The 72,089-nt window shown below is 40.6% G+C and overlaps 2 protein-coding genes, 2 non-coding genes and 1 pseudogene across 4 annotated transcripts; 1 reads left to right on the forward strand and 4 right to left on the reverse strand.

The window, feature by feature from the left end:
* Window positions 1-14,408: 14,408 nt before the first annotated feature.
* On the reverse strand, window positions 14,409-16,234 carry ZNF830 (zinc finger protein 830). Its single transcript, XM_036268645.1, has one exon. The coding sequence runs from the start codon at window positions 16,202-16,204 to the stop codon at window positions 15,095-15,097; it is 1,110 nt and encodes a 369-aa protein (XP_036124538.1). The 5' UTR covers window positions 16,205-16,234; the 3' UTR covers window positions 14,409-15,094.
* Window positions 16,235-16,378: 144 nt separating this feature from the next.
* On the forward strand, window positions 16,379-55,464 carry CCT6B (chaperonin containing TCP1 subunit 6B). The gene is made up of 14 exons (XM_036268481.1): window positions 16,379-16,515; window positions 18,074-18,137; window positions 18,942-19,076; window positions 23,836-24,009; window positions 31,015-31,118; window positions 37,579-37,689; window positions 37,843-38,002; window positions 40,318-40,400; window positions 40,750-40,846; window positions 41,372-41,519; window positions 50,820-50,953; window positions 52,763-52,865; window positions 54,435-54,507; window positions 55,282-55,464. The coding sequence occupies exons 1-14, from the start codon at window positions 16,379-16,381 to the stop codon at window positions 55,352-55,354; spliced, it is 1,596 nt and encodes a 531-aa protein (XP_036124374.1). The 3' UTR covers window positions 55,355-55,464.
* Window positions 27,179-27,393, reverse strand: LOC118635188. The gene has a single exon (XR_004960517.1). It is a non-coding gene; the product is annotated as a small nucleolar RNA U3 (small nucleolar RNA).
* On the reverse strand, window positions 49,962-50,092 carry LOC118635150. The gene has a single exon (XR_004960488.1). It is a non-coding gene; the product is annotated as a small nucleolar RNA SNORA38 (small nucleolar RNA).
* Window positions 55,465-60,525: 5,061 nt separating the features above from the next.
* On the reverse strand, window positions 60,526-62,548 carry LOC118634673 (annotated as a pseudogene).
* Between the last annotated feature and the right edge of the window lie 9,541 nt (window positions 62,549-72,089).

A 72,089-nucleotide genomic window follows, 5' to 3' on the forward strand; every position in this document is an offset into this window, starting at 1 on the left:
TTTGGAATCACACAGACTTACATTTGAATTATGATTCACCACCGGCTGTGTAATCTTCATCTGTTTTCTTAACTTCTCTGAGCCTCAGTTTTCATGGTGAAACAGGGATCAAAATATCTCGTAGGATTGTGTGTGACAATTAGATGATATATATATATTTTTTTATCCTCACCCGAGGACATTTTTCCATTTTTTGTTCAGGTAGAGTGGGAGGGAGAGAGAGAAACAGAGAGAGAGAGAGAAACATCGATGTGAAAGGAACACATCGAGTGGCTGCCACCCGCACAACCGACCAGGGCCAGGGACAAACTGCAGCCGAGGTACATGCCCTTAGCGGGAACCGAACCCGGGTCTCTCAGGACCGCAGGCCGACACTCTAACCGCTGAGCCAAACCGGCCAGGGCTTAGATATTTTAACGTGCAAACTGCTTGGCACTTAGAGATATTTCATTCAGTAAGTGTACATTCCCCTCTACTCCCCAGCCTGGATACATTCATACCACTGCTGAGTTTAGTCATTCAGTTGGTTATCAATCAGTCAAGTATTTATTGAGTACCTACTTTGTATTAGGCACTGTTATCAGGAACTGGAATGCAGCAGTGAAACAACACAAAAATCCCTACCCTCATGACTAATAGGTTAATGCGGGAAATACATGATATACAGTAAGTGAAATGCATAGTATGTAAGATGATAATGGGTGCCATGGAAACAAAGAAAGTAGAGGAGGAAGATAGAAGGTCCCAGGCAGGGCAGGGTTGCAGTTTTAAATACAGTGGTCAGGAAGGCCTCACCAACAAAGTGATAACTGAGTAAAGAATGGAAGGAATGAAGGAGAGCGCCAGGAGGAGCTCTGGGGGAGAGGGAGCGGCAAGTAAAGGCCATGTTGGGAGAGAGCAAGGAGGTGGGTGTGGCTAGAGCAGCAGGAGTGAGGATGGAGGATTGGAGGTTCCAGGATACCCCAAAAAGATCCTGTAGGCCCTACAGTGTAGGGTCTTATAAACTAGAGTAAAGATGTTGGCTTTTATCGCAGGTGAAATGGGAAGCTAATAGATTATATTGAACAGAGGCATAGCATGATCTGATTTAGGTTTTAACAGAATTGCCATCACTCTGGTTGCTGTGTAGAGAAACTGGGAGTGTTTGATGGCTACTGTAAAGATGTAGGGGAGAGCCCTGGCCAGTTTGGCTCAGCGGTTAGAGCTTCAGCCTGCGGACCAGAGAGTCCCGGGTTCGGTTCCCACTAAGGGCACGTACCTCGGTTGCAGTTTGTCCCCGGCCCTGGTTGGGGTCGTGTGGGTGGCAACCACTTGATGTGTCTCTCTCATATCGATGTTTCCTCCCCCCACTTCTGCTCTACCTGAAGATAAAAAAGTGCAAAAATGTCCTCAGGCGAGGATACCAACAAAAAGAATGTAGCATGACTGCCAGTTTAGACTCATCAGAATTGTTAAGGGAAAAAAAAAATTGCAGTAAAATGGGTAGATTCTGTTCATTTTTTTATGCTACTCACTGTGGAAGCTCGGCAGCCATCGGCAGCATAGGGAAAAGGCTTCACGCCTTCGGAGAGAAGATGTGGAGCACTTGTGAGGCTAGGTTGCACCCAGTGGATTCCTTTTTTAATAAGCTCTGGTCTATGAATCATGTAAATCTCAGCACCGAGAGCCGATTTTTCTGGTTTGGTTTGCTTAATAGTCATACAATTAAAATAAGTTGTAAAACACGGTGGTGGTGTATGCCAGGATAAATATTTAAAAGGGAACAGCTGTAGGAAGATATAATAATTCAAATCAGCCCATGGCATTCTTAATAAAGGCTGTAGAGGCTTGTTCTTAACCAGAGGGATTTCTTGGCCTCTTTGAATATCTTTGTGCTGCAGCTGCCAGGTTGAGGCAGGACAGAGCAAAGAGGAGTCAGTCAAGTGTGCCTTTCGGAATAGCTGATCTGTGGCACAGAGACAGGGACTTCTAGGGCAGGGTTGAGGTCACAGATACGGAGTGAGACTCAAAGTTGCTACCATCTCCCTTGATCTTCTAGGTTGAGTTTTCTAATGTGAAGTCCTGGTGGTCATGCTTTTTAGAAGGCAAGTTAATACTTTTCAAAGGGAAAATGTATTTTACAAAGAGATGAGCCTATTTGGGAAGTAAAAGGTCTGAGCCGGTGGGAGATCACATCCACAACACAAGGCCAACGGAGAACAAAATGGCTTTATTGCATGTGCCTGGGTGCAGGCGGGCCGAGCCAAAAAGGGTTCAGCCTCAAATAACAGTTGGGGTGTAGGTTATATACTCTACTTTTAGCTTCCAGCAGTTCCTGCTGATGTACTTTGCCTGCCCATTGTCTACTTTGCAGTTGGACTGGTCTGGTATCTCGTCCTGCATCTGCTGGGTGATTCATTTTCTTGCGGATAATCCTTATCCTTAACAGAAGGCTGAGCAAAGGTCATGCAAGTAATACAATTTTTCACAGTTTCCGCCTTTTGCAAGCTTTTACCTTTACTCTTTAAAACGTTACTAACCCGCCCTGGCCAGTTTGGCTCAGCGGTTAGAGCATCAGTCTGCGGTCTCGAGAGACCTGGCTTTGGTTCCCGCTAAGGGCATGTACCTTGGTTGCAGTTTGTCCCCGGCCCTGGTCAGTCGTGCGGGTGGCATCCACTCGATGTGTCCCTTTCACGTCGATGTTTCTCTCTCTCTCTCTCTCTCTTCCTCTCTCTCCCTCCCACTCTACCTGAACAAAAAATGTCCTCGGGTGAGGATAAAAAAAAAAAAAAAAAAAAATAAATAAATAAATAAATAAATAAATAAATAAAACGTTACTAACCCGCCCTGGCCGATATGCTCAGTGGTTAGAGCATCGGCCCATGGACCAGAGAGTCCCAGGTTCGGTTCCCACTAAGGGCACGTACCTCGGTTGCAGTTTGTCCCTAGCCCTGGTTGGGTCATGTGGGTGGCAACCACTCGCTATGTCTCTCTCACATTGATGTTTCTCTTTCTCTCTCTCTTCCTCCCTCTCTCCCTCCTGCTCTATCTGAAGATAAATGCAAAAAAAAAAAAAAAAAATGTCCTTGGCTGAAGATAAAATAAATAAATAAATAAATAAATAAATAAATAAATAAAGCGTTCCTGCCCTTGCAAGAAGCAGACTTCAGTCCTGTCTCTTCCATGGGACTCTGGGCTGGTTGATAGGTAGCACTGATAACAGCTGGTTTTCTAGCTGATATGGTGGCAGAGGTTGAAGGCTAGGTTGAACACTTTCTTCCCCTCTTGTTCCTCATGCCATTTCCGTTATACCAGAAGAGCCCTACCCTTCTTTTCTCCTTCTCGGGGAGCTTCTACCCAAGCCCTCTTACTGAAACCTTCCAACTGTGCAACCCAGTGTGCTCGCCCTCTCCTGCCTTCAGCTTCTCTTGGTCTTGGTTATTGTAAAGGAAAAAAACTCTCTTTTCCATTTCTATTACACACAGCTCTCTCTGAATATCACTTAACTTCTGACACCAGACATGTGGGCTTTCTGCACCAAGCAATTCTGTGACACAAGCTGAGTGTCCTACAATTTCATTCAATTCTGACATTATCTACCTGGAGTCAGTGTCAGGCTCCATAGGTTGAGGACTCAGTTTCACAAGGCTGCCCCTTCCCACCACTTCAGATGATAATCAAGTCTAGGATGTTACTTATGCTCCTGACTCATGGCTATAGATCAGAGCTTCCCACAATCCCCTTCTCGGGTTCCATTAATTTGCTAGAGAAGCTCACAGAAGTCAGGAAAACAGTTTACTTACTAGATTACCAGTTTATTATAAAAGGATCTAACTTAGGCCCTGGCTGGTTTGGCTCAGTGGCTAGAGCCTCACCTGGCAGACCTAAAGATCCTGGGTTGGATTCCCAGTCTAAGTCATGTACTTGGGTTGCAGGTTTGATCCCCTGGCCCTAGTTAGGGTCATATGGGAGGCAACCAATCAATGTGTCTCTCTCACGTTGCCGTTTCTCTGTCTCCCTCCCTCCCTTTCACTCTCTCTAAAAATCAATGCAGAAAATATCCTCAGGTGAGGATTAAAAAATAAATAAATAAAAGGATCTAATGAAGGAATAGCCAGATGGAAGAGATGCAAATGGCAAGGTATGTGGGAAGGGGCGCAGAGCACCTACACATGTTCACCAACCCAGAAGCTCTCAGACCCCACCTTTTTGGGATTTTAAGCAGGCTCCTGCATGCTTGTTTAAATCATCGGCCATTGGTGATGGAACTCAATCTCCAGCCCCCTTCCCTCCCAGAGGGTGGTGGTGGTGGGCTGAAAGTTCTAACCTCTTATCAAACTGTTGATTTCTCTGGCAACCAGCACCCATCCTTAGGGGCTTTCCAAATGCCACCTCATTAACGTAAACTCCTTTGTGGCTGAAAGGGGCTTGTTTTGAATAACAAATGACACCTTTATCACTCTTACCACTCTGATCTTTTAGGAAATTACAAGGGTTTTAGGAGCTGTGTGATAGAAACCAGAGGAAGGCCAAAATATATACATACAGGTGGTTTGTTTCCGTTTATTGTAAGTCACAGTCTCACAGTGACACACAGGTGGGAGAGTTCTTAGGGAGTACCCAGATAGTGTAATACCTTGAGAGAGTAAAATTAGGGTTCAGAGAATAAACTGAGTAGGTAGACACCACATAGTCAGTGAGTGAGAAAAGTTGGACTCTAGACATCATCATCCTTATTTAATAATAATAAATAATTGGGTCCTGCCCAATTTCTTACTGTTTATACACAACCAAATTGTAGTTTTCTTGAAGGTAGGACCATATTTTCATTCATTTATCCAACTACCAATAGATGAGCATCTGTACTAAAAGCACATAAACATTTAACTCATTTAATCCTTTCAGTAATCCTGGAAGGTAGAAACTATTACTCTCCCTGTTTTGTAGTTGAGGAAATTAAGGATGAAGTAACTTACCCAAAGTCACATAGTTAAAATGTGCTGAACCACAGGGTACAGTGTAACTGTTTCCCAGTTGGGATGTCTGGGAAATGGAGTCATTATTTTTGCTTCCATCAGAGACTACTAAGGAATAAAATTTATTGCTGGTGAAATGGGGGAAGGCAGGGCAGTGTAGAGAGAGTTAAAAAAATAATGGCTTCCAAACCCAGCGAGTCTCTGAACAGCACCCTTAAGCTCGACAGTAAACGTCTCTCATTTTAATTCTTGCTATTTGGGGGGATCCTCTCCCATTCTCTACATTTTATTAATAAATAGTAGAGAGACTATTGGACTGGGAATCAAGTTACATCTTAGTCCCACTTTAGCAATGAAATTGCTGAGTGACCTTGGACAAGATGTCTAAAATGGAGGTGATAATAATTATTTTACCTATCTAGAGGTGTTGAGACTTGAAAATATAAGGTATTGTTAAGTAATAATGATGAGGGTAATAGTAGGGACTTTGGGGTTGTTGCCTTGAGCAAATTCCTTCACTTCTGAGCATGTTTCCTCATCTGTAAAATGAAGACATTATATACCTTACAAGGCTGCTGTGAGGACCAGAGATGGTGCAAGTCACGCCCTATCATATTGCCAGACACATGTAGGAATCCAGTAAATAGTAACTATTATTAATAAACTAATAACTTGACTTGGTGGATACTCTCTCTCTCTCTCTCTCTCTCTCTCTATTGATTTGAGAGAGAGGAAAGGAGAGGGAGAGAGATAGAAACATCGATGAGAGAGAACATCAAGTGGCTTCCTCCTGCATGCCCCCGCACTGGGGATGACACATAACCTGGGCATGTGCCCTCACCGGGAATCGAACCAGCAACCTCCCAGTGCATGGGCCGATGCTCAACCACTGAGCTACACCAGCCGGGCTGGTACATACTCTTATAACCACACTTGGTAGAACAACACACACACACACGGAAAACGGTAACCACCATCAACCACCCAATCAGTGTGGTCTTCTGAACTCCCCTAAAGGTGACTGCTGGCTCCCCAGTGTGCTTGTAGCCTGCCAAGTGCTGTTAGTAAAACGGAGGTGCAGCCAGATGGAACTCCTTTCCTCCTCTAGACTTGCAGTGCTTTCACTGAAGGACGGCTGAATGCAAAGACTCACTCTGAAATAGCTTTGACTGCCAAGTGACAGGCGAAACGAGCCAAACAAAATGGTGATGGCAGAGAAGGGGACTGAGGGCTGAGAGCAGCTGGGAGGCAATGTGTACTTGCTGACTCTTTGACCTCACTCTGCCACTGTTTCACTTTATTCCTCCTTTTCTCCACGTAAGAGGCCTCTAGGCGATCCGGACTGCCCTCTGCTTGTTTGGTGACATGGAGAATTCTTGTTAGCTGCTAGATGCTGAGGGGGCTCATTACACTTTAGAGCCTGGTGTGTGTGCCTCCTGTGCTTCTTCCCTCAGAATGGGTCAGGGCTTCCTGTGCCAGAGAAGGGAAACACATGGCATGAAAAGATTTTTTAAGCCCTTTAAGCTGTTCAATGAACTTTTGTTCTGGTTCCGACTTTCAAGAGGCAGGTTGATCTTTTTACCACTTTTCTATTAATATTAACCTTCTGCTAGGTGGTTATTATTCATTTAACAGATATTTACTGAGCTCTGTTATGTACCTGGTATTATTTTAGTTTGTGAACAAGACATACAAGCTCCCTACCCTTGTGAAGTTTACATTCTGGTGGGGAGAAACATAGTTTATGAACAAATGAACAAGCTAATGTAAGATAGTGATAAGTTTAATGAATTCATAGAATAATGTGAGAGCGACAGGAGGTGGGAAGGAGGTGTTGATGTCATATGAAAAAGGGACATTAATGATGAGAAATGAGTGATGAGAAGACTGCCATGCTCTTTGAAGTCAGGTTCCCAGCAGAGGGAAACACAGGCACAGGTCCTGAAGTGGCACGTTTCAGGAGTAAAAAGTTAGCTTAGTGAGAGTGAAGGAGGAGTAGAGCAGATGAAGTTGGAAGACAGTACACAGTAGGGACTCATGCATCACATTCAGCCCACAGGGTATTTGAGATTTTACTAAAAATAATCTTGATTTGCAATTGCTCTTGAAAACTAAAAACAAACAAAACAAAGCAAAAAAACCTTGGCCACCCAGGCCACTATTCCTAAATAATAATTAGGTTTAAAAAAATTTTTTTCCCCTTTTTTTATTGATTTTAGAGAGGGAGGAAGTGAGAAGAGAGATAGAAACATTGATGACAGAGAACATCGATTGGCTGCCTCCTGCATGCCCCCCACTGGGGATGGGGCCCACAACCTGGGCATGTGCCCTGACCAGGAATCAAACCGGCGACCTCTTGGTGCATGGGTCAACGCTCAACCACTGAGCCACACCAGACAGACAATAATTAGTTTTAACAGAGCAGTTACACTCTCCTGTCCCCTCCTATCCTTTAATGGGAGTGTGATCATCAGTTCATAAGTAGTAGACATTTAAACTAATGATTGCTGAGTGCCAAGGAGGCTTAATAGGGCGTGAATCCCCCCCCCCCAAGTGTGATGGAAGAATATAATGAAGGGTTTTAAGTAACAGTGGATCTAAATTTTTGTTTATTTATTTTTTTATCCTCACCGGAGGACATTTTTCCATTTTTTGTTCAGGTAGAGTGGGAGGGAGAGAGAGGAACAGAGAGAGAGAGAGAGAGAGAGAGAAACATCGGCGTGAAAGGAACACATCGAGTGGCTGCCACCCGCACAACCGACCAGGGCTGGGGACAAACTGCAACCGAGGTACGCGCCCTTAGCGGGAACCGAACCCGGGTCTCTCAGGACCGCAGGCCGACGCTCTCACCGCTGAGCCAAACCGGCCAGGGCTTTGTTTATTTTTTTAAACACATTTTTTATTGATCTTTAGACAGAGGAAAGGAGGGAGAGAAAGAAACACTGATCTGCTGCCTCCTGCACGCCCCCTACTAGGGATTGAGTCCCCAACCCAGGAATTCCTGACAGGGAATCGAACCAGTGACCTCTTGGTGCATGGGTTGATGCTTGACCACTGAGCCACACAGGCCAGGCTGATGTAAATATTTAAAAGATCACTTTGACTACTTTGTTGGTAACAAATTGTGGTGAGGGAGGGAGAAATAACACAATTAATGCAAGAGATGTTGGTGGCTAGGACCAGTGGAGACAAGGAGTGGACAGATTCTGGGCATATTTAGAGGTAGAGCAACCAGGACTTAAGTGATGCATTATATTTGGGGACTAAGAAAAGAGAATGAAGGATGACACCCAGGAATAAGGTCAAGTCTGGGGATATAAATTGGGAGTTATCAGTATATATTTAAACCCATGGGTATAGATGAGATCACTGAGGGAGGAAAGGTAGATAGAAAATAGAATGTGGTTTTGGAATTTTTTCCCCCGTTTGAATTTAAAGCTTCTAAATCCCTGGTATCATACAGGCTACTAGACTATTAGTATTTAAAAGCAATCTAGCCCTGGCCAGTTTGGCTCAGCGGTTAGAGCGTCGGCCTGCGGTCCGGAGAGACCCGGGTTCGGTTCCCGCTAAGGGCACGTACCTCGGTTGCAGTTTGTCCCCGGCCCTGGTTGGTCGTGCGGTGGCAGCCACTCGATGTGTCCCTTCACGTCGATGTTTCTCTCTCTCTGTCTCTTCCTCTCTCTCCCTCCCACTCTATCTGTACAAAGAATGGAAAAATGTCCTCGGGTGAGGATAAAAAAATAAAATAAAATAAAATAAATAAATAAATAAAAGCAATCTAAGGTCATCTTTCTAGCCACCATTCCTACCCATATATTTACTCAATTCTACCCCCACACCCCCAATATCCAGCCGAGTAGCCAATTGGTGCATCATCAACAGAAAACATACTCTTTCCATTAAGGCTTACCAGTGGTTTTTTTTCTCATATCAAACTTTTAGGTAGGTGAGTTTCTCTCTTTCTCTCCAAAGGGACAGTATTGAGAGTGACAGTGGGCACTATTCATAATAAGACAACTGGGATTTTCCTGAGCAAACCTTGCAAGCAAAAGCAACAATACTTCAGCCATCTCTGTCTGCAGAAAGGCAACTTTAAAAATATTTAGAGGGTGTGATGCCACTTGACTCATGGCAAAATTAAGGATTTGGAGTTAAAAATCTCAAGGAAAAAAAATCATCTGTTCTAATTCCCTCATTTTATTTTTTATCCTCACCCGAGGACATTTTTCCATTTTTTGTTCAGATAGAGTGGGAGGGAGAGAGAAAAACATCGACATGAAAGGGACACATTGAGTGGTTGCCACCCGCACGACCCATCCAGGGCTGGGGACAAACTGCAACCGAGGTACATACCCTTAGCAGGAACTGAACCCGGGTCTCTCTGGACCGCAGGCTAACGCTTGAACCGCTGAGCCAAACTGGCACGGCTAATTCCTTCATTTTAAAGAGGAAGTTAAGGGGCATTGAATTATTGGCCTTCAATCAAGTTAGGAAGTTAGTAGCATGGGGCAGGGAAAGACCAGATGCTATTAGTAGAAATATTTTTATAGCACTTACTTTATTTTAAAAAAAATTTTTTTCCCCTTTGCCCTGGCCAGTTTGGCTCAGCGGTTAGAGCATTGGCCTGCGGTCTGGAGAGACCGGGATTTGGTTCCCGCTAAGGGCATGTACCTCGGTTGCAGTTTATCCCCGGCCCTGGTTGGGTCGTGTGGGTGGCAACCACTCGAGGTGTCCCTTTCACATTGATGTTTCTCTCTCTCTCCCCCTCCCACTCTATCTGAACAAAATATCAAAAAATAAATAAATAAAAATAAATAATTTTTTTTTCCTTTATTGATTTTAGAGAGAGAGGAAGGGAGAGAGGGAGATGGAGAGAGAAACATAGATGAGAGACAACATCAATTGGCCACCTCCTGCATGCCTCCACTGGGGATTGGGCCAACAACCTGGGCATGTGCCCTGACTGGGAATTGAACTGGTGACCTCTTGGTGCATGGGTCGATGCTGAACCACTGAGCTACACTGGTTGGGCTAGAGCTACACATGTCATTTGACTCTCACCATACCCTGTGAGGAATCATCTCTTTACAGTAAAGCAAACTCAAGTTCAGAGGTGACTTTCCCTAGTCATTGAGATAGAATGGGAACCCGTGGCTTGTTTTCTCTTGCCAATTCCCTTGCTCTTTCTGTTACTCCATACTAACCTAGTGATTGTTACTATGAAAGGTTTTAGGTCTAGCCTAGATGGTGTGGCTCAGAGGATTGAGTGTTATCCCATGGACTGAGAGGTCCTGGTTTAATTCCCGCTCAGAGCACATGCCTGGGTTTTGGGCTCGTCCCCGGTAAGGGGCATGCAGGGGGCAGCTGGTTGATGTTCTCACTTCGATGTTTCTGCCTCTCCCTTTTTCTTTCTTTAAACAAACAAAAAAAATCAATAAAAACATATTTTTGAAAAAAAGGTTTTAGGCCTTAATTATATTCTTTTCCCAGCAATTTTAATTCCACAGCCTCTTATTGTTTCCTGGGATGTAAAAAGTAGTCATTACTTCTATCATTAAATGAAATATAATGTGAAAGCATTTTGTAGATTGTAAGGCACTGGGCAGCAAATGTACATTTGAAGGCTAGTTAGAAAATCAGCATTTTTCTTCTCCAAGTTAGAGGAACTGTATTTAATTGGTAAGTAGGTGAAGTTACTTTTGTAGCATTGACAGTAATCCCAATATATTGTTGGCTGAATTATGGGCTTCTCTAAAGAGAACGAGAGACTGGAAGAAATCCTTGGGACTAATTCTTTTTTTTTTTTTTTTTAATCCTCACCCGAGGACATTTTTCCATTTTTTGTTCAGGTAGAGTGGGAGAGAGAGAGAGGAACAGAGAGAGAGAGAAACATCGACGTGAAAGGAACACATCGAGTGGCTGCCACCCGCACGACCGACCAGGGCCGGGGACAAACTGCAACCGAGGTACATGCCCTTAGCGGGAACCGAACCCGGGTCTCTCTGGACCGCAGGCCGACGCTCTAACCGCTGAGCCAAACCGGCCAGGGCCCTTGGGACTAATTCTTACAATCTGGGAACATTGGTGGTGGTCAGTCTAATGCCAAAACCTATTTGACCCAGTTCCAAGAGGTATAAAGGAGTTCTCTGATGGGTGGAGGATCCACTAACTGCTGTAGCTGTTTATTTGGATCTCAGATCTAAGAAGGATTCACGACTTTGGTCAGGGATTGGGTGCAGATTTTGAGAGCTTTTTGGACTTAAAAACTCAATGGGATTTATGTATGTAGTTACATATCTGGCAGTATTTGAGCTCTTCTTTAACTGTTAGAGTTGAGGACTCAATAACCTCAAGAATACTCAATTGTTAACTTAGAGCAAGTTTAGATGGTAGTTGAGATCCTCCACAATGGTTCATAATCTACCTTTCTAATAATTGCCCTTTTGTCAGGAATGGACACTGCTCTAGTTAAATTGTTCTGCCCACTACCTTCTGAGCATGTTTTATTTTCCACCTGTATACCTTTCTCTTTAAATCTGCACTGTCCTTTATGGTAGCCATTTAGTTACATATGGCTGGCCAGTGAGTACTTGAAATGTGGCCATTCTAAACTGAGATGTACTGTTAGAGACACGCAAGGTTTCAAAAATGTAGAACCTCCAAATATAAAGTATTTCACTAATATTTAAATACCGATTACACATTGAAACATCAATATTTTGGATATATTGGATTAAATTCATTAGAAAATAATTGCACATTTTTTACTTTTTTACGTGGCTACTAGAAAATTTAAAAAATGTATGTGGCTTGCATAGTATTTTTAAATGGACAGTGTTCCTCTAGGTCGCTAGCCTTGCCTCTTAAGCCAACATAGAACTGGACCAACCATTCAAGCCCATCTTTGTACTTTATCTTCTGACATAATAAGCAATGAATGATAGAAAAATCTTAGTGTGGTTTCTTTCATACAGATGAGGCAGGCATGCCCCTTCTATGTTATCAAACTAAAGTTGCTATCACCAATCAGCTGTCAGCTCAAGAAAATAGACTTTCTGCCAAAGGCAGCAAGATAATTAATATTCTCAGTAAGTGTTAGGTAACTTCTTCTAGGCATCCACACTAAAATAAAACCCTTCAATTCTCTCTCTCTCCTGCTTTTCTTCCACTTTCAGGCACTAAAATGTTAACTCTTCCTGCCCTGGCCAGTTTGGCTCAGCAGTTAGAGCGTCCTGCGGTCCAGAGAGTCCCGGGTTCGGTTCCCACTAGGGGCACGTACCTCAGTTGCAGTTTGTTCCCGGCCTCAGTTGGGATTGTGTGGATGGCAACCAGTTGATATGTCTCTCTCACATTGATGTTTTTCTCTCTCTTCCTCCTTTTCTCCCTCCTGCTCTATCTGAAGATAAATGCAAAAATGTCCTTGGGTGAGGACAACAACAAAAAAAAATTAAAATGTTAGCTCTTCCTGTGAAATTCTTTCAATTCTATTCCCCCTCTCAATCCATACCTATCAAAGTCTTGGTTACCCTGCTTTTAAAATCTAGTTACCTAGTAGTCTACCAGCTTCCTTTTCCCCTATCCTTGTTCATTCCATTCTATATAGAATATATATTCCCTAATTCCCTACTATATGCAGTAATATAGTGTATACTACAACTAAAGTAATCTTCCATAACAGCTGTTACCGGATACAATTTTTTGCTAAAAAACTTCTACTTTTGCCCTGGCTGGTTTGCTCAGTGGTTAGTGTCGGCCCATGGACTGAGAGGGTGTCAGGTTTGATTCCGTCAAGGGCACGTACCGGGCTGCAGGTTTGACCCCCAGGTCAATTGGGTCATGCAGGAGGCAACCAATTGATGTTTCTCCCTCCTCCCCTCCCTCCCTTCCACTCTATCTTAAAAAGGAAAAATATCCTCAGGTGAAGATTAATAAATAAATAAATAGCCCTGGCCGGTTTGGCTCAGCGGTTGGAGCATGGCCTGTGGTCCAGAGAGACCCGGGTTCGGTTCCTGCTAAGGGCATGTACCTCGGTTGCAGTTTGTCCCCGGCCCTGGTTGGTCGTGCGGGTGGCAGCCACTCGATGTGTCCCTTCACGTCGATGTTTCTCTCTCTCTTCCTCTCTCTCCCTCCCGCTCTATCTGAACAAAAAATGGAAAAATGTCCTTGAGTGAGGATTAAATAAATAAATAAAGGTATAGTGTTCTTTGTGTTATTTAAAACAAACAAAAAGCTTCCACTTTTCCCTCATTACCTACAGGAAGAATTCTTTCATCTAGCATTCAAGGTTTTTCAAACCTTCTCTCTTGGTACTCTCCTCCATAAAATCTGGGCTTTAGGGAAACTAGACTGAGTTTATGTAAAGCACTTAGAATCCTGCCTCACCTATATTGTAGAAACTATATAAGCCTTGGTTATTATTATTACTCCTCACTTTTATTTGAATAATGCTGTATGCATTTCTATCTCAAGAATACTTCTAATTCCTTTTTCCTATTTGAATACACTATGTCCAAAGGGAGAAGGAATGATTTAGACTAACAATGAATAGCACAAGCCAATTGTTACTCCTGGAGAAAACTTATACAGCAGGTCCTCAAATAACATTGTTTTGCTTGTTCAACATCCTTTCATTATAAAGGTGAAATGTCATAGGAATTTAACTATGACATTTAACATAGGTAATTTATATCAATTACCTATGGTAAAATTGGTTTCATTGTAAGTAATTTTGCTGCAGTTCCAAGAACCTGTCAATGATGTTAAGTGAGGATTCACTGTATATCCTTCCTACAATAGTCAGAACCAGTTACTCTGACCCCTAATTTGCCAGAAAATGTAATAAAATTTAAGACTGGAAGGTACATAAATAAAAGGTAGTATTTCTTTTATACAATAGACAATAAACGTATACAATGTGTCATTAAAAAAAAAGCTTGGTGCCCTGGCCGGTTTGGCTCAGCAGTTAGAGCATCAGCCTGCGGACCAGAGAGTCCTGGGTTTGGTTCCCACTAGGGGCACATACCATAAATAAATAAATAAATAAATAAATAAATAAATAAATAAATAAAATCTTGGAAAAAATATAAATGGGTTTTGGATTTAGGGCAGTGGCTCATCAACTCTGGTGTAATTAGAATAACCTGGGAAGCTCACTAATTCAGATGCCAGGACCCCACTCCAGATTTATTAAATCTAATAGTAGGTCGTGAGCACATGAATTAAAAAAAACTTCAAAGGTCATTCACGTGTATCTTTTTAAAAATTTTTAATCCTCACCCGAGGACGTTTTTTGCATTTATCTTCAGATAGAGCGGGAGGGGGAGAGGGGGAAAGAGAGAGAGAGAAACATCGATGTGAGAGAGACATCAACTGGTTGCCACCCACACAACCCTAACCGGGCTGGGGACAAACTGCAACCAAGGTATATGCCCTGAGCGGAAACTGAACTCAGGACTCTCTAGTCCACTGGCCGATGCTCTAACTGACGTGCATCGTTTCAAAAGCTTCACAGGTGATCGTCATGTGCACCTACATCCAAGAATCATTATTTTAATCGAGAGAGAAACTTTGGGTTAAGGAGGCTGGTCATGTTTGGCATATATTTTTCAACATGTTCTCCAACATGTGTTTGAAACAAACAGAATACAGAGAACCGATTAATTCTGAATGGCTTACAAATCTGTGAGTAGTGTTCTTAAAAACAAAAACCCAAAGTTCCCCCACCCTCTTGAGTTTGATCTAGGGGGTCAGAAAAGAAAAAGGCATATACATCTCAACACACTTGGTATTCATCTTAAAGCCTGTCTGTTGGTCTTCTATTAATTTGTAAGTCTGAAAACAGAATTACTTAAGTAAATATATATATTTAACTCTGTACAATATTTACAGCTTACAGATTTTCCAACTTCAAATTATACATTTAAATCCGTAAAGTGTGAAAAAGTTGGTATTTTAGTATGTAATACTTAAAAAATATTTTACACCGATTTTCCAAAGTGCTATTTTCACAGGCTCATATTGTACTGCAACAACCTAGTCAGGTTATCAAACCTCCAGATATGGAGTAACCTGTATCATATGGAGAGACAGCACTTTTTAATACAATGGCCGGGTATTAGAAACATTGGGTCCTCGAAACCCTATAACAAAGCCCCTTTCACCCTCCAATCCTGAGACAACAAATCCTGCAGTTCTCCCTCATCGTCGCTGTCAACATTCTCCTCTTCCTTTTTCTGCAGTTCCTTTATCGTCAGGACCTCTTTAAGCTTATTTTTTATTTCATCCTGGCGGTTCCGCAGATTTTCCACCCGACGGTAACACTCTATCTGCTCATCAATCTCCCCAATCTGCCGGTCCAACCGTCCCTCCTCATCCTCTTCAGCAACTATGGCTTCGGAAATAGTGTTGACCTGTCTCATGGCTTTTTGAAATTCGTCCCACTCTTTGTCCATCTGATCCTTTGGGGCATCAACCTTTCGTACCCTCGCATCTATCTCAGGGTCGTCAAAAAAGCCTTCCGGTAATGCTTCCGCAGTGTTTTCTCTCCTTTCCACTATTTTCTCATGTATTTCTGCTTTCTCAATGGACCCTGAGTGAGGAACTAAAGGGGCCTTGGGAGGGTTTGTATTCGAGAAATCGCCTGGCAGCACACTACTTGTTGCCTCCCGCGAGGACGACAGTGAGTGTTCCTTGCCCGGTGGATCGGGCGGCTGCCTGCTGGCGTCTCCCTCTGGTCTTTCTCCTCCCTCCTCCTCCTCCTCTTCCTCATCTTCATAATCGGGGAGTAAACCGAGTCCTGGAGCCTTACCGAGGGTCGCTCTGGTGGACTCCTTTCCTGCTTTGTCGACGCTGGTGAGCACGGCGGACGTGGAAGGCTGCACCTGAGGCACCTGGGGCGCCTTCGCTCTTTTGGCATCGTGGCTGTCTGCGTCCGGCGCCTTCCTCTTGGCCGACTGAGGCACTGCGCTGGCGGACGGCCCCTGGCTGGCTTCCTTCGCGCCTTTCAGCTCGGCCACTTTCTCGCGGTGCTGCTTTCCCAGGACGTGAGTCTGCCACAGGAGCTCGCTCTTCACCGGGGTGTTACACAGGGCACAACTCAGCTGCCCCAAACGGTTGTACTTCGCAAATGGAGATTCTATGCGTTTCCTGTTGGTGCTCAGACGCTGCTTCTCCTTCATCAACCGCCGCAGTTCATCTTGACTCACCACTCGCTTTCCGGACGAAGGCCGAGCCGAGGCGGAGGACGCCATCTTTGCGACCCGACCCAAGGCGATTCTGGCTTCCGTTTCGGCGAAGCCCGATGGCGTCACTTCCTTCCCGGGCGCGGATTGGCTGAGGCTCCGGCGGGCCTCGCCCCGCGTTTTACTTCAGAATCGCGGCTCTGGCTGCTTTGGCGAGTCGGGTGGTCCCCTAACCGCCCCGCTATGGCTGCGATTAAGGCGGTCAACTCCAAGGCCGAGGTGGCGCGGGCCCAGGCGGCCTTGGCGGTCAATATATGCGCCGCCCGAGGGCTTCAGGATGTGCTGCGGACCAACTTGGGTCCTAAGGGCACCATGAAAATGTGAGACGGCGGTTGGAGCGGCGGTTAGGGCGCCGGGGGTTTGTTGGATGTGGGGCGCTCTGTGAGGCAACCTTGTTGGAGCCACGTGAACCCCCTTGTGGGCCTGCCCTGATTCTCACTCCTGCCCCAGGTCACCGCTAGCCTGGCGGGGAGGAGGAGAGCCTCCCGAGGAAATGGTCCCACCGGGAAGTTGTGGTTCCCTGTCCCACCAACTGTAAGGCTCATAGGCAGTATGAAAGTGTGTAGAATATATTGTTATCCGAGGAAAGGCACTGATTGTTGATAGGAGAAGGGAGCAGGAAAAGACTGAACAGGTGGCTTTTTTGTTAGTTTGTTAATCTTCACCCAAGGATAGTTTTCCATTGATTTTTATTTAAATTTTGTTTTCTTCATTGATTTTAGAGAGAGAGGAACATGGATGAGAGAGAACATGGATTGGCCGCCTCCTGCACGCCCCCCACTGGGGATTGGCCCACAACCCGGCATGTGTCCCAGAAGGGAATCCAACCAGCGACCTCTTGGTGCGTGTTGGTGCGTGGGTCAGCGCTCACCCAGAGCCACACTGGAGGGCTCCACTGATTTTTAGATAGAGGGGAAGGGAGGGAGGAAGGGAGAGAGAAAGTTGATGTCACAGAGACCGGTTTCCTCCAGCACCGTCCTTGATCAGGAATTAAACCTGAGACCCTTTGGTCGAAGGCTGAGCCTCTAACGGCCAGGGTGTTAACAGGTGATTTTTGATCAGTCTAGAAAGGCGAGAGAGTTCACCAGTTGGAGCAGTGGGTAAAGGTCTTCTAGATAGAGCAATTCAGGAACAAGAAAGCCAGATGGTGTGAATGCAACAGAAACAAAACAAAACGTGATGTATTAAGGGAACCACAAGATTTGCCCACAAAATTTCATTCAGTATATGAGACATTTAAAATAGATAGGAGCCAGATTGGGAAGGGTCAACTGTGTCATTGCTAAATAGTTTGGATTTTACCTTGAAAGTGATGGAGAATATGAAAACCATTAAAAGATTTTTGATCAGTGAACTCTTACTGCTTTAGAGAAAGATAAATGGAGGAGGGTGGATTAAAATTCAGAGATAATGTGGAGGCTAAATAGTCCAGACTACAGATGATGACAGTGGAAATGGAGAGGAAGGAGTAGTTTGAAGAGGCTTTTAGCTTGTAGAATAGAAAGAATTAGATGATCAAATAAAGTGAGGGAAGATGGAAGAAACTAAATTGAATGAATGGTAACATTTCACTAAAATAAAAAACCTGCAAGAAATTCACAAACGTGTGGCTTGTAGACTTCCAAGTACTCTTCCTGACCAAACCACTCTCATAACTCACCAACTACACTTCCTTTAACTTGTAAATTGTCTGTCGGGAATGGGCCATAGCAGCCCATCTGGAGAAAGTGATTCTGTGGGCTGCAAATGGGGTTTTTACTGTGGTATGATGGAAGTTTCCCAAGCCCAGTTCCCTCTAATAAGGATAATGGAGTGGCAAGCACTGTATCTTGCTTGACTCTTACTATATGAAGTTAATAACATCACTGTTTTCAACAGGCTTGTTTCTGGTGCAGGTGATATCAAACTCACCAAAGATGGCAATGTGCTCCTTCATGAGATGGTGAGCTGATGCTGCTGACTTTAATAAAGCTTAATGAGCCTTAATTGAGAGCATAATACAGTTTATATGTCTTGAAACCAAGGCTGTCAGCTAAATATTGCAATTATGAGATATACAGGGGTGAGCAAAAGTAGATTTACAATTCATGTGGAAAAAGACCTACAGGTTATGATTATTACAGTAGCTTTAACTCAAAAGAATGTCACAATGTAACTGTAAACCTATTTTTGTCCACCCCTGTACTTGTTTGATTAAACCTCAGTAAAAAATGTTTTATGGCTGTTTGCAAATCTTTGTATAGTCGAAGTAGAATCTTAGGGATGCTTCCAAATTAGTTGCATCTTTTAAAGGCACTGCATTATGTTCTTTGTGATCATGGAAAAGTAAAATCCTTTGCAATTTTAGTAAATATATTCATTTTTGAGAGTGAAGGATTTAATCTAATTTTGGAAATGTCATTGCATTCTGAAGCACAGACTGTGTTATAAAATGTTCAGATCTCATTAGTTCTCATAACTTTTGATCTTGACATTTATTAAGTATTGATAATGCAAAACTTGTAAACTTGTAGAATGAAGTTGATCTCATTTCTTTCTTCCTTTTTTTTTTTTGTTACGTGCCCCTAGCGGGAACCGAACCTGGGACTCTCTGGTCCGCAGGCTGACGCTCCAACCACTGAGCCAAACCGGCCAGGGCTGATCTCATTTATTGATTTTACTATTGACGCTTAGGTTATCTTGTTTTTGGTGGACTATTTTTTTTATTTCATTCTCTCTCTTTAAATCTTTTGCTTGCTTTTTTCAGCAAATTCAACACCCAACAGCTTCCTTGATAGCAAAAGTAGCAACAGCCCAGGATGACATTACAGGAGATGGTACTACTTCAAATATTCTAATTATTGGGGAGTTACTAAGACAAGCTGATTTTTACATTTCTGAGGTATTATAATTTCATAGAATTCACATTTATGTGGTACTTTATTTTGAATGGAAACTTTTTTTTACACTATTAAAATGGTTTAATTTTGGAGGGCAAAGGTTAATATTTATGAAGATAAATTTGGACAATTATAAATGAAAATAATAATGAACTTTTTTTTTCAAAACAATGCCTTTTACTGGAATTATATATCTCTTTTCAAAATAAAAAATTTAAGATATTTAAAAAGGTGAAAAATTAGCCATGTACCCATGATTAATGGCCTAAGAAAGAAAACATGACTGATAAAGTTGAAACAAAATTGTTGTTTTCAAAAAAATAACTGGATTAAACTTATTATTTTTAAAATTAAACTTATTGAGGTGACATTGGCGAATACATTAATTATTAGTATACAAGTGTACAATTCTATAATACATCATCTGTCTATTACATTGTGTGCTCAGCACCCATAGTCTAGTCTCCTTCTGTCACCATGTATTTGGCACCCCTTTACCCTCTTTATCTTCTCCCCACCCTCATTTCCCTCTGTTAACCACCATACTGTTATCTGTGTCTATGAGTTTGTTTATTTGTTTGTTGCTTTTTGTTTTATATGAGTGAAATCATATGGTTCTTGTCTTTTTCTTGATATATTTTGCTTAGCATGATACTCTCAAGATCCATCTATGTTGTTGGAAATGGCAGTATTTTATCTTATGCCTAAGTAGTATTCTTTATCCAGTTATCCATTGAAGGACACTTAGGTTGTTTTCATGTCTTCGATACTGTGATAAATGCCGCAGTGAACTTAGGGGTACATATATCTTTACGAATAAATGTTTTCACATTTTTTTGGGGGGTAGATAATCCAGAAGAGGAATTGCTGGGTCATATGGTAGATCTGTTCTTAATTTTTCGAGGAAACTTCATATTGCTTTCCAAAGTGGCAATACCAGTTCACATTCTCACCAGCAATGAACAAGGGTTCCTTTTTTTCCACATCTCCAACATTTGTTATTCTTTATTTTATTGATAATAACCATTCTAATAGGTATGAGGTAGTATCTCAGGTTTTGATTTGCAATTTCCTTATAGCTAGCAAAGTTGAGCATCTTTTCATATATTCGTTGGCCATTTGTATGTCTTCTTGGAAAAAGTGTCTGTTCAGATCCTCTGGCCATTTTTAATTGGATTGTTTTGTTGTTGTTGAGTTGTATGAGTTCTTTATATATTTTGGGTATTAACCCCTAATCGGAGCATTGTTTGCAAATATCTTCTCCCGTTCGGTTAGTTGCCTTTTTGTTTTATTGATTGATTGGTTTCTTTTCCTGTGCAGAAGCTTTTTAGTTTGATGTAGTCCCATTTATTTATTTTTGCTTTTACTTGCCTTGCCTTTGGGATCAGGTTCATAAAAACCTCTCTAGACCAAGGTCTGTAAGTTTAGTACCTATGTTTTCTTCTGTGTGTTTTATTGTTTTAGATCTTATATTTAAGTGTTTAATCCATTTTGATTAAATGTTGTGTATGGTGGCAAATAGAAGTCTCATTTCATTCTTTTGCATGTGGCTTTCCAGTTTTCCCAACACCATTTATTGAAGAGGCTTTACTTCTGGAGAAAAATTATTGAAGGCTTCCACATTGTGAATTTACTTACCTTTCTAGTTTTCTTTCCCTTTTATAAACTATCTACTCTAGTCAGACTCCTCCATTCACTAACCATTGAAGTGATTATAGACATTTCTACCTCTGCTTATGTTCAATCTGTATTTTTTTTCTTGGCATTACTTATCTGTCTTCTCTATTTAAGTATTTGAATTTTTCTCTCTTTCAAGGACCATTTCAGCAAAGCATAACCTGGTCAAAGTGCTAAAAGTATTACATTTTTTTGTGTTTAATTTAGTATAGGGAATTATTTATTAATTCAGTACCTGCAACTTATCTCATAAGGATGCTTTTGGCTGTTAGCAGTAGAAACTTTACTAAAAGTCACTTATACAATAAAGAAATGATCTCCCATAATAGAACATAGAGAGATAAAGCAGGCTTCCAGGGTTAGTTGATTAAAAAATTCAGTCAGTTATCAAGTACCAAGGTCCTTTCTGTCTCTTAGCCCTTCTGCTGTTTCATCATAAGGCTTATTTTCATCCTGACTGTAAGACCGACTGTCAGAGGATATCAGGCCTACCTGCTTCCCTTAGTAACACTCAGCAGGAGAGAGCAAGGGAATACCATTTACCCAACTGTGAAATATAAGTCCTTCCTTTGTATGATTGGGCCAACTTTGGTCTTATGTCATCCCAAACCAATAACGGTTTTTAAGGAATTGACTTAATCTAATCAGGACCCATCCTTTGAACTAGGGTCAGCCTCCTCTGAAGCACTGGAGGAAGAGGGATACACCTAAACAAAATTATGGTTGGGTTAGAAAGAAAGAAGTTTGGGAAGGAGGAGATGCTGTCAGACATTGACATAATTATGAAACTGCCGTACAGTGATAGAGCGAGGCACAGGGTATACTATAAACACTGATGGAGGGATGTCCTAAACTAGCCTGAGATAGTCAGGAAGCACTTTCTGGAAGAAACACAGCCTGGGCTAAATCTTAAGAATGAGAAGGAGTGAGCCAGATGAAAGAGTGAGGGGTAAGGAGAATGGCATTCCAGGCAGAAGGAACACCACGAGCAAAAGTACAAGAGAAGAGAAGCAACACAATATGTGTGTAGAGCCATAAGAAGTTTAGTGTTGGTGGAGTTTCAGATGATGTGGATAGTAGTGAATAGGCTGGAGAAGTAGGTGGGAGCCAGCTCGTGGAAGGCGAATAGTATAATACTATTCATATTAACATACTAATGAGTGATAATGGTCAGATTTGCATTTTAAATATTTGGGGCACAGTTTTAAGGGAGTCAAAAGACTGGAGGATGTCAGAGTAGTTTGGGTGAGGAAATGTGAGGTCCTAGACAGGGAAAATGTTTTGAAAATGGTTAACAGGCTTTGGAGTCAGGCCTGTGAGTTAAAATTCTGGTTCCACCACTTATTTGCCTGCTGATCTAAGGCAAATTATATTATCTCTTTAAGCCCCACTTTCCTCATCTGTGAAACAGGAATAACAACAACTCCCATTTCATCATGTCCAGAGGACTAAATTAAATAATACTCGTAAAGCTCTTTAGAATAGTGCCTGGCCCTGGCCAGTTTGGCTCAGCGGTTAGAGCGTCAGCCTGCGGTCCGGAGAGACCCGGGTTCGGTTCCCGCTAAGGGCACGTACTTCGGTTGCAGTTTGTTCCCGGCCCTGGTTGGTTGTGTGGGTGGCAGCCACTCGATGTGTCCCTTTCACATCGATGTTTCTCTCTCTCTCTCCCTTCCTCTCTCTCCCTCCCACTCTATCTGTACAAAAATGGAAAAATATCCTCGGGTGAGGATAAAAAAAAAAAAAAAAAAATAGAATAGTGCCTGACACAAATGCTCAATAAATGTCAACTTTTGGAAATTGTTATAGGACTGATATAAAGGAATGGAGGAAGGGAATAAATTAGACCTAGTTCCAGCTTTCATAAGTTTGTGTATTATTTTTCAGAATAAATAATACTATTAAAAAATATTTTGTTATAATGTCAGACCTGTAGAAAAGTTGCAAGAATATTCCAAAGAATAACATTTCTCTCTCATATAAATAAATAAATAAATGTATATATGTGTATTTATGTAATAATATACATATTTTTCTCTGAATGGTATGAGAATAAGTTGCAGATAACGATGATGTAAATATTTAAGTGTATATTTCTTAAAACTAGGGAATTCTCTTATATAATTCAGTCTAGTGATCAAAACCAGGAAATTAATATTAACACTAACACATACACAGATTTTATTCAAATTTCATCACTTGTCCTAATAGTGTTCTTTATAGCAGAAGAAAATCCAGGTTTATGCATTACATTCAGCTGTCATGTGTCTTTAGTTTCCTTTAAGCTGGAATAGTTCCTGAGCCATCATTTGTATTTCATGATTTGTTATTTTTAGAGTACAGGCCAGTTATTTTATAGAAGGTCCCTCAATGTGGATTTGTCAGGTTCCTCAGATTAGACTCAGGTTATAAACTTTTGGCAGGAATACAATAGAAGTACTGTAGTGTTCTTAATGTGTCTTATCATGAGGGACATGAGGTCTGTTTGTCCCACTACTGTGCTATTAATTTTGAACATTTAATGAAGTTGGTGTCTGTCTGCCACTTTTCTCCAAATCAGTGCTGATTCTTTTCCTCTGCATGAAAAGGACTTCTTTTGTGCCCATTCAGAAGAGCACCACATGATAATAATGTGTCATAATTTTCAGAAATAAAAAGGAGCCCGGCTCAGTTGTTGAGCATCAACCTATGCACCAAGAGGTCGCCGGTTCGATTCCTGGTCAGGGCACATGCCCAGCTTGTGGGCCAAATCCCCAGTCGGGGGCATGCAGGAGGCAGCCAATCAGTGTTCTCTCTCATCGATGTTTCTGTCTCTCTCTCCCTCTCTCTCTAAAATCAATAAAGAAAAAAAAATAGCAAAAAGGACTTTTGTAGTTTTTGTACTAAGAGTTGTTTTGTAGGTTTGAGACTGTTTTAAATGTGAAGCACTGAAAATTACTTTGATAAATTATATATATATTCTTATATTGAGTGAAATTAATGTGAGTAATAGTACTTTTTTTAGACATACCTACTAATAGGAAAGGGTGGTTACTTTTACTTTAGATGACTTACTTTATAATTTATCATTTTATGTTGTTTTAATAGGGCCTGCACCCTAGAATAATAGCTGATGGATTTGAAACTGCAAAGAAAAAAGCACTTGAAGTTTTGGAAGAAGTTAAAATTAAAAAAGAGATGAAAAGAGACATCCTCTTAGATGTGGCTAGAACATCTCTACAGACTAAAGTTCATGCTGAACTGGCTGATGTATTAATAGAGGTATGTGGCCCTGGCTGGTTTGGCTCAGCAGTTAGAGGATCGGCCTGTGGTCCAGAGAGACCCGGGTTCGTTCCCTCTAAGGGCATGTACCTCGGATGCAGTTTGTCCCCAGCCCTGGTTGGGTTGTGCGGGTGGCAACCACTCGATGTGTTCCTTTCATGTCGATGTTTCTCTCTCTCTCTCTCTTCCTCTCTCTCCCTCCCACTCTATCTGAACAAAAAACAAAAAAATGTCCTTGGGTGAGGATAAAAAAAAAAATAGAGGTATGTGATTAATATTTTACATTTAGAAAGAGTATAGCCTGACATATGATGATATTTTTCTTTTTCCTATAAGATATCTATCAACTATTGCATGTGGTTCTTTTGAATGTAAAATAAAATGCGGAAGACAAACATTTATAGGCTTGCTTGCTGACTAGATTTGATTGGTTGGAACAGTATGTATATATATTTTTTCAAAAGTATCACATTAAGCCTTCTTTTAAGTTAACTTTAAAGTTGGGAGGTGCTTGGATGCCTATGGCTCATCCCCTGTGGAAACCATTGGGGTGATATACTGGTCTCCTATACCTGGAGGTCCATATTTATTAGATGAGGTGACACATGGGGAAGTTGTTTTGGCAGTGTGCTTGGTATTTAAGGTTACTAGTTTAATGAAGCATGATTGATCTGATAATACATCTTGGAAATACATACTTTGTTTTGATTACTTCTAAAGGTAGAATGTTTGTAGTATAAGGACAAGCAAGATTTGGTATTTTGGGAAGTCTTTTATCAAGGGGCTATAGTTTAGTGATATCTTAGCTCCTTAGCTTTCCAGTTACTGAAATTTGAATATATTAATGCTTCAGGAATGATGAGTTCATAACCAAATTCACAAGACACTGATATATAAATCAGAATGCTATCATACTAATTTACTTAGAGAAATATAAATACCAAATGGACTGGAACACTTGAGTTGTTTCTGGAAAACCTAGTTGGGATATCAGACTAAAATCAGACAATTTCTTACTGAACAGAGTCTAAACTAGGGGTGGGAAACCTTTTTTTCTGCCCAGGGCCATTTGGATATTTATAACATCATTCATGGACCATACAAAATTATCAAGTTAAAAATTAGCCTGCTATATTTGGTCATACATTTAATTAACTCACCCCTAATGTGATGGCTGGAACTGCTTCTCTTTAGTGAGGTGAGTGATGTTAGCTGGTACTGATGATATTGCTACTAGCAACTGCTTTTCCAGGTTGTGTCGGTCAGTCTGGAGCATAGTCGACTCTTAGTGATGGTAAGTTTTGAAAAGAACTCCTTGAAGCAGTAAGTTGTTCTGAACACAGATGCATATTTCAATGCATGTCTCCTCAAAGTGGGAAATTCATCATTGCTTATACTTATATAACATTTATAGAACTCAAGCAGTGGGAGGTTGTTGTACTGATAAGGCTTTCAGCTTATCATCTCTTTGCAGCTGAATGATTTCATGTTGTAGGTTATCAGGCACATCAGCTTGTTCCACATTGAACTGTGTAGCAAAGATGTTCAATTTCATTTGTTTACTTTTCACATCCTTGAATCTTTCATTAAATGCTTCAATTAGTTTCCCACATTCACCAGCATATTCAAGGCTTTTGTCCTTCTAAATTTCGGAGGTGCTTGGATGCCTATGGCTCATCCCCTGTGGAAGCCAGTGGGGTGATATACTCGTCTCTTATACCTCGAGGTCCATATTTATTACGTGAGGTGACACATGGGGAAGTTGTTTTGGCAGTGTGCTTTGTAGTTAAGGTTAAGATTACTACTTTATTTATTTATTTATTTTATTTCTCACCTGAGGATATTTTTCTACTTATTGTCAGATAGAGTGGGAGGGAGGGAGAGAGAGAGACAGAGAGAAATATCAACATAATAGAGCCTCATTGACTGGTTGCCTCCCATACGACCTGACCAGGGCCAGGGATGAATGAAAATAAGGTTATTACTTTAATGAAGCATGATTGATCTGAGAGTGGGGAAATGCACCTTGTTATTCCTTTCAAGTTACACTTTCCACTGCCTTGATTTAGCTTCAGATGATTTCACGTTTGAAAGCAGGGAGCTGAGAAGGTGGTCGGGGCCCTGCAGCTTGACGTTCAGCTCTGAGAGGTACTTGGTAATGCCCACCATGAACACTAAATCACATAGCCACTTGCTATCACTGAGTTCCTTGACAGGTTTTCTCTTCATCTCCATGAACTGCTTGACTTCATCTCACAGTTGGTAAAACCTCTTGAGCGTGTTCCCACGACTCAGCCACCACACTTCACAGTGATAAACAAGATCACCGTACTCAGTGTCAAGGTCATTTAGTAAATCCTTAAACTAGTGGCTGTTAAAACCTCTGCTTTTGACAAAATTGATACATGACACTACTGTTGAGCCACAATGACTGTGCAGAGAGTTTTTTGGTCTATAATGCAGTGGCATTTAATTAAATCACTTGGCTCAAGACTGAGACGATTCAGTTCTTTCTTGACAAATGCAATTAACCCTTTTTTTCCGAGCCAGCCATGGCTGGAGCTTTATCTGTATGTAGTAAGACCATTTAACTTTTCAAATGTTAGCTCAAGGTTTTTCATGGATAAAACAAGTCTCTCAAACAAGCCCTTATCTCTTGTAATGCCCATGGGTGGCTTCCAGTGACAGCAGTTCCTCTCTCGTGTCAAACTCTGCAGTTATTGCATGAACAAAAATGGCCAGTTGGGCAGTATTTGTTATGGCCATTGCCTCGTCACAAGCCAGAGAGAAAAATTAGAAATTTCCTGCAGCATTCCTCCGTGTTTTTTTTCAATACTTGAGCTAAGTCAGTAATTTAATCTGAGATTGTTATCCAAGACAAACTAACACTCGGAAACAATTTTACTTTGGTGCTAACAACTCCGCAGCAGCCACCATGCACTCTTTCACAAACTTTCCCTCTACATGGGGCCTCAGCTTCGTGATTAGCTTGCTTACTGTATAACTTGTCTGAATAACGTCTTTGTCACAACGAGGCCTAGTGAAAGCAGCTGTGATTCCAAACTCTGCTGAAGAGCATTGATTTTATCCAGACACATTTGGCCTCCCAATTCACTGAGTTTAGAATGTTTTGAGCTATAATGATGCTCTAGATTGGCTTTTTTTTTCCTCCACTCAGACCGCATTCTCTCCCTCTCATTCTCTCCAAGGAGAGAAAAAAGAACAATCATTAGTGGCAAATGGCAGTTACTGAAACAACACCAAGAGCTGGCTTCATGCTCAGAAGAGAATGCTGTATCTCTTCCTTGTGGTTTCGGGTGTTCTACACAATCAGAAACTTCTCTAGTAACAAACTATAGAAATGATCCCTGAAAGTATAGTCTTTTTAGTTTGGCTTTTTACATGACTGCTAATGCATCACTACAAACTAGGTACACAGGTTTGCCTTTGACTGCAACAAAAAAATAATAATTTGTTCATTTCTCTTGGAAAGATCAACACTGCATCAACTTTTCTTTGTAGTCGCCATTTGTAGGATGTCACACCACTTACGTTTTTTTTTTTAATCCTCACACAAGGACATTTTTCCATATTTTGTTCAGATAGAGTAGGAGGGAGAGAGAGAGAGAGAAACATCGACGTGAAAGGGATACATTGAGTGGTTGCTACCCGCACGACCCAACCAGGGCCGGGGACAAACTGCAACTGAGGTACATGCCCTTAGCGGGAACCGAACCCGAGTCTCTCTGGACTGCAGGCTGACCCTCCAACCGCTGAGCCAAACCGGAGCCAAACCGGCCAGGGCTCATACCACTTATGTTTTAATAAGTATCCAGTGTGTGTGTTGCCAACGACATGATTATTTTGCTTTTGTTGCTGTTAAAATCCTGCATCTTGGATTTGGAAGATGTCCAACATTTTTTTTTTTTAATCCTCACCTGAGGATATTTTTCCACTTATCATCAGATAGAGCGAGAGGGAGGGAGAGAGAGAGAGATGCTGATGTAAGAGAGACACACTGATTAGCTGCCTCCCGCACCACCCCGACCAGGGCCCGGGATGAACCACAACTGAGTTACGTGCCCTTGACCAGAACTGAACCAGTGACTCACTGGTCCACAGGCCGAGGCTCCAACCGCTGAGCCAAACCAGCCAGGGCCAACATTCTTATCACTGACTCTTGAAGTCTTTTTTGTGTACTGTAATTTCCTTAATCTTCATCTAAGATTCAGTTTTTGTGAGGATTGTTGATTGTGGACATGTGGATAAAGGTTGGATTGGAAATATCATCTGTGTTGACAAAGAAGTCGACAACAACGTCGTCATTCGTCAGAGGCAAGGTCATCAACGTCTTTTCGCATCTTGTCTCATCATCACCGGATTGCCGTAGTTTCGCCAGTGTGTGAACACTCACAATGTGTACACTCCCAGCCTACCTGGCACTGACTGTCCTCTGAGTCACCGCAATACAGGCAGACAGGCTACGGGCAGCTCACGAGAAGCATACATGTCTATTCTGTCATGTACTCGTATGTGTCTTGTCTATTCTGTAATGGACATTCCTTGCTTGTCCCTCAGAATTTATGTTATTGTTATGATTCACTTAATATAATTTATGTTGCTATGAAAAAAGCTCCTAGATTTATTGACTTTTGAGTTCTGCCTGTGGTTGCCTTGGCAGGGCCAGACCAAATGATTTCATAGGCTTTATATGGCCCTCGGGCTGGACGTTCCCCACCTAGGTCTTAAACAAAGACCGCTGTATTTTCTGCTGTTGGAATGCGTATATCAAGTAGCTCAGAATCTTCTGGTTAGGGCCTCTATTCTTTTTTGGAGTTGTAGAAACACTGATACTCTCACTATCCAATATTTTTTTGTTATTATTCCCTGTTAGGCTCCAAAACCAAATATTATGTTACAGCAAGTAAATTTTTCTAAGATATTTATTTTCTGCTTTATTTATATCTTAGGATGGTTTTACTGTAACACTTAATTTCTGTAGTCATTTAAAAAAATACATTTTTATTTTTTCAGAGAGAGAAAGACATTTATTGGCTGCCTCCTGCATGTCTCTTACTGGGAATCGAGCCTGAAACCCAGACATGTGCCCTGACTGGGACCTTTCAGTACATGGGATGACCCTTAATCCACTGAGCCACTCTGGCTGGGCTGTAGTAATTTTTATATTACTTTATGAGCCAAACAATAGGGTGTATTGTGCTATGCTTCTCAAATTGCATATCCCTGGGGGATATTTGGCAGAATAAATGAGACACATCTTTCTGGAATGTCAATTATACTTTATGGTATTTGAGGAAAAGCATCATTTTCCCATTAGAACAGACATGTATGTATAATGGCATGACATGGAAAGTTTTCACGATAAAAGACAAAACTTAAAAAATTCATGATGACAACAATGAGGTATCACCTCACATCTGTCAGAATGGCTGCCATCAACAAATCATCAAACAACAAGTGTTGGCGAGGGTGTGGAGAAAAGGGGACTCTAGTAAACTGCTGGTGGGAATGCAGACTGGTGCAGCCACTATGGAAAACAATATGGTGTTACCTCAAAAAATTAAAAATTGAACTTCCATTTGACCCAGTGATCCTACTTCTAGGAATATACACTAAGAAGCCTTAAACACCAATCGGAAAGAATATATGTACCCCCATGTTTGTAGCAGCACTATTTACAATAGCTAAGATCTGGAAACAGCGCAAGTGTCCATCAGTAGACGAATGGATAAAAAAGCTGTGGTACATATACACTACTACTCTGCAGCTGTAAGAAAGAAAGATCTCCTATCCTTTGAGACTACATGGAGGGACCTGGAAAGTATCATCCTAAGTGAAACAAGCCAAACAGAGAAAGACAAGTATCATATGATCTCACTTATTTGTGAAATATAATGAACATAACAGTCTGAGGAATGGGGTAGTCCCAGAGACGTGGAAGGGGGGTACAGACTGACAAACTCCAGTAGAGGGGGTGGTGGGGGAGAGATAAATCACAGAACTTATATTGACATGGACAACAAACTGGGGACAGGGGGGGGGGGGGGGAGAAACATCTGTAACAAAAATTAAAAAAAAAAATACAGATGATGTATTATAGAATTGTACACCTGAAACCTGTATGATTTCATTAACCAAAGTTACTCCAATCAATTCAACAAAAATTTCTTTAAAAAGATTTCATTGCCTGCATTTGGCCAAATACCCAACAATATTATTAAAGAAAACACATGACAGTATAAGTTTCTAAACTGATAAAAATAATAATAAAATTATTTCTATTAAAGAAAAATTCATGATGTTATAGCCAGCAAATTTGAGCTCTACCCTTATGTTACATTTCCTTTTCTATAATTAAGGTGTCCTTTGGTGGAAAAGTTTGAGCAGTCTTGGTATAGTAGAAAGAATGGTGGCTTGGCAATTCCAGAGACCTAAATTCTAGCCCTGGCCCTGCTGGTACTGTTTAGACCTTGTCTTAAGGCCATAACGTTTTTTTAAATACTTACCCAAGGATATTTTTTTATTGATTTTTTTAGAGAGTGGAAGGGAGAGAGGGAGGGAGGGAGAGAGAGAGTGAGAGTGAGAGCTGGGGGTGGGCAGAAACGTTGATGTGAGAGACATATTGATCTGTTGCCTCCCAGATTGAACCTGTAACCTAGGTATGTGCAGTTGACTGGGAATTGAATCCAAGACCCTTTGGTGTGTGGACCGACACTCTAACCACTGAGCCAAACCAGCCAGGGCAAGATATAATTTCTTAAAGTCTTGTCTTAGTTTTCTTATCTGTAAAATTAAAGGGTTGGACCCTTTAGGCTGGAATTATTAGTGTCTATGACCTAGGGACACTTTTTGGCCTTGCCTTATGTTTTGGAGCCTGGAGCTCTTTACCTGCTTAGTCTGATGACAGATTACTTGGGCCAGGGAATTGTTTTTTTGTTTTTTTGAGACCAAGTAATTTACTGTTCTCGTTCACTTCTCTTTCAGGCTGTGGTGGATTCTGTGTTGGCTATTAGAAGACCAGGTTATCCTATTGATCTCTTCATGGTAGAAATCATGGAGATGAAGCACAAATCGGAAACAGATACAAAGTAAATTACATAAACTTTGGCAGTACATAGATTCTAGAATATTTGGTTATCTTCAGATGTCCTTTCACTAATTTCATTGGTTATTCATTCAACATGTTTTAATTGGATACTTCTCAAAGACAGTCACTGTTTTAGGGGCTAGGAATGAAAAGTAAACAGAACAGAATTTCTCCAAGAAGCTTACATTTCTAGTTGGAGATTGTAAACAAATAAGTGATAATAACTGCTATGAAGAGGCTAGAGGAACAGTGTGTATAAGCATGTGTGTGATTTTAGAACAACATGAAACTAAACTAGATTAATTCGTTCCAAGCCCCAGAAAATGCCTATTTACTGGCCTAATTTGTATATAATATGTAGAAAAACATAAGTCTCAACAAGAAATAAAAGTGTACAGTATGTCTAAGGGTTAAATTCAGTGTAAAGCGTGACTCTCTCCACAAAGCGTGACTCTCTCTCTGCACTCACACTGATGACGCAAGCAAGGCGCGCTGGGCCGAATGAACGCCATTCGGCTCAACTCGGCTCATCTCAGAAGTTCGAGTTCCAAATATTTGTTCGGATTCCGAGACAAAAGTTTCTCGAATCTCCATTTGGTCGAAAACCGAGGCGTTCGAGAACCGAGGTATCACTGTATTTGGAATATGTAGCATCTTGTTGATTTTGGATTTAACTCATTTTAAACTCTATCATGGAAAATTCTAAACATATATAAAAGTAGAATAGAATAGTGAACTCCTACATACCTATTACTCATTGTTATCCATTTTCAGATTATAGCTAATCTTATTTCTCCTTATATATTCCTTTTTTTCTTTCCCCTGCCCCAAACTTGGATTATTTTGAAGCTAGTCCAGATGCCATATTTCATCAGTAAATACTTTATTTTTAATATATGTGTGTATATCTTTATTTATTTTTTTATTGTTAACCCTCACTGGAGGATATTTTTTCATTGATTTTTAGAGTGAGTAGAGGGAGGGGAGGGGAAGAGAGAGAGAGAGAAAGAAACAGTGATGTGAGAGAGACACATTGATTGGTTGTCTCCTGCACGTGACTTGACCAGTGCTAGAGATCAAATCTGCAACCCAGGTACATGCCTTTGACTGGGAATCGAACCTGTGACCCTGCGGTGCACTGGCTGACACTCTAACCACTGAGCTATGCTGGCCAGAGCTGTGTGCATATCTTTACTTATTTATAGAGATCCTATTTGGTTCTTTCTTAAATTTGCCATGTCACTATTTATGCTTTCCTATTCCCTGAATATCTTCCCAAACTTACATTTTATTTCTTTAAACATAAAGGGGTGGACAAAAGTAGATTTACAATTGTATTACAAATAAATAATACGATAATTACTAAATAATAATATAAACTGTTTTTCATACTCACAACTTGCCCAACCCTGTATAGTTCATGTCTGATAATTATAATATTTAAAAGTAAAATAGAATAGTGATTTACTACATATCTGTCACTCATCTTTATTCATCTGTTTATGGTGTTTATTGTATTTTACTGGTTCTCACACCATCCTTTGTTTCTATATGTGCCACTCATGTTTGCAAAAAGTATTTGTAGAAATAATTTGTGACCTAGGATGAAATGTGTTTTTCTGCACAGAGAATTTGTTTATATATATATATATTTTTAATTTTTTTGTTTTATTTTTATTTTTAATCTTTATTGTTGAATATAATACAGATGTTCCTCATTTTTCCCCCACTGACCCCATACTCCCCACTCCTGACCCCCTCCTGCCTTTTCCCACACTGTTGTCTGTGTCCATTGGTTATGCATATAAGTTCTTTGGTTTATTTCTTCCCACCCCCAACCCCCTTCCCTTTGAGGTTTGATGTCTAGCAACCGATTTGTTCTTCTTCTTCTTTTTTTTTTTTCCTGACCCGAGGATATTTTTTCCTTTTTTTTTTTTTGTACAGATAGAGTGGGAGGGAGAGAGAGGAAGGGAGAGAGAGAGAGAAACATCGACGCGAAGGGACACATCGAGTGGCTGCCACCCGCACGACCAACCAGGGCCGGGGACAAACTGCAACTGAAGTACATGCCCTTAGCGGGAACCGAACCTGGGTCTCTCGGGACCGCAGGCCGATACTCTAACTGCTGAGCCAAACTGGCCAGGGCTGATTTGTTCTTCTTAATCCCTTCACATTTTTCACCCATTCCCCCAACCCCCCTCCCATCTGGCAACCAACAAAATGTTCTCTGTATCTATCAGAATGTTTCTGTTCTACCTGTTCATTTTGTTTGTAGATTCCATTGTCGATAGATATGTATTCATTACCATTTTGTTTGTTCATATATTTTATCTTTTTCTTCAAAAAAAAACCCTTCATCATTTCATATAATAACAGTTTGGTGGTGATGAACTCCTTTAACTTTTTCTTGTCTGGGAAACTCTTTATATGGCCATCGATTCTAAATGACAGCTTTGCAGGATACAGTAATCTTGGTTGTAGGTTCTTGCTTTTCATCACTCTGAATATTTCTTGCCACTCCCTTCTGGCCTACAAAGTTTCTTTTGAGAAATCAGCTGACAGCCTAATGGGAACTCCCTTGTAGGTAACTAACTGCTTTTCTCTTGCTGCTTTTAAGATTCTCTCTTTGTCCTCAACCTTTTGCATTTTGATGATGATGTGTCTTGGTGTGGGCCTCTTGGGGTTCATCTTGTTTGGGACTCTCTGTGCTTCCTGGACTTGTATGTCTGTTTCCTTCACCAAGTCAGGGAAGCTTTCTGCCATTATTGTTTCAAATAGGTTTTCGATTTCTTGTTCTCTCTCTTCTTCTGGCACCCCCAAGATGTGAATGTTGGCATGCTTGAAGTTGTCCCAGAGGCTCCTTACACTCTCCTCAATTTTTTGGATTCTTTTTTCTTTTTGCTGTTCTGATTGGGTGTTTTTTGCTTTCTTATATTCCAGATCGATGGTTTGCTTCTTGGCTTTACCTATTCTACTATTGAATCTGTGTCAATTATTCTGTATTTCAGTTAGTGCCTTCTTTATTTCTGACTGATCCTTTTTATGTTCTTGACGCCCTCACTAAATTCACTGAGGTTCTCACTAAGTTTATTGAGCATCCTTATAAGCAGTATTTTGAACTCAGCATCTGTTAGGTTGCTTATCTCCATTTCACTTTGTTCTTTTCCTGGAGATTTTTTCTGTTCTTTCATTTGGGACCTGTTTCTTTGTCTCCTCATTTTGGCTGCCTCCCTGTGTTTGTTTCTGTGTATTACTTAACGAGAGGTATGGGGCTCGCTGAGACCAGATGCTGCTCGTTTGAAAGAATTTAGGAAAACCTGAAGCAGGATCCAAGACCGGCCAATCCTATGGTTAAGCAAGTGGCAACAGCTTGGGTGGGCCTGAAAGTTGGGTGGGGCGGGGCCTCAGCGAACCACCAGGGCGGGGCAACCAGTGTGAGCCAGGTTGCTGGAATCCCAGATATGGCGGCTGTCTGCTGCCCCAGGGAAGGGCTCATCAAAGGAACAAAGGCCTCTGACAGCACGTTTGTCCCGGAGAAAGCCCCCTCTCCAGCCCTTGCTCTAGTGCTAAACAGCTCAGTTCTTCCCTGTATGTCTCTAGTGCCCTTCGAGCTGCCTCCCTTCCAAGATTAGAGGGAGTGAGTCTGATAAGTCTGTGTGCAGGCCCTTTAAGAGGAACTGCCTGGGGCTCCAGCCTCCTCAGCCTCCCTGAGCCTCAGTTCCCGCTGGGTTTTCCAGCCAGAAGTTATGGGGATTCTCTTCCTGGCACTGGAACCCTGAGCGGGGAGCGGGGTGCATGGTGTGGGACGGGGACCCCTCAGTCCTCAGAGAGGAACTTCCCAGCCAAGGTGTCCTCCTGATTTTTATCTGCCACATATGGGTGTGGGAGCAGCCCGTCCACCTCTGCCCCTCCTACCAGTCTCAATGCAGCTGCTTCTTTAATTCCGTAGTTGTAGGACTTCTATTCAGCTGGATTTCAGGCGGTTTTGAATGATGGTTGTTCTGTAGTTTAGTTGTAACTTTGATGTGGTTTTGGGAGGACGCGATACCTGCCATCTTGACTGGAAGTCTCTGCACAGAGAATTTGAATTTGCTGCTGCAAGGAGCTCAGTTTGAGACTTTTGGGGACTATCCAGTTGTGAATTCTAACTGCAAGTTCATGTGAGGGCTGCTTGCTTCTAGTATATCCTCTTAGAGTTCTTGTTTTCTTTTCAGTTTTGAAAAGAAAATTATTTTTTTGTAGCTCTGTACTATCTTATAGCTTTCCTAGTATTTTTAAAGTTTTCTTCTGTTTAACCCAGCATTGTTTTTGGTAGTAATGTTGGTCCAAATTAGCCTACTGTTGCTGAGAGCAACAAGTCTTTGATTCGTATTTCAGAGGGATCTCTGGTTGTGTGGAGAATACTGTGGAGTAAGGTAGGAAGTGCAAGGGTAGAAGCAGGAGACCAGTTAAGAATCTGTTGTGATATAGGTGAGAAATGAAAATGATTTAGGTCCAGGTATATATACTAGAATGAAGAGGAGCAAGAGGATTTCTTCATGATTTAACATAGAGGAGTCAAGGTTGCCTCGGGTTTTTGCATGAACAGCTGGAAAAGTGTAGGAGGTGCCCTTTCCTGGGATGAAGACGGAGGAGCAGGTTTGGGGAACTAAATCAAGAGTTCAGTTTGGGAATGTTCCATTTTAGATGCCTATTAGAGGTTGAGTAGAGAGAGTGGGGAGATAATGTGTCTGCAGTTCAGATTAGTGATCTGTACTGGAAATACATATTTGGCAGTCATCAGTGCATGGATGACTTAAAGCTATGAGAGTTGATGAGATCATCTGGGAAGTAAATATAGATAAAGAAAAGTAGAAGTTTAAGGATTGGGAACTTTTGGAAACCCTGATGTTTAGAATTGAGAAGATAAGGAGCATTCAGTAAAGGAGATTGAGAAGGGGTGGTCAGTGTGATAAGAGGAAAGCCAAGAGAAGGCAGTGTCCTAGAAACTAAGAGAAGAAAGTATTTGAAGAAGGAGAGAATAATCAGCTATGTCACATGCTGCTGAAATTTTGAGCAAATGGTTGTGAACCGAGAATTGACCTTTAGATTGGGAAAACACTTAGTTTTTTTGTAGCTTTAATGAAAGCTGATTCAGTAAAGGGGTGGGTATGAAAGTCAGATTGAAGGTGGGCTTGAGAGAATGGTTTGGGAAGTGAGGATGCAAATGTAGACAACTCAGAAGAGTTTAGCTATAAAAGGGAACAGGGAAATGGGCCAGTAGTTAGAAGGGAATATGGAAATAGGGTTGAATGAAAAGAATCTTGTTTTAGAGATGGGAATTATGGCAAGTTTATATGCTAATGAAAATGCTCCTTTAGGTAGAAAGAAGTGATGTCAGGGAATGGGGAGCAGAGAGGGGAAGTAGTATGTAGTATACAAGTGAGGGGTTAACTTTAGAGAGGAGCATGAACAGTTCATTTGTAGTCATAGGAGGATCAGGTTCAAGTGCAGGTGGATTGTTAGAGGTAGTGATATCTTTTTTCTTGAAGAAGCAAGGTCATTTGCTGAGAGTGAGGGAGGGGGAAGAGCAAAGGAGACTTGAAGAGTGAAGAATATTAAATATGTAGTTTGTTTCTTCCTAAATAAAATATCTTTACGTTAAGTTAGGAATTAGAGTAATTTAGTTCGATTAAAACTTTGAAAACTTCCTTATAATTATATTTAACCATTTAAAAATTCTCTAATGCATAACAAATATTGGTTATAAAAGATTCATAAGTAGAAATTCCATTCTCTAATTGGGCATAAATGAATTTTTAAAAGTTATAAAAATATGTACTCTTGAAGGACATTTGGAAAACAGGGACAAAAAAAATCTTCCCCCAACATTATCCATATTCCTAACCATTCAAGCATAACCCTTTAGTTTCCTTACATTTTTTTTTTTCATTTTTAATGCAAGGTGCTTATTTTTTGAAAAAGAATAGTTATAATCATGTTTTACATTCAATTTGTCATTCTGTGCTTATCAGCTATCCCTGTAAATATTTTTCTGTGTTACTAAATAGTTTTCATCACTGAAATAGTTGGTCCATTATTTGCTGACCAGTGCTCTATTGTTGGACATTTAGGTTAACAATTTTCAGTTGTTTCATATAATTATTTTGAAAAAGTATTCCTAAGAAACTCATTGTTTGCCTACTTTTTATTACTTGATCAGCTGTTTCATGTTTGAGCCACATAATTTAGAGGATAATTCTGGGTTGATGTCATTGGGACCTAACAGTCACAGTGTGTTAAAGTAGATTATCTTTTCTAATTTTACTAATTATGTGTTAGGATTAAAGTTGGTGTAAAGAAACTGTGTCCCCTAGCAGTTCTGTTACAACTTTAAGAATATAATTCTAATTTTATGTCAAATTTTAGAGTGTATATTTAAAGAAAGAAAGAAAGAAAGAAAAATTATATATTTTTAATAGGTTGATCAGAGGATTAGTTTTGGATCATGGTGCCCGCCATCCAGAAATGAAGAAGCGAGTAGAAGATGCATTTATCCTTACTTGCAATGTATCACTAGAATACGAAAAAACGTATGTATGTCATTTACTCTTTACAACTTTGAAATTGTTTTCTCTAAAAGTGTTTTTTTAATTTCTTTCTTCCCTCCCACTGTTTAGTGTAAATGTCTACCTTTTCCTCTTCCCCCCATTGCCTTTACTAGCTTGTTTTTATTAATCTTTTAGAGAGGTGAGCGCAGGTTTCTTTTATAAGACTGCAGAAGAAAAAGATAGATTGGTAAAAGCTGAAAGAAAATTTATTGACGATAGAGTACAAAAAATAATAGAACTGAAAGACAAAGTCTGTGCTCAGTCCAACAGAGGATTCGTTGTTGTTAATCAAAAGGTGAGAAAAAATGTTTAGATTTTAACTATTTATAATATTCTTCAATGTTTCTCAAAGTGTGGTCTGTGGACCCTTAAGAGTCCCTAAGACCATTTCAGGGAGTTCATGAAAACAAAACTATTTTCATAATATTAATAATAATGTGTTTTGTATTGTGTTGACATTTGCAATGATGATGCAAAAGCAATGGTAGGCAAAACTACTAGTGTCTTAGCACAAATGAAAGCAGTAGCACCATACTGTACTGGTATTCATCATACTCTTTATTGCTACACCAACACACAAGACATTCATACATTCATATAAGAATGTCTTGATGAAGTAGTAAAACGTATTATTTTTATTAAATTTTGATCCTTAATTGTATGACAAATATGCACAAAACATTTTTATGGCATATCAAAATATGGTTGTGTTGAAGGAAAGCTCTTGTGTAATTGAGTTTCATGCAATGCCATTTTTACTTGAAAGAATGACTGACAGACAAACTAGCTTTATTTTATTTTTTTAATCCTCACCTGAGGATTTTTTCTGTTTATCATCAGATAGAGCAGGAGGGAGGGAAGGAGACAGAGAGAGTGAGAGAGAGAGGGAGAGGGAGGGAAGCATCTATGTGAGAGAGACACATCAACTGGTTGCCTCCTCCACAACCCAACCAGGGCCAGGGACCAACTGCAACTGAGGTATGTGCCCTTGACCAGAGTCGAAGATGCGACTCATTGGTCCAAGGCCTGATGCTTTAACCGCTGAGCAAAACTGGCCAGGGCCAAACTAACTTTATTTAGACATGGTTATTTGGTAGTTTTTTCTCAAAAATGAATGCAGCAATACTGTCACTTGAAGGAAAACAACTATTTGTTGCCAATGATAATATTTGAGCCTTCAAACAAAAATTAGAATTTTGGAAAATCTATATCTGCTATTGTGAGCTTGACAGCTTTTAAAAAGAAGACTTTTCTGATAATATTAGTGATATATTAGCAAAGGTGATATTTTTGATAATTTTATAACTATGAATGTGTCTACATTTGGGAGCTCTGCCTAACTTAGTGAATCCATATTTTCTAAATGCCTAATAATCAATTCAAAGTGTAAGATGGACAAATGGATTTTAATGTGAGAGAGTATGGAAAGTTCATTGATATGATTCCATATTTCACATTGAAACTAACCATATGTTGCAGTTTAGTATAGCATCAAAGAATATCCATATTTATCTGAAAAGACTATTAAAATATCATTCCACTTTCCAATACATATCTTTGTGAGACAAGGTTTTCTTCTTACACTTTAGACAAAACAACATATTGCTCCAAATTGAATGTAGAAGCAGAGAATCCAGCTGTCTTCTATTAAGACAGACATTAAAGCCCTGGCCAGTATGGCTCAGTTGGTTGAGCGTCGTCCTGTGCACCAAACCCTGGTTTGATTCCTGGTCAGGGCACATGCCCAGGTTTCCGGCACGATCTCTAGTAGGAGTAGGAGTGCATGTGGGAGGCAACCGATTGATGTCTCTCTCTCTCTTCCCCTCTACCTCCTCTCCCTTCCTCTCTCTTTTAAAAACAACAACAACAACAAAAAGAAACCAAACCAAAAAAACATGACAAACATTAAAAAGATTTATAAAAATGTAAAACAATGCCATACCTTCACTTTATTTTTTTGATTATTTAGGAAACCATAGTAAATTTTCATTAAAAAATGTTATGTTAACATAAATGGGTTTCTTATATGAAGCGGATTAATAAATATTTTTTTAATTCCTCAATTTTAATTTATAATATAAATATTATAGATACAGCTCACATAAACAAAAGCTGTTTGGGCTGTTAGTAATTTTTAAGAGTGTGAAGCAGCCCTGGCCGGTTTGGCTCAGCGGTTGGAGCGTCGGCCTGCGGCACAGAGAGACCCGGGTTCGGTTCCCGCTAAGGGCACGTGCCTCGGTTGCAGTTGGTCCCCGGCCCTGGTTGGTCATGCGAGTGGCAGCCACTCGATGTGTCCCTTCACATCGATGTTTCTCTCTCCCTTCCTCTCTCTCCCTCCCGCTCTATCTGAACAAAAAATGGAAAAATGTCCTTGGGTGAGGATAAAAAAAAAAAAAAAAAAAAAAAGAGTGTGAAGCAGTGCTGAGATAAAAAAAAGTTTAAGTTTTAGAACTACTGGCTTAAGCCCTGGCCGGTTTGGCCCAGCGGTTGGAGCGTGGGCCTGCAGACCAGAAAGTTCCGGGTTAGGTTCCCGCTAGGGGCACATACCAAAAAAAAAAAGAACTACTGGCTTGAAACATGCTTGTAACTTTTGTGCTAATTTGATTATAGGGAATTGATCCACTTTCCTTAGATGCACTTGCAAAACATGGTATAGTAGCTCTCCGAAGAGCAAAAAGAAGAAATATGGAAAGGTAAGCTTGCAGATAATTATGTGTTCTAAGTTTATTAACAGATTAAATTGAAATTATCCTGTGTGCATTCTTTTTAGCTTATGTATAAACACTGTTGAGCAAAATAGTAGCATACAAATTTCATATTTTGTTTTTAATTTCAGTAAATAATGGAACTGTCAAAAATCAAGATTAACCTATCTCAGAACTTTGTTGAAATACAAGAAAGTTTTTATCTTCTTAGAACAGATTTTAAAAGTAATGTAATACAGTGACAATATAGTCTTCCCTGTTAGATATCTTTCCACCTTTAAGAAATTAGTCTTTGTTTTCCATAACCAAAGATATGTGGACATATATGTAATTTCAGACTCTCTCTTGCTTGTGGTGGAATAGCTGTGAATTCTTTTGAAGACCTCAATGTAGATTGCTTGGGGCATGCTGGACTTGTACATGAATATGCATTAGTGAGTATTTCTGGGGGCAGTGGTTATAAAGTGTACAGTAAACTACCTCTTTTTTTTTAATACTAAACTTTTAAATTCAGGTTTTACATTTTGAGGTCTGAATAATCCACAGGATAGATTTTACAGTTTATTTATCTAAATGTTTGTTAAGAGTTCAAATATAATGTAACTTCTTTTAACATATATTTAGTTATACTTGACAAGAAAAATTCACATGAGTCCTGGCCGGTTTCTCAGTGGTTAGAGCATTGGCCCTCAGGCCAATGAGTTGCGGGTTCAGTTTCGGTCAAGGGCCCGTACCTCGGTTGCGGTTCGTCCCGGCTCTGGTTGGATTGTATGGGTGGCAACCAATCGATGTATCTCTTTCACATCAATGTTTCTCTCTCTCTCCCTCCCTTCCACTCTATCTGATGATAAATGGAAAAAATATCCTCGGGTGAGGATTAAAAAAAAAGAAAAATTCACATGAAAATTAACATAATGACATTACATATTAAAATGATATCTTTTTGTGTTACTTTTTAGGGTGAAGAAAAGTTCACTTTTATTGAGGACTGTGTTAGCCCTCGCTCTGTCACCTTGTTGGTTAAGGGACCAAATAAACATACTCTCACACAAATCAAGGATGCTGTGAGGGATGGACTTCGAGCCATCAAAAATGCCATTGAAGATGGTAAGTTCTTTTTTGTGATGGATATGAACCTCTCGTATTTTTAAAGTGGTAGTAAATCTATCATGGTATGTATAATATTTTAAAAATATTAATGATAACTATTCTCTTATTTTACTTTGGGCAATTTATAGTTTGGATTGTGAAGGTTTTTCCCTTTGGAATATTCTTTCTTTTTTTTTTTTATCCTCACCCGAGGACATTTTTGCACTTATCTTCAGATAGAGCGGGAGGGAGAGAGGGAGGAAGAGAGAGAGAAACATTGATGTGAGAGAGACACATCGACTGGTTGCCACCCACACGACCCCAACCAGGGCCAGGGACAAACTGCAAATGAGGTACGTGCCCTTAGCAGGAACCGAACCTGGGACTCTCTGGTCCACAGACTGACGCTCTAACCGCTGAGCCAAACCAGCCAGGGCTGGAATATTCTTTTTTTTTATTTATTTTTATTTTTTATATCGATGTGAAAGGGACACATCGAGTGGCTGCCACCCGCATGACCAACCAGGGCCAGGGACAAACTGCAACTGAGGTACATGCCCTCAGCGGGAACCGAACCCGGGTCTCTCCAGACCGCAGGTGGATGCTCTAACCGCTGAGCCAAACCGGCCAGGGCGGGAATATTCTTAATAGTATGCTGCTATTTTAATTATCTTCTGTTTATGAAATGAGAAAGCAATTAATTTAATTCTGTAGTATCATTTTTTATTTTTAAAACCATGAAGGAGCTTTTACTGCTTAGCGTGCATGCCATTACCTTAGGTGCAGTATAAAGTACATGTCTGTCTAACCACTATGCTGTACACCTGAAATTAACACAGAATAATACTGAATGTAAACTGTAATTGAAAAAACTTTAAAAAATTTAAAAAGAAAGATTAGGAAAGAATATTAGCATTTGTTATTTATTGATAGTTTATAACCAGTTTCCTTCTGAAAGGAGATAGGATAGGTAATTCAATAAAACCACACATTTAAAATTGAATAACAAGCACTTGAAAAGATGCTCAGTATCATTAGTCATTAGGAAAATGAAAATCAAAACCACAAAGTGATACCATTTCACGTTAGGATGGCTTTAGTCAAGAGCTGGACAATAATAAGTGTTGGAATCCTCATCTGTAGAGTTGCTGGTGGGAACTGTTGGAAAACAGGTATGCAGTTCCTCAAAAAGTTAAACATAGAGTTACTGTGTGAACCAGTAAATCAGCTTTTAGCTATATATACACGAGAGTTGACAACATATGTCCACACAAAAAACTTGTCACAGCAGCATTATCCATAATACCCAAATAGTGGAATCAATCCAAATATGCATTAGCTAATGAATGGCTAAACAAAATGTGGTATATCCATATAATGGGGTATTATTCAACAAAAAGAAATAAATACTGATACATGGTACAACATGATGACCTTGAAAACATGCTGAGTAAGAGTCTAGACACAAAAGGCTGTATTATATGATTCCATTTATATGAAATATCCAGGAAAGGCAAAGCCAAAGACAAAAAGTTGATTAGTGATGACGAGGCGCTAGGGAAGGAGGAAATAGGGAATGATTGTTAATGGGTACTGGGTTATTTTTATTTTTATTTTTAAAATGTTCTGGAATTAGATAGAGGTGATGGTTGCACAACCGGGTGCAACCTAAAAACTACTGAAAAGTATAACTTTAAAAGGCTGAATTTTATGGTATGTGAATTATATCTAAAACAATAGAGTAATAAACTTTATAAACAATAGGCCAGATTTATCTAATAAGCAAAAACATAGATGTGAAATAATGGTAAAATGAAAGTTGAAAGAAAATTACAACCTAGAATAAAGGAATATAAATACTGTATAGCAAACATAATAGTGACTATAAATATTTAAGCTGCCATAATATAAAAAGATATAATCAGTTACATAGGTTTCATTATTGAAAAGGAGAAAGCATATCAATTCCTGTTGAAAAAATATAGGCTTGCCCTGGCCGGTTTGGTTCAGCGGTTAGAGCATTGGCCTGCGGTCCGGAGAGACCCGGGTTCGGTTCCCGCTAAGGGCATGTACCTCAGTTGCAGTTTGTCCCTGGCCCTGGTTGGGTTGTGCGGGTGGCAGCCACTCTATGTTTCCCTTTTACATCGATGTCTCTCTCTCTCTCTCTCTCTCTCTCTCTCTCTCTCTCTCTCTCTCTCCCTCTCCCTCTCCCTCCCTCCCACTCTGTCTGAACAAAAAATGGAAAAAATGTCCTCGGGTGAGGATAAAAAAAAAAGAAAAAATATAGGTTTTCTTTAAGGGACACTGCCTTTTTTTTGTAGTCACTTTTGATACAAGCTGGCAGCATTTTTATAGCATGATAAACATATGATTTAGGCATGTAGCCTTTGTTAATTTAACCTGATTCTTAGAGTTTAGAATACACATAAAAATGAATTGACTACTTTAAAAAAAAAATGCCTTCAAACACTTAGTTTTAATAAATAATTTTATTGAGGTATAATTGACATGTAGTGAACTACACATATTTAAAGTGTACACCCATGAAACTATCTCCTCAATCAAGATAATGAACATATCTGTCATTGTAAAAAGTTATCTCATGGATCCTTGGTAATTCTTCCTCTCTGCCTCTCCCCTGTCACCCTATCCTCAGGCAATCACCAGGCTACTTCCTGTTGCTATAGATTGGTTTGCATTTTTTAATTTTAGAATCAGCTTGCCAATTTCTACCAAAAAGACTGCTGGGATTGTGATTGGAATTTCACTGAATCTATAGATAAGTGTGGGAATATCTTAACAGAACTAATTCATGGTATATCTCTCCATTTATCTGGGCTTTCTTGAATCTATTTTGGTAGTATTTTGTAATTTTTAGTAACTGTGTCTGACACATCATGTTTTTCAGATTTATTTTGTATATCATATATTTTGATCCTGTTGTTCATAGTATTTATAAAATTTCAATTTCTGATTGTTAGTTGTTAACATATAGAAATACACTTGAATTTTGTATATTGATCTTGAATTCTGCAACCTTGCTAAACTTCCTTATTTGTTCTAGTAGCTTTCTTAGAAATTTTATTGAATTATCTATATAAATGACTGTGTTTTCTGCTAATAAAGACAGTTTTACTTCTTCCTTTCCAATCTGGACATTTTTATTCTCTCCCCTCCCCCCCTCCATTTCATGGTCTAGAACCTTCAATACAATGTTGAATAGAAATGATGAGAGTGGGCATCCTTTTCTTGTATAGTACTTGTCCTTTTGTGGCTGGCTTATTTCACTTAGCATAATGTCTTCAAGATTCATCCATGCTGTAGCATATGTCAGAATTTTCTTCCTTTCTGAGGCTAAATAATAATCCATTGTATGTATAGACCACATTCATTTTTTATTTTCATTTTCATTTTATTTTATTTTAGTTTTTATCCTCACTGGAGGACATTTTTGCATTTATCTTCTGATAGAGTGGGAGGGAGAGAGGGAGGAAGAGAGACAGAAACATCAACAGTGAGAGAGTTGCCACCCACACGACCCCAACCAGGGCAGGGGACAAACTGCAACCAAGCAAGAACTGGTCCTCAGGCTGATGCTCTAACCACTGAGCACCGGCCAGGGCCACATTCATTTTTTACTTTACTTTTTGACTATTGTGAATAGTGCTATTATGTGTATTATCCTTTTTAATATATTGTTGGACTTGATTTGCTAAAATTCTGTTAAGAATTTTTATATCTATATTTATAGGGAGTATTGGTCTGTATAAATTTTTCTTGTAATGCCTTTATCTTTTTTGTTCTTAGAACAATGCTGGCCTCAGAATTATTTAGAAAGTATTCTCTCTGCTTTAATTTTTTTGAAAATATTGAATTCTTGTGTAGGATTGGTATTATTTCTTTTGTAAATGTTTGGTAGAATTCACCAGTAAAGCCATGTGGATTGGAGTTTTCTTCATGGGAAGACTTTAAAGTATAAATTCAATTTTTAAAATAGATACAAGACTATTCAGGTTGTCAATTTTTTTTTGAGTGGGCTTTAGTAGTTTTCATTCTTTTTTTCTTTCTCCCTCCTACCTTAGCAGTTCCAGGGTGATTTACTCTATGTATACTCTGGTTGGGGAGAAGAGGCATTAAAATTCCCCTTTCCCTTCCCTCTCCTTTCCTGCATAGAAGGGGTATTTAGCCATTTGCTCTCAAGTGTCTTGGTTAGGGAAGATAATGGCTTATTATTTACAAGCTAGCTGCAAGCTCCCCAAACTGTTTGGCCTTATTTAATTTACTTGTCTCGGTTTCCCTATGCCACTTCCTTAAGAATTTTCCTAGCTTCTCACTATCCTGTAATAGTTTGTGTCTTTCAAGAAATTTGTCCACTTTATCTAAGTTAAGATCATTAAGCTACTGACTATGAGCTAGTCTGGTTTGCTGACTGTTTTTGGTAAATAAAGTTTTATTGGAACACAGCTATACCCATTCATTTACAAATTGTCTGTGGTTATTTTTGTGCTATGGTGGCCGAGTTGACTAGTTACAAAAGAGATGGTATGGCCCATAGAGCCTGAAATATTATCTGGCCTTTTGCAGAAAGTTTGCCAATCCCTGATCTAAGTTTTCAAATTTAATGGCATAAAGTTGCCCATAATATTCTCTTATTATTTTTTTAATGTCTGTAGAATTTGTAGTGATATTACCTTTTTTATTTCTGACATTCATCATTTTTATTTCATTGATTTCCACTCTGATCTTTACTGTTTTCATTCTTCTTTTTACATAAGGTTTAATACGCCCTTCTTTTTCTAGTTTCTGCTTTTAAAAATTGGTTTTAGAGAGGGAGAAAGAGAGAGAGGGAAATATTGATTTGTTGTTCCACTTATTTATGCATTCATTGGCTAATTCTTTTTTGTTTTTAACAATTTTTTTTCTTTTATTGATTTTAGGGAGAGGAAGGGAGAAGGAGAGAGAGAGAGAGAAACATTGATGAGAAAGAACATCGATTGGCTGCCTTCTGCATGCCCCCCACTGGGAATTGAGGCCACAACCTGGGCATGTGCCCGACTGGGAATCAAACTGGTGACCTCTTGGTGCATGGGTCGACACTCATCCACTGAGCCACACCGGCCAGGCTCATTGGCTAATTCTTTCTTATATGTGCCCTAACCAGAGACCAAACCCTCGACCTTGGCAAATGGGGATGACGCTGTAATCAACTGAGCTACCCAGCCAAGACTTCTTTTTGTAGTTTCTTTTCTGTTTTTAAAGATTTTTAATGGATTTTGGGGGGTGGGGGGGGAGAGGAGAAACATTGATGTGAGAGCAAAACATTGATTGGCTGTGTCCTGTATGCCCTTCACCTAAGTTTGTAACTTGGGCATGTACCCTGACTGGGAATCCAGCCAACCAACTGAGCCACACTGGGCAGGGCCTCTTTCTAGTTTCTTAAGTGGAAGCTGAGGTCATTAATTTGAGACCCTTTTTATTTTCTAATGTAGGTGATTAGTGAAATAAATTTCTCTTTAGGACTGCTTTAGTAGCATCCCACAAATTTTGACATGTTATGCTTTCACAAGAGAAATGGGCTCAGGGAAATTTTCAAAGTTACCAGCAATGTTCTGTTTCTTAAGCTGGGTAGTAGGTAGATGGGCATATTTATGTGTACATTTATTCTTTATACTGTATATATAAATATTCTTTTGTGTGTATTTAGTATTTAACAAGTAACTTTTAAAAAGTGTCAATGGGCCCTGGCCAGTGTGGCTCAGTGGTTGAGCATTGACCTGTGTACCAATAGGTCGCTGGTTTGATTCCCGGTCAGGGCACATGCCCAGGTTGTGGGCCAAATTCCCAGTGTGGGGCATGCAGGAAGCAGCCAATTGATATTTTCTCTCATCAATGTTTCTATCGCCCTCTCCCTCTCCCTTACTCTCTCTCTAAAATAAATAATTAAAAAAAAAAACCGTGGACTTCCGGTCAAGATGGCGGCGTAGGGAAACGCAGTATCATGTTCTCCCACAACCACATCCAAGTTACAACAAAACTACAGAACAACCATCATCCAAAACCGCCTGAAATCAAGCTGAATGGAAGTCCTACAACTACGTAATTAAAAAAAAAAAAGGCAGCTACATCCAGACCGGTAGGAGGGGCGGCGGCACGAGGGGTGGCGGCAGCGGCGCAGCGGTGTGGTGGGACGGGCTGGTCCCACACCCAAGTGTGGCGGATAAAAATCAGGAGGCTCCCGCGGCTGGGAAGGTCCTTCCTGAGGACTGAGGGGTCCCCGTCCCACACCAGGTGCCCCGCTCAGGTTTCCAGTGCCAGGAAGAGAAGTCCCCATAACTTCTGGCTGGAAAAACCAGCAGAAACTGAGGCTCAGGGAAGCTGACCTGGCTGGAGCCCCAGGCAGCTCCCTAAAGGGCCCGCGCACGGACTGGTCGGACTCTCTCCCTCTAAGCTCGGAGTGGAGGCAGCTCGAGGGGCACCAGAGACATACAGGGAAGAACTGAGCTGTTTGGCACTGGAGCGAGGGCTGGAGAGGGGGCTTTCTCAGGGACAAACGTGCTGTAAGAGGCCTTTGTTCCTTTGGTGAGCCCTTCCCTGGGGCGGCAGACAGTCGCCATATCTGGGACTCCAGCAACCTGGCTCACACTGGTAGCTCCACCCTGCTGACTCCCTGAGGCCCCGCCCCACCCCGCCCCACACAACTTTCAAGCCCACCCAAGCTGTTGCTACTTGCTTAACCATAGGATTGGCCTGTCTTGGATCCTGCTTCAGGTTTTTCCTAAATTCTTTCAAACGAGCAGCATCTGGTCTCAACGAGCCCCATACCTCTCATTAAGTAATACACAGAAACAAACACAGGGAGGCAGCCAAAATGAGGATACAAAGAAACAGGTCCCAAATGAAAGAACAGAACAAAACCCCAAGAAAAGAACTAAGCGAAATGGAGATAAGCAACCTAACAGATGCTGAGTTCAAAATACTGCTTATAAGGATGCTCAATGAACTCAGTGAGGGCCTCAAGAGCATAAAAAAGTACCAGTCAGAAATGATCGCTGCACAGTTAGAAACGAAGGAGGCTTTAACTGAAATAAAGAATAATGTACACAGCTTCAATAATAGAGTACGTAAATCCAAGGAGCAAACCATCGATTTGGAATATAAGGAAGCAAAAAACGCCCAACCAGAACAGCAAAAAGAAACAAGAATCCAAAAAAATGAGGATAGTGTAAGGAGCCTCTGGGACAACTTCAAGCGTGCCAACATTCGCATCTTGGGGGTGCCGGAAGGAGAAGAGAGAGAACAAGAAATCGAAAACCTGTTTGAAACAATAATGGCAGAAAACTTTCCTAACTTGGTGAAGGAAACAGACATACAAGTCCAGGAAGCACAGAGAGTCCCAAACAAGATGAACCCCAAGAGGCCCACACCAAGACACATCATCATCAAAATGCAAAAGGTTCAAGACAAAGAGAGAATCTTAAAAGCAGCAAGAGAAAGGCAGCTAGTTACCTACAAGGGAGTTCCCATTAGGCTGTCAGCTGATTTCTCAAAAGAAACTTTGCAGGCCAGAAGGGAGTGGCAAGAAATATTCAGAGTGATGAAAAGCAAGAACCTACAACCAAAATTACTCTATCCTGCAAAGCTGTCATTTAGAATCGATGGACATATAAAAACTTTCCCAGACAAGAAAAAGTTAAAGGAGTTCATCACTACCAAACCGTTATTATATGAAATGATGAAGGGTCTTTTTAAAGAAAAAGATAAAATGTATGAACAAACAAAATGGCAATGAATACATATCTATCAACAATGGAATCTACAGACAAAATGAACAGGAAGAACAGGAACATTCTCATAGATACAGAGAACATTTTGTTGGTTGCCAGTTGGGAAAGGGGTTGGGGGAATGGATGAAAAAGGTGAAGGGATTAAGAAGCACAAATTCATTGCTAGACTGACAAACCTCAAAGGGAAAGGGGTTGGGGGTGGTGGGAAGAAATAAACCAAAGAACTTATATGCATAACCAATGGACACGGACAATAGTTTGGGAAAAGGTGGGAGGGGGGCGGGAGTGGGGAGGAGGGAGTCAATGGGGGAAAATGTGGAACATCTGTAATACATTTTACATCCAACAATAAAGATGTGGAAAAAAAAAACAAAAACGTGTCAATGGGGGGTGAGGATGTAATCACCTGTGGTAGACAACTGTGTTAGGTTGTACAGTGAAGCAGAGAAAGGGGGTAGTAATTAAAAACAATGGGGCATAAAAGGAGAGCTTCTTTTTGTGTTGTTTTGTTTTAAAGATAGGTGATTCCAAAGTAAGTTTTCTGAAAAGAAGAGTCATGTACTTTATGAAACCATACAAACAGGTATAAATGTCATATCCTGATATGAAATAATGTGTTTAACCAGACCTTTTGCCTTAGAATAATAAGAATAGCTTTTTTTTTCTTTTCTTTTTTCTATGTCGGATGGTTGATCTTGAGCCCGCAAGGAACAAGCTGGCTCTAGACTTCTCCAAGTTCACATTTCTTTGCCTCCAATTCTTATATGTCCAAAGACAGGGAACCACAGATATGCCTTTGTAGGAGGGTTATTTCTTTTTCTTTTCAGAAGTTTGAGTTCTGCTCCAGTACAGAAAACAAATACTTCATCGAGTCCCAAGAATTCCCTACCAAAAACTATGGCATAATTATCTTGCCCTAAAAATGATCAAATCAGATACTACATTTAGTTACTCGCTACTATAAGTAAATAACTACATTTTATTTATTTATTCAAAACAATTTTTTCTTTATTGATTTAGAGAGAAAGAAAGGGAGAAGGAGAGAGATAGAAACATTAATGAGAAAGAACATCGACTGGCCACCTCCTGCTTGCCCCACATTGGGGATCAGGCCTACAACCTGGGCATGTGCCCTGACCAGGAATCGACTGGCGACCTATTGGTACATGGGTCGATGCTCAACCACTGAGCCACACCAGCAGGGCAATAACTACATTTTAAATGTAGTTATAAAGGAGTAAGGTGAAGGTGAAAGAAATGTCTATTTTTATTTGCCATAGGATAAACAATGAAATAAGCTATTTATAGGCAATTGTCTGTACCATGCTTAATTATTTAATGCTGTATAACTTCAGGATGCTTCACAAGACATCTAAGTAATCATTGAACTGTGCAATTTATTTTATTTCTGTATATATTTAAATACGTTTTATATGTGGACAAGATAGTAGAACACACTTAAATAGCTAGTTGCTTTTTTTTGTTGTTTTTTCTGTATGGCATCTCTTGTCAATCATTTTTTCCCCTCTAATAGGTTGTGTGGTTCCAGGAGCAGGTGCAGTTGAAGTGGCAATAGCTGAAGCTCTTATTATTTACAAGCACCGTATAAAAGGAAGGACTCGTCTTGGAGTCCAAGCTTTTGCTGATGCCCTACTCATTATTCCTAAGGTATAACTTTCCTAATGGCCAAAAAACAAATGGTTAGACATAAGGTGTTTAATTATAAGTTGCCCCTATTATCTAACAGCAGAGTACAAGACCTATTTATTTATATTTCCTCACACAGTTTTGTTTAAGATATTTTATAGCTAAAGCAGGGAAATATTTGAAATAACAACTCAGAATCCTTGTAGGAGTTTAGTGAAATAGCCAAATTATCCCCTTGCTTTGTTGTCTGAGTTCCAAAAGTTGAAGTAACTCTAAAAATTTTCTTCAGAAACGCTTCTTGATTAACTAATCATAATGAAAAAGTTTAGAATTTGAGATTCAATTAGATTTTAGAGTAGACCTTTATTTTGTTGATGGTATCCAAAGTATGATCACTTTAGGTTGTGCAAAGTGAGAACTTCAGGTTGTTGAGCACTCTCAAATACTAGCTTGCATTCTATTTTCATTATAATTCCTCAGAAAAGGAGAGAAACCAAATTATTTTTTTCATGTAGCAGAAGGACAGAGAACTACCATTCCTTTTCCTTTGCCTTAATCTGGTTGTGAACCACTTAGAAGCACAGAAAAACTGTTTCAAATATGTTATTACCATGAATTAAAACATTACTAATAAGGCTAGCAAAGTATCTTTTTTATTTTTTTTGTTAATCTTCACTGGAGGATATTTTTCCATTGATTTTTAGGGAGTGGAAGGGGGGGGGGGAGAGAGAGAAATATTGATGTGAGAGAGACACATCGATTGGGCCTCCTGTATGCCCTTGACTGGAGCCCAGAGCTAGAACTTCCAAACCAGATACGTGCTCTTGATCAGAATTTAACCCACAACCCTTCAGTCTGCGGGCCACCTCTGTAACCACTGAGCCAAACCAGCCAGGGCAGCAAAGTCTCTTTGATATTTGCTTTAAAATTATTAATAATGTTTGGAATCTTTGTGAATCAGAAACCTGTATGTTTCTTGTTTTTAAATATGTTTTTATTGATTTTTTAAGACAGAGAGTAAGGAAGAGAGAGAGAGAAACATCGATGTGAGGGAGAAGCATTGATCGGCTGCCTCTTACATGTCTCCTACTGGGGATCGAGCCCACAACCAGGTACGTGCCCTGACTGGGAATTGAACCGGGACCTCTCAAGCTATGGGATGATGCTCAATCCACTAAGCCACATTGGCCGGGCAGAAATCTGTATTTTTCTTTCCCCAAAGCAATAAAGTCAGTAAGTAATGATCTTGCAGTTGACACAAACTGGAAAACCTAGTGTACATTGGTCATACTTTTTTACTCATCAGCTGTTATTTTGGGACCACTTATAAATAAACCTGGTTTGGAGTGCAGGTATCTCCATCTCTGTTGCCCCAGGTCACGACTCTCCCCATGTTGATGAGGGGCACAAAGATGCTGTAAACAGAAAGGTTTCCTTTTGCAAGTGCCCAAGAAAAACTGGAATAGAGTGATGAGAGGGACTAGGGGAAACAAGAATACCATTCTACTTCCTTTCATTTTTTTAAAAAAATCTTTTGCAAGGAGGGACATTAATTTAGTGGGGTGGGGATGGGAGAACTCTAATACCCTCCTCAGAATTTAGTGTGTTGTACATAGGGAAAATGTTTAAGTAAATACAAAAAATGCTAGAAACACCAAATAATCATTTGATTTAGATTAAGAATGAAATTCCTCAAAAGGAGATGATTACTATATTATGAATGTGTTTTCACAAGACTAGAGAGCAATGCCTTATGTTTTTTATTTGATATTCATGTATATATATAAAGGTATTCCACATATATATTTATTGTTCTTTGTATTTCTTAAGGTTCTTGCCCAGAATTCTGGCTATGACCCACAGGAAGCACTAATAAAAGTTCAGGCTGAGCATTTAGAATCAAAAGAACCTATTGGCATCAATTTGAATACAGGTAAGAAAGTGGAAGAAAATTAGTTGCTTAATAAAGAGGTTATACTATAGTGACCCAGAACTTATAGTAAGAGGGTAGAAGTTTGAGTGATTTTAATATTTAAATTTGGGTACCTTTTAGTTTACTTTTGAGCTGCTTTTTTTTTTTTTTTTTTTTTATTCTCACCCGAGGACATTTTTCCATTTTTTGTTCAGATAGAGCGGGAGGGAGAGAGAGAGAGAGAGAAACATCTATGTGAAGGGACACATCGAGTGGCTGCCACCCGCACGACCAACCAGGGCCGAGGACAAATTGCAACCAAGGTACATGCCCTTAGCGGGAACCGAACCCGGGTCTCTCAGGACCGCAGGCCGACGCTCTAACCGCTGAGCCAAACCGGCCAGGGCTACTTTTGAGCTTCTTAAAGCATTCATTCATTTAGTCATTGAGTGCTTGTTATTTGATTCTTGGGATTCACATAGAACAAAACAGACAAAAATTCCTGCCCTTGTGAGTTTGTTGTAGTGGGGAAGGATAGACAGTACAAAATAACCTTAATATATAAGTTATTTTTAGCATTTTTAAAAGTAATAAATTCTATGAAAAAATAAAATAACAATATAGGGATGATTGTGAATGCTAGCACAGGAGGATGGGGAGGGGGTTTCAATTTAAAGAGAGTGGTCAAGGTAAGCCTCATTGAGAATATGTCTATTGAAAAAAAAGAAGAAGTTAGCCATATGAAGCACTGGGAAAAGAGTATCCTAGGCAGAGGGAAAAGTCACAGTCTGATATTTTTGAAGGGGAGGAAGGAGGTGAGGTAGGTAGGTAGTAGAAGGTCAGATTATGTAGGGGCATATGGGACAGTCTAAGGACTCTGACTTTTACTGTAGTGGAAAAGGGAGAAATTTTGAGCAGAGGTGTGACATGGTCTAATTATGTTTAAAAGGATCACTGGCTACTTTGTGCAGAGGAGTTAACTGAACAACAACTGGAAGGTTGGAATTTCCACTGGAGAAGACTGTAGGCAAAGCTGGTTGTAGTGTGTGTGTGTGTGTGTGTGTGTGTGTGTGTGATCAGCACTGAGCTTTGGCAAAGCTAAGTGTGAAGTATCTGTAGATTTTCAAGTAAAATAGATAGTCGGATGTATGAGTCTGGAGCTCAAGAAAGAGGTCTTGGTTGGAGAAAAAAGCTTGAGAGTCATCAGAGTATATATGGTTTAAAGTCCAGGAGTCTAGAAGAGATCACCTAGAGTGAGTGTAGACAGAAGAGAAGAATCCAGGACTGAGCCTGTAGGTACTCTAACAGTAAGAGCTCAGGGAGGAAGAGGAAGAAGCAGCAAAGCAGACAGAAGAGAAGATAACAGGTGAGTATGCTGTCCTCGAAGACAAGTGAAGGAAGAATAGTCAGGAGGGTGTGATCACGTGTGTTAAGTGCTGCTGATAGATGAGGCCTGAGAATTGACCATTGGATTTGACAACATGGTGACCGTGACAGTAGTAGTTTTGGTGGTATATTAAATATTGTTAGAATATACAACAAATATTAATATATCAACATTGTAGTATTAAAGTAGTTTTTACTTTGTAGGTGAGCCAATGGTAGCAGCAGATGCAGGAGTTTGGGATAATTATTGCGTGAAAAAACAACTTCTTCACTCTTGGTAAGTTTGTATTAATAAACGAGAAAGACTTTTGGAGACATAATTGATAACATAATTTTTTTCTATTATTTTTGCCATCCTACAGTGGAAAAATGGTTAAATGTATGAAAAGGCAGGGTATTCAGTTGTTAAGACTGGCTTCTGTCATTTTACAGTCCCTCTAACATTTTAGTTCTAACAATAAGTTATAGGAAATGTTAATCTTACTGTTTATTTGAGGGGGAAGAAAAAGAGAATTTTACTGAAACAGTACCACATGCATAGTGGAAAAAATCAAATGATATGCTAAAAATGAGGTCATTCTTTTTTTGTTGTTGTTAATCCTCACCTGAGGATATTTTTCCACTGATTTTTAGATAGTGATAGAGTGAAAGGGAGGGAGGGAGGGAGAGAGAGATTGAGAGAGAAACATCAATGTGAGAGAGACACATCTATTGGTTGCCTCCTGTATGAACACGGCTGGGGATTAAACCTGCAACCCAGGTACATGCCCTTGACTGGGAATCAAACCCAACTGTTTCGTCCATGGGCCATCTCTCTAACCACTGAGCAAAAACTGCCAGGGCTGAGGTCAGTTTTGTTGGAAAAAAGATCAGGATTTCACTTTCTTAGCAAAAAAATGAAAATGACAATATAAGGGTGATGTTTGTATTTATAATAGCTTTGTCTCATAAAATCTTATGCCAACATCATTGAAAAACAAAGTACCTTTAGTAGCTGAATATTGCTGGGTGAGTTGGTAGGTTTTACTCACCCTGTCATCTTTTTATTCAGCACAGTGATTGCTGCAAACATTCTCCTGGTTGATGAAATCATGCGAGCTGGTATGTCTTCTCTCAAAGGGTGATTGAGCTAAGAATCAACTCTTCTAGAAGCTGAGATTCAGCACATTTTATATCCAACTATCATTATATAGCCTGAGTCATTCTTAATTTTTACACAATAAATGCAGCTTATATTTGTTGGTCTTAGCAGTCTCAAAAATTATTTCATCAAAGTATAAAAAACACAAATATTTTTACAATCAAGGAATAATAATGAAAATATTTTCCCCTAAGATATATATTTGGTCTTTATCCAGTTCCTGGCACAAGAGCTTCTAAAGCCTTTGTAATTTTCTGAGTAACAGTGTTACTGGTACAAGGCTTGTGTGCCCCATGCTTCAAAAGAAAGGTTAATAATGAACAGATCAGAGTTTTGGAGTAAGGAAAGGTTAATTGATTGAGAAAAGCCTAGCTCAAGGAGATGGGAGAACTAATTCTCAAATCCATCTTAAGAGAGAGGATTCAGGCATCTTTTATTGTTAAGGGGAGAGGTACTAGAGATTGAGTTACTAATCAATCGTGCCTACACGATGAAGCCTCCATAAAAATTCCTAAACTAGCCCTGGCCGGTTTGGCTCAGCAGTTGGAGCGTCGGCCTGCGGTACAGAGAGACCCGGGTTCGGTTCCCGCTAAGGGCGTGTACCTCGGTTGCAGTTTGTCCCTGGCCCTGGTTGGTCGTGCGGGTGGCAGCCACTCGATGTGTCCCTTCACATCGATGTTTCTCTCTCTTTCTCTTCCTCTCTCTCCCTCCTGCTCTATCTAAACAAAAAAAAATGGAAAAATGTCCTCAGGTGAGGATAAAAAAAAAATTTCCTAAACTATAGCATTCAGAGAGCTTCTAGGTTGCCAGAAGGGTCGTGTGCTCCAACCTTCTTGGGGACGGAAGCTTCTGTACTCAGGACCCTTCTGGACCTCATCTTATGTACCTCTTCATCTGGCTTTATATCTGTATCCTTTATAATTTCTATTATAACAAACTGGTAAATGTAAGTTCAGTGTTACCCTGAGTTCTATGAGCTGTTGTAGCAAATTATCAAACATGAGGGAGGGGGTCCTGGAAACCTGATCTGTAGCCAAGTGTTGGGTAAAAGAATGAGTAACATGGGGACTTTCAACTGTTGTCTGAAGTGGTTGGGAGTCTTGGAGTGAACCCTTAATCTGTGGGGACTGCACTAACTCCAGGTAGTTAGCATCAGAATTGAATTGTAGGACACCCAGTTGGTGCCTGGAGAGTTGGAGAATTGGTTGGTATGGGAAAACCCCACACACATTTAGTGTCAGAAGAAGAAACAGTTTTCCTTTGTTATGCTATTGAAGTTTACATAAAATAGAATATTATGATTCTTAGATGCTTTGGATAACTTTAATAAACAAATATGGAGCATAGGTTTTTTAGAGGACCCAAGTCATTTCTAATTTACCAGAGGGTATACTGTACATGTAACAGGACAAAATGTTATATTTTCTCTCAGAATTCCTTCAGTAATTTCCTGCTACCGTTCTTTCCTTTTATAAATATGACATCACTTTGTGAGTACACCTTTAGGTGTCATGGATACCTGCCAGTTTATTTTATGTATAGTTTATTATATTTTACTTGGCTCTTTGGTATATATGATCAGCAACTTATACTACTGTGCTAGTTCTGGTGTCTCCTACTGGATGGTTAGATAGAGCAGGTCTCATCTGGAAAGGTGGGGATTGTTGGCGCCAACACTGGGAAATAATTGTTTTTGGCTTCAAATGCAGCTCTTTTGTATCAGTATTATAACAATATCTTTCTTGTTTGAAACGCTAGAATTAATCTGTTGTACTTTTAATTATTATTAGGCTGCTTGTAGTTAACTTCTTTCCACCGATGCAGGTTGAAAAGAAATTAAAATATGGCAGGTACATTAATGGAACCTTGGCCTGTTTATTGTAAATAGGAGGTTTGTTTAACCATTCAGTGCCTTAGTTGAAAAGCTATAATTTTACAGCCTTTTCTTTTTCCCACTTAATATGTTGTTAATATCTAAGTTAATAACTATGCTTCTGAACTATAATTTTTTTATGGTTATGTGACATTTCATTATATGACTGTTTTGTAATTTATTACCTAATTCTATTTTCAGTTTTTTCCATTATAAACAAACATTTCCTTTTTTAGCCCTATCCTTATTTTGTAGGATAAGCCTTTTCAAACAGGTGTATTATGTAATATATTGCCAGATCTTTTCTATGTAAAATGTTTAAATTATGAAACATTTTCAATATACTGAAAGAACAGAAAAAAATATAATAAACACCTTTGTATCCTTCACCTAGCTTAAACAAATGGTAACATTTTGTCATGTTTGCTTCAGATTTTCTTTAAAGAACTTAGAGTACAGATGTTGTTAAATTGCCACCCTCCCTTCACCTTCCCCATCATATTCATTTTCCATCCTTTCTTTTTAGAAAAAGACTACCTAGAAGTAGTCTTTTTTTTTTTTTTTGAATTTTTAAAAATCCTCACCCAAGGATATGTTTATTGATTTTAGAGAGGGAGGAAGGGGGAGAGAGAGAAAAATATCAACGTGAGAGAGAAAGATCAATCAGTAGCTGCTGGGAGATCAAACCCACAACCTGGTGCCCTGATTGGGAATCGAACCCACAACCTTTTGGTGTATGGGATGATGCTCCAACCAACTGAGAGCCACACCAGCCAGAGCTAGAGGTGGTCTTTGATCTTTGATATGTATCATCCCTATGCCCTTAAAAAAAACATATATTCATATGCCTGTAACAATGTAAAATTTATTCTTTTTGGGTTTATAAAATGTATAAAAGTATATTTTGCTGCTTTAATTTCTTTCTTAACATAGGTTTGAGACTTACCATTCATTAATTTTAGCTGTTTTTGAGTATTCCAGTATATTTCTATACTTATCCATCGATGGATCTTTTGGTTATTAATTTTCCACCATTTAATTAATTAATTAATTTAGGCTTTAAATAATTTTTATTTTTCAATTACAGTTGGTACACACTATTATATTAGTTTCAGGTGTACAACTCAGTGATTAGACATTCTATAACTTATTAAATGATCACCCTGATAAATCTAGTACCCATCTGACACCATACATAGCTATTGCCATATTATTGACTATATTACCTATGCTGTACTTTACATCCTGGTGACTCTTTTGTAACTACCAATTTATAATTCTTAATCTCTTCACCTTGTTCACCCATCCCCTCAACTCCTCTCCCATCTGGCAACTGTCAAAATGTTCTCTGTATCTATGAGTCTGTTTCTGTTCTGCTTGTTTATTTATTTTGGTTTTTAGAGTCCACATATAATGAATCATGTGGCATTTATCTTTCTCTGTTTGACTTACTTTACTCAACACAATGCTCTCTAGGTCCATCCAGCTTGTTGCAGATGACAAGATTTCATCATTTAAAGTAATTGATGATAGATATGTATTTATTGTCTTTTTATTATTCATATTTAAAAATTTTTTTCTTCTTCTTAAAGAAGACCCTTTAACATTTCTTGTAATACTGGTTTGGTGGTGATGAACTCCTTTAGCTTTTTCTTGTCTGGAAAGTTCTTTATCTGTCCTTTCATTCTAAATGATAGCTTTGCTGGATAAAGTAATCTTGGTTGTAGGTCCTTGCTTTTCATCATCCTGAATATTTTTTGCCAATCCCTTTTCCTGCAAAATTTCTGTTTAGAAATCAGCTGACAGTGTTTTCTTTTTTAAAAAAATTTTTTTCCCTTTATTGATTTTACAGAGAGGAAGTGAGAAGGAGAGAGAGATAGAAACATTGATGAGAGAGAACATCAATTGGCCACCTCCTGCATGCCCCCAATGAAGATCAGGCCCAAAACCTGGGCATGTGTCCTGACTGGGAATAAAACCAGCAACCTCTTTCTGCATAGGTTGATGCTCAACCACTGAGGCACACCAGCTGAACAAGTGTTTTTTTTTTTTTTAATTGAAAAAATTTAACGTTGATATTATTACTGATTTCCCCACACTTTACCCACTTCCCCCTCCCCCCACTCCCCTCTCTTTTGGACTTCACCACACTATTGTCCATGTCCATGGGATATGCATATATGTTCTTATAAAAACCTTTTAAAAAATTAATTTTAGAGAGAGAGAGAGAGAGAGAAACATCGATGAGAGAGAACATCGATTGGCCGCCTCCTGCATGCCCCCCACTGGGTATTGGGCCCACAACCTGGGCATGTGCCCAGACCGGGAATTGAACTGGTGACCTCTTGGTGCATGGGTCGACACTCAACCACTGAGCCACATCAGCCAGGCTGCATATATGTTCTTTAGCTAATACCTTCAACTTCTTTATCCAGTCACCCCCAACCCCTACCCCTTTGGCTTCTGCAAGTCTATTCCATGTGTCCATGCTTCTGGTTCCATTTTGTTCGTCAGTTTATTTTGTTCATTAGGTTCCACATATTAGTGAGACCATATGGTATTTGTTTCTCTGACTGGCTTATTTCACTTAGCATAGCGCTCTCCAGGTTCATCTATGCTGTCGCCAAGGGTAAAAGTTTCTTCTTTTTTAAAGCCGTGTAGTATTCCACTGTGTAAATGTGCCAGGGTTGGTTTTTTTTAATCCACTCATCTGCTGATGGGCACTTGGGCTGTTTCCAGATCTTGGCTATTGTAAATGACACTGCTATGAACATAGGGGTGCATATATTCTTTCTTATCAGTGTTTTAGGATTCTTCAGATATATTCCCAGAAGTGGGATTGCTGGATCAAAAGGCAGTTCCATTTTTAATTTTTTGGGGAAACTCCACACTGTTTTCCACAGTGGCTGAACCAGTCTGCATTCCCACCAGCATTGCACTAGGGTTCCCTTCTCTCCACATCCTTGCCAGCATTTGTTTGTTCAGCTGACATTCTTATAGGAGCACCCTTATAGATAACTAATTGGTTTTCTCTTGCTGCTTTTAAGATTCTCTCTTTGTCTTTAAGCTTTGGCATTTGTTTTTTGAAGGAGCAATGAGAGCTTTGTTAGCACCCAGCAGACAGGCCAATGGTCAGATGTTTGGGTAGGCAGCAGGGAACATGAAGGCATGAATCAGGCAGGTAGGCAGGCAGCAAGTGGGGAGGATACTGTCCTGTGAGGGGTGTGGCATCCCTCCAGCCACTGCTTGTTGGGGCCTGGGCTTGCGGCTTAGAACTCGGCTTAGAATTTGGTGTACACCACACAGAAAGCTGGCCTGCCTGAGTCAGGCATCGATGAAGAGTGAAGGCTGGTCTCCTTTTATAGCTGGATCTCCTTTAGTGCAAATATGGAAGTATTGTCAGAAAGTTTGTGGATCTGCTCCCCCAGACTGAGGAAAAATGGATGTTTCATGGTGTCCTCTGTGGAAATCCAACTGCAACCTTCAAACTGCAGCAGTTTGGTGAGGAGATCAACCCCATTGCTATCAAGTCTTGGTGCATGGCTCAAAAGGGCATCGGCATGGTACTTGGGGTAGTTATGTGTCTTAAACTCTTTGTTGGACAGGATGTTTGGCCATGTCTCCTCAGTTGGGGGGTCCCAAGATGTGGAAGATGAAGTGCACCTGTTCCTCCATCATGGAGCCCAGGAAGAGGGGCCAGCCTGTAGCTATCTTGTAGAAAATGCAGCCCACACCCCACATGTTCATCTGGGTGGAGTAGTCTGTGGACTCGAGCAGGATGTCAGGGGTGGGGGCAGTACAACAGTGTCACTACCTCATTGGAGTAGGTCTTCATTGGAATTTATTTTTTAAGTAATTTATTTTGTTTTATTACTATTATTTTTTAATCTTCACCAGAGGATATTTTTCTATTTATCTTCAGATAGAGTGGGAGGGGGAGGGAGGGAGAGAGAGAGAAACAGAGAGAAACGTTGACGTGAGAGGGACACGTTGATTGGTTGCCTCCCATACGACCCTGACCAGGGCAGAGAAGGAACTGCAACCAAGGTATGTGCCCTTGATTGGAATCGAACTCATGACTCTTTGGTCTGCTAGCTGATGCTTTAACCCCTGAGCAAACCCAGCCAGGGCTCATCTTTGGAGTTAACTTGGCCTGGGCCAGGCCAGAGTTGGCTAGCTTGAACTCAACTCTCTCTCTCTGTCTCTCTCTTTTTCCCTATTGCTTTTTAGAGAGAGTGGAAGGGATGGGGGAGGAGGAAAGAGAGAGAGAGACACATTGATTGGTTGCATCCTGCACATGCCCTGAACGAGGCTGGGGATGGAACCTGTGACCCAGGTATGTATCCTTGACTGGGAATTGAACCCGCGATCCTCTGGTGCATGGGCTGATGCTTTAACCACTGACCCATGCTGGCTAGGGCTCTCCTCTCTTGTTGATGAGCAAGTTGTGGGGCTTGAGGTCTCATTGTAGCCTTCTACTGGTAGCAGTAGTCCAGGCCACAGAGCAGCTGGAAAAGGCACAGTGTTATATTGTGCATGTTGATGACATTCCCACAATCAGCCAGGTATTATTTCAAGTTCTTGTCCAGGTACTCAAAGACAAGGGTGAGGGACTTCTCCATATGGATATCGTCATGTAGCTTGACAATGTCCTTGAGGTCCTTGAGCAGGGACACTTCCCAGATTGTGGTGCAGAATGCCCACTCTTCGTGTTCCAGTCTGATCTTCTTGAGTGCCACAAGGTTGTGAACTTGCCTTTGCCTTTGTAAATGGTGGCATAGGGACCCTTGCCCAGCTTGGCCAGCCTGACATAAGTCTCCAGTTTCCCAAAGTCAATCTCGAACAGGCTGACATGGTGGAGGTGGTGGCTGAGAGACTTGTCGATGAGGCTTTTGAGAGTCAGCTTCTCAAGGTAGCCCTTGGGCAGCTAGATGTCAGCTGGCAGTGATAGGTGCTTGTTGATGTCCTCAGTGGAGATCTTGTGTGTGGGATAGTTGTACATGTGCACCCTGACTGTTGACTGCACCTCATCCGAGGATGTGGCTGAAGTCTGGTCACTTTCCCCATCAGACCCCATCTTCAAGTCCTTGTGTACAGAGTTGAGTGGTCCCTGTCCAGAGCAAGGTTCCCCAGGGGTGGCATGGGTGGGGCCCTTTCTAAGATCACAGTCCCCACCACACTCACTCTATCCAGGCCTATCTGTTCAGGGGCACTGTTGGTCTTATCTACACCTTGGCCCCCTTGGAGTGCCATTGACAACTGCCATTTGATTTTCATCTCATCTATGGCAACCTTGAACTGCATGTACCAAAAGACCTGTCCGCTGTGGGAGGGGGTGCAACCATTGTGTGCCCACCAGGGAATGTGGCGCCAGTCCTGGAATGGCACCAGGGAGAAGTGTAGAGGTTGTTTAGTACTCGGTTCTGATCTTTCTAGAAGTTTGCTAGCAAGTGGGCAGCAGCTAGTAACTGGCGTACCAGTCACCACTCGCTCTGCCTACTCACTTGGTATATAGCCTCATGGTGGCAAATGGAACTTTTGCAAAGGGGAAAAAGACAGGTGAGGCAGTCAGCCCTAGTCCCTTGAGACTCCTCCGGAGAGAGGACTTTTAAAGACTTCTAGGAGAAGTGGCCTGAAGAATCATAGGCCTTTATCCACCCAGCTGCTCTCCTCCCACCTTGCCCTAACCTTTGGCATTTTAATTATGATGCGTTTTGGTGTGGGCCTCTTTGGGTTCACCTTGCTTGGAACTCTCTGTGCTTCCTGAACTTGTATGTCTATTTCCTTCACCACATTAGGGGAGTTTTCCATCATTATTTTTTCATATAGGTTTTCAATTCCTTGCTCTCTCTCTTTTCCTTCTGGCACCCCCGTGGCAAATGTTGATATGCTTGAAGTTGTCCCAGAGGCTCCTTATACTAGCCTCACTTTTTTGGATTCTTTTTTCTTTTTGCTGTTCTGATTGGGTGTTTTTTGCTTCCTTCCAAATCTCTGATTTTATCCTCTGCTTCATCTACTCTACTGTTGATTCTCTGTAATGTATTCTTTGTTTCATTTAATGTATTCTTCATTTCTGACTGGTTTATTTTTATGTTTCTATCTCTGTTTGTATGTTTCCTGTCTCTTTGTTGAAGTTCTCACTGAGTTCATCTACTCTTTCTCTAGTTCACTGAGCTTCCTTATAACCAGTGTTTTGAATTCTGCATCTGTCCGATTGCTTGTCTCCATTGGTTTAGTTCTTTTTCTGGAGTCTTGTTCTGTTCTTTAATTGGAGACATGTTTCTTTGTCCCCTCATTTTGGCTGCACTTCCTGTATTTGTTTTCATGTATTAGATAGAGCTGCCATGTCTCCCTGGCTTGGTAGAGTGGCTTAATCTAGTAGGTGTCCTGTGGCATCCAGTGGCATATCCACCCCATTCACCTGTGCTGGGCACTCCAGGTGCGCATCCCTGTGTGGGCTGTGTACACCCTCCTGTTGTAGTTGAGCTTTAATTGCTGTTGGCACCTCAGTGGGAGGGATTTACCCTCAGGCTGATTGGCTGTGAGGACTGGCTGCGACCACTGTGGAGGATCAGCTGTTCTGGGATCCAACTCACAGAGCAGGGCTTATTTCAGCAGGGCTCTGGTGCCTGCTGAGCCTGCCCCTTGAATGTGTCACTTGTGGAGGTGGTTGGGTGGTGCTTCGATGTGGACTGGAGCTGTCCACTGTGGCTCTGGCTCTTCCCAGGAGGTATATGTCAAAGTCAGCTGCTACCAGTGCCCTGTCCAAGGCCACTGTGCATGAACTACAAAGCAATCTGCTGCAGTTGGCTGCTACTTGTCCTGGGCTTGGAGGTGCCCAAAAGCCAAGTTGCAAACTGACTGTTGTTAGTGCTGGGCCCGGGGCCACTTAGCAAGAGGTATGGGGCATGTTGAATCCAGATGCTGCTTGTTTGAGACAGACCATTTGTATGGAAAAGCCACTGGAAACACCTTGGGTTGGGTCAGCAAGTTGGGTGGGTGGAGTTTTAGGGAATCAACCAGGGTGGGGCTAACAGCCATAGCCAGGTTGATGGAGACTCAGATATGGTGCTCCTTGCTGACTCTGTGCTGGGAGGTCTCAGAAAAGGACCAATGGCCTCTGCCTGCATTTCTGTCTGGGAGAAAGCTGCCCCTCCAGCATTTGCTCTGGTGCCAGACAATTCAGTCCCCCCCTGTATGTCCCAGGTGCCTTTTGAGCTGCCGCCCCAGCACTGGAGCTCCGAGTGAGTCTGAGTAAGTTTGAGCGTGGGACACCTGAGTCTCCAGCCATCCTCTGTCTCACTTAGCCACAAACCCCACTGGCTTTTACACCCAGAAGTTATGGGGCTTCTCTTCCTGGCATGGAACCCTGTGCTGGGAGGCCTGATGTGGGGCTGGGACCCCTCGCTCCTCAGAGGGGACCTCTACAGGCCAGATATCCCTGCTGATTTTTATCCACATGGGTGTGGGACCAGCTTGTTCCTCGTCTCTGCCCCTCCTACCAGTCTGGATGTGGCTTTTTCTTTGTATCCTTAGTTGTAGGACTTCTGTTCAGCTAGATTTCAGGTGGTTCTGAATGATGGTTGTTCTGTAGTTTAGTTGTGATTTTGATGTAGTCGTGGGAGGATTCGAGTACCTTGTTTACTTGTGCTGCCATCTTGACCAGAACCAATTTTACATAATTTTAAACACCATAGCATTAAATTTCTGTGAATGTTTCCTTGGGCATTTTTGTGAAAGTGTTTCTAGGGATTACACCTAGAAGTAGAATTGCTGGGGTTTAGGGCTCCTAATCTTTTTTTTTTTATCCTCACCTGAGGACATTTTTCCATTTTTTGTTCAAATAGAGTGGGAGGGAGAGAGAGAAAAACATTGACGTGAAAGGGACACATCTAGTGGCCGCCTCCCGCACGACCCCAACCAGGGCCAGAGACGAACCACAACTGAGGTACGTGCCCTGGACTGGAGTCGAACCTGTGACTCATTGGTCTGCGGGCTGACGCTCTAACCTCTGAGCCAAACTGGCCAGGGCAAGTCTCGGTATTTTTAAACTTTTAATTTTTGCCAGTCTGAAGGTTATAAAATTATATCTTATCTAATAGCAATTGCCTTGAAGTTGAACACATTTTCATAAGTCTATTGGCCATTTTCAATTCTATAATATTGCCTATTTATATTGTTGCCTGGTTCCACTGGATTTGACTTTCTGATTGGTGTAAGATCTCTATCTACCTTTCACATTATTTTCTCCCAGATAAGGCCTTTTCACTTTTGAAAAGTATGCAGAAGAATTTGATGGATATTTTTATTTTTATATGCTGAATTTTTTCTTTTTAGGTTCTACAAGAAATTCCTACTTCGATAAATAAGATATTTTCTTATATTTTATGAGTTTTAAACTTTTCTCACATTTAGGCCTTTAATTCATCTGAATTTATTTTTGTATATGGTATGTGTTGTGGATCTAATATTCCCCCGATTCTGCTAACTAGGTGTTCTCATACCTGCTGATTTGTGATACTACCTCTATCGTATACTGGATTCTATTGCATTCCACTGGATTGATCACATTTTGTAAAATTTGGGTTTGTTTCTGGTTTAAATATTGTTCTATTGGTCTGGTACATTGTTATTACATCAATACCACATTGTTTTAATTCTTAAAACTTTATAGAAAGTCTTGATATGTGGTAGGGTGATTCTCTAACCCTTTTCCTATTTTCTTCAAAATTGTTTTCGCTATCCCTGGATCTCATCTTTTCCCTCTTCCATGTGAATTTTAGGATCAGTTTGTTGAGTTATATGCTTTGATTAGAATTACAGTGATTTTAGAGATTATTACAGGTAGAAATGACTATATATAGATAAACATGCTTATAGATATATTTATTCTTTCCACTCATAAATATTTTATATCATTTTATTTATGTCTTACTAAGTACCTCAGTTTCTTTTTATTAGCAAATTTTTTGTTTTCAATAAAACTTTAAACATTTCCTGTGAAAATGCATTACATTTTTGGTTAGATTTTTTTCCCCCATGTATCTTGATTTAGAAGCTATTATGAATAGGATTTTTAAAATATGTTTTTACTGATTTTTTCAGAGAGAGAGGAAGGGAAAGGGAAATAGAGATAGAAACATCAATGTGAGAGAGAAACATCAATCGGCTGCCTCCTGCACACCCTCTACTGGGGATGGAGCCCAAAACTGGAGCGTGTGCTCTGACTGGGAATCCAGTGGGACCTCTCATCCACAGGACAATGCTCAATCCACTAAACCACACTGGCCTGGCATGAATAGGTTTTTTATAAAACTTGCATTTTTAAATTATTTGTTAGTGTACTATAGACCTTCTATGGAGTTTTATATATGATTTTTGTATTCCACAACCATGCTGAACTCTCTTATTGTGCAATAGTTTGTCTTTAGATTATTTTAGAATATTTAGGTTGATAATAGTTTAGTTCTTTTTTTCTTTTCCAGTTCCTGTACTACCTCTACTATTTTCCTGTGTTTTTAAAAATTTTTTATTGATTTTTATTTTTTTAAATCTTTATTGTTGGACGTAAAATGTATTACAGATGTTCCACATTTTTCCCCCATTGACCCCCTCCTCCCCACACGCACCCCCCTCCCACCTTTTCCCACACTATTGTCTGTGTCCATTGGTTATGCATATAAGTTCTTTGGTTTATTTCTTCCCACCCCCCCAACCCCTTTCCCTTTGAGGTTTGTCAGTCTAGCAATGAATTTGTACTTCTTAATCCCTTCACCTTTTTCACCCATTCCGCCAACCCCCCTCCCAACTGGCAACCAACAAAATGTTCTCTGTATCTATGAGAATGTATCTGTTCTACCTGTTCATTTTGTTTGTAGATTCCATTGTTGATAGATATGTATTCATTGCCATTTTGTTTGTTCATATATTTTATCTTTTTCTTCAAAAAGACCCTTCATCATTTCATATAATAACGGTTTGGTGGTGATGAACTCCTCTAACTTTTTCTTGTCTGGGAAAGTTTTTATATGTCCATCGATTCTAAATGACAGCTTTGCAGGATAGAGTAATCTTGGTTGTAGGTTCTTGCTTTTCATCACTCTGAATATTTCTTGCCACTCCCTTCTGGCCTGCAAAGTTTCTTTTGAGAAATCAGCTGACAGCCTTATGGGAACTCCCTTGTAGGTAACTAGCTGCCTTTCTCTTGCTGCTTTTAAGATTCCCTCTTTGTCTTGAACCTTTTGCATTTTGATGATGATGTGTCTTGGTGTGGGCCTCTTGGGGTTCATCTTGTTTGGGACTCTCTGTGCTTCCTGGACTTGTATGTCTGTTTCCTTCACCAAGTTAGGAAAGTTTTCTGCCATTATTGTTTTAAACAGGTTTTCGATTTCTTGTTCTCGCTCTTCTCCTTCTGGCACCCCCAAGATGCGAATGTTGGCACGCTTGAAGTTGTCCCAGAGGCTCCTTACACTCTCCTCGTTTTTTTGGATTCTTTTTTCTTTTTGCTGTTCTGATTGGGCATTTTTTGCTTCCTTATATTCCAAATCGATGGTTTGCTCCTTGGATTTACGTACTCTATTATTGAAGCTGTGTACATTATTCTTTATTTCAGTTAATGCCTCCTTCAATTCTAACTGTGTATCCATGATTTCTGACTGGTCCTTTTTTATGCTCTTGAGGCCCTCCCTAAGTTCACTGAGGTTCTCACTAAGTTCATTGAGCATCCTTATAAGCAGTGTTTTGAACTCTGCATCTGTTAGGTTGCTTATCTCCATTTCGCTTAGTTCTTTTCCTAGAGTTTTGTTCTGTTCTTTCATTTGGGACCTGTTTCTTTGTCTCCTCATTTTGACTGCCTCCCTGTATTTGTTTCTGTGTATTACTTAATGAGAGGTATGCGGCTCGCTGAGACCAGATGCTGCTCGTTTGAAAGAATTTAGGAAAACCTGAAGCAGGATCCAAGACCGGCCAATCCTATGGTTAAGCAAGTGGCAACAGCTTGGGTGGGCTTGAAAGTTGAGTGGGGTGGGGCGGGGCCTCAGGGAATCACCAGGGCGGGGCTACCAGTGTGAGCCTGGTTGCTGGAGTCCCAGATATGGTGGCTGTCTGCCGCCCCCCGGAAGCGCTCACCAAAGGAACAAAGGCCTCTGACAGCACGTTTGTCCCGGAGAAAGCCCCCTCTCCAGCCCTTGCTCCAGTGCCAAACAGCTCAGTTCTTCCCTGCATGTCTCTGGCGCCCCTCGAGCTGCCTCCCCTCCAAGCTTAGAGGGAGAGAGTCCGATAAGTCCATGCGTGGGCCCTTTAAGGAGCTGCCTGGGGCTCCAGCCGCTTCAGCTTCCCTGAGCCTCAGTTCCTGCTGGTTTTTCCAGCCAGAAGTTATGGGGATTCTCTTCCTGGCACTGGAACCCTGAGTGGGGCACCTGGTGTGGGATGGGGACCCCTCAGTCCTCAGGAAGGACCTTCCCAGCCGAGGTATCCTCCTGATTTTTATCCGCCACACGTGGGTGTGGGACCAGCCTCTCGCGCCGCTGCCGCCCCTCCTGCCAGTCTGGATGTGGCTGCTGCTTTAATTTCGTTGTTGTAGGACTTCCATTCAGCTTGATTTCAGGTGGTTTTGAATGATGGTGGTTCTGTAGTTTAGTCGTAACTTTGATGTGGTTGTGGGAGGACGCAATACTGCGTTTACCTACCCGTCATCTTTTTTTTTTTTTATCCTCACCCGAGGACATTTTTCCATTTTTTGCACAGATAGAGTAGGAGGGAAAGAGAGGAAGAGAGCGAGAGAGAGAGAAACATCGACGTGAAAGGGACACATCGAGTGGCTGCCACCCGCACGACCAGCCAGGGCCGGGGACAAACTGCAACCAAGGTACATGCCCTTAGCGGGAACCGAACCCGGGTCTCTCCGGACTGCAGGCCGATGCTCTAACCGCTGAGCCAAACCGGCCAGGGCTACGCCGCCATCTTGACCGGAAGTCTTTATTGATTTTTAAAGAGAGAGAAAGGGAGAGGGAGAAAGAGAGGGAGAGGGGGAGGGGACCGGGGCGGGGGAGGGGGAGAGGGAGAGGGAGACATTGCTGCTTTCTGCACACGCCCCAACCAGGGTTCAAACCTGCAACTTGGGCATGTACCCTGACTGGGAATCAAACCAGCAACCTTTTGGTGCACAGGACATCCCCCAACCAACAGAGCCACACATACCAGGGCACTGATCCTCCCTAACAACAAAAAAATCTGTAAGACAGTTTAAATATAATCATTCTTTTTTGTTTTATGTTTTCTTCAGTATTTTAGTTTCATTTTATTTTTTATATCTCCTAAATTAGTTAGTAATTATTATTGTCTTATATAGCTAATTTCTGTTTATATTTTCCATATGTTTATCTATTTGTTCATCATTCTTTCTTGCAATTGTCTTCTTCCAATTGGGTTCACTTTCTTTCTCAAGTATATCTTTAGTCTCAGTGCCTAGTAATACTCTTAGTTTTGCTTCCCTCAAAAAGTCTTTATTGCCCCCTACTGAGTGGTCATTTAGCTAGGTGGAGAATTCTGAGTTAACCGTTATTTTCTCTCAGCACTTTGAAGATATTATTCCATTGTTTTCTGCTATTGTATATGCTTTGTAATTTCGACAGATAGTATTGCCAAATTCCCCTCCGTGGGGAGCAGGGGATAGTATATCAATTTGCACTCTCATCAGGAATTTATAGAGTATGGGACCCATTTTTACCTTTTTTAAAACTCAGGTATAAATTATTCATCTGCATCTAAGCATGATGCAGCCTTTGGGCTTCAGTTTTTTGTAGGAGCCCTGAACAGAGCAAGTTTCCTAACTGCTTCACTTGGCAGGTGGGTAGAGTTTGTCTAGTAGCATGAAGAGGCGACCTTTCCAAGGCCTCGTGTCACTAGGGGCCTAGTATCAACTCCTTCCTTCAAGTGTGGCCGTTCCAATGTGGGTATTAAAAACTAGATGTTATGTACAGTTTCTTATTTTCCCAGTCTTCTGTAGGTCACCTGTAGAGTTTATCATTCTGTTTTGTTTTCCTCTTGAGGAAAATCTTCCTTTATCTCTTTTAAGTTCAGCCATATAGTTTTGTTTTGTTTTTGTTTTTTTTACTATTTATTGACTTTTAAAAAATTGTGTAAAATATACATAACATAAACATACCTTAAAATTTTTTTTCTTTATCGATTTTAGAGAGAGAGAGGGGGAGGGAGAGGGAGATAGAAACATTGATGAGAGAGAACATCAATTGGCCACCTCCTGCATGCCTTCCATTGGGGATTTGGCCCTGGGCATGTGCCCTGACTGGAAATTGAACCAGCGACCTCTTGGTACGTGGGTTGATGCTCAGCCACTGAGCCACACTGGCCTGGCTAACTTTTTAACCATTTAAAGTGTATAGTTTGGTGGCATTAAGTACATGTACAACTATAACACCATCCTCCTCAAGAACTTTTTTCTTTCAGAACTGAAACTTATACCCATTAAACAATAATGTCCCATTCTCCTCTCCCCCAATCCTCTGTCAGCATACATTCTACTTTCTGTTTCTATGAGTTTGACTACTGAATAGAATCATATAGTATTTGTCCTTTTGTGACTGGCTTATTTTACTTAGCATAATGACTTTAGGGTTCATCCATGTTGTGGCAAGTGTTTGAATTCCTTCTTTTTTAAGACTAGCTAATATTCCATTGTATATATATATACACCACATTTTGTCTATCTACTCCTCTGTTGATGGACACTTGGGTTGCTTCTCCTCTTTGGTGATTGTGATTAATGTTGCTATGAACATGTATATATAAATATCTGTTTGTGTTTCTGCTTTCACTTTTTTAGGTATATACCCAGAATTGGAATTGTTGGATCATGTGGTAATTTGGGTTTAATTTTTTAAGAAACCACCATACATTTTAAATACCTACTGGCAGTAGGTATTTCTCTGCATCCTTACCAACATTTATTTTCTGTTATTTTATTTTATTTTTACTTTCATAATAGCTATCCAAATGAGTGTGAAGTGGTATTTCATAATGAGCCATGTAGTTTCAAATATACTACATTTTATTTGGCAATTTTCTGTGTTTGTGAATTGAAGGTGAGGTAGAGGGTTGTCCACATTAGCTAAATCTGCCATGTGCTATAACTGCCAGGCCTCTTCCCTCCCTCCCTCCCTCCCTTCCTTGTCTGTCTGTCTGTCTGTTATTTTTTAATCCTTATCCTAGGATGTGTTTATTGATTTTTTTTTTATCCTCACCTGAGGACATTTTTTCCCTTTTTGTTCAGATAGAGTGGGAGGGAGAGAAAGGAAGAGAGAGAGAGAGACATCGATGTGAAAGGGAGACATTGAGTGGCTGCTACCCTCATGACCCAACCAGGGCCGGGGACAAACTGCAACCGAGGTATGTGCCCTTAGCAGGAACTGAACCCAGGTCTCTCTGGACTGTAGGCCAACACTCTAACCACTGAGCCAAACCGGCCAGGGCTGTTTTTTTAGGAGAGAAGAGGATGGGTGGGTGGGTGGGTGGCGGGGGTAAGAGAGAGAGAACCATTGATGGTTGCTTCCTGTACATGCCCAACCAGGGATGGAACCTGCAATCTTTTGTATATGGGACAATGTTCCAACCAACTGAGCCACCCAGCCAGGGCTAGACCTATCTATTTTTAATGTGAATTGTTTAGCGCATTCTCTCTCTTTTGTAAAGTAGCCAACTTTTAAGTACATAAAAACTTCATTAAAGCCCCCTTAAAAATAAAAAAGACTTTATCCTAAGTTTGTTTCATAAATCTGTCAGTTTCGGTTAAAGTATCATGAGCCAAGAATCGTTATCCCCCTGTCTG

This window comes from Molossus molossus, unplaced genomic scaffold (assembly GCF_014108415.1).
Source record: "Molossus molossus isolate mMolMol1 unplaced genomic scaffold, mMolMol1.p scaffold_m16_p_19, whole genome shotgun sequence".
NCBI classification, from domain to species: Eukaryota; Metazoa; Chordata; class Mammalia; order Chiroptera; family Molossidae; genus Molossus; species Molossus molossus.

Excerpts from the sequence above, each read along its gene's own strand:
- CCT6B (XM_036268481.1), top strand. The coding sequence starts at position 16,379 with ATGGCTGCGATTAAGGCGGTCAACTCCAAGGCCGAGGTGGCGCGGGCC. Across the intron at positions 18,138-18,941 it reads ATGTGCTCCTTCATGAGATG|CAAATTCAACACCCAACAGC; the intron begins GTGAGCTGATGC and ends TGCTTTTTTCAG. Across the intron at positions 24,010-31,014 it reads TGGCTGATGTATTAATAGAG|GCTGTGGTGGATTCTGTGTT; the intron begins GTATGTGGCCCT and ends CTTCTCTTTCAG.
- ZNF830 (XM_036268645.1), bottom strand. The coding sequence starts at position 16,204 with ATGGCGTCCTCCGCCTCGGCTCGGCCTTCGTCCGGAAAGCGAGTGGTG.